We start from the raw sequence: 69,266 nt of genomic DNA on the forward strand, positions 1-69,266 counted from the left end.
AGATAAGTCAAACTTATCCGCTGAATTCAAAGGCAATGTATGATGTAGTTACCTGTCAATATCTACAGGGGAGATTAAAATATTAATGAGAGTAAAGGGAGAGTTTGGCAAAACAGCTGAGTTACATGTAATAAATTGAGATATTTCCATAGATCTCAAAGTGTTGCTGAGCCTGTACCTGTTCAACTTGCCTGTTTTATGGACCATTGGTTTATATACAATGTGCATGTGCCAGAAACAAGCTGCTGCCCTTAGAACCTACAGTTCCAGTCACTGTTAATGGGGTACGACACGCTGTCAGGGGCAGAGATGACACTTTGTTATGAGACTGAAGTAAGTGCAGCTTTCAGTGGCAATAGCTGACAGTGGCCACAAGGCAGCAATAATAAAAATGTTTGATGCACATATTAATTCACAGGTGAGGAGCTTTATGACAGAGCAGTGTGAGATTAAAAGAGTAAGATCGCTTTAATTTGAAACATTTTAATTTATGACAAGGCAAGAAGTGTTTGCCTTGCTTGTCCTGATGTAACTGCCACTGGTATATATGAATAGCTGATTGGGAATTAGAAAAAGAAGGGAGCCAAGACGTGAAAACAGTCAGGACAATCAGGGGGAGAGGACATGAAAGAAAAAAAAAAACCTTTAATGTAAAACAGGGAGTAATCAAAATAGACTAATAGACTAATATGAATGCTAACACTTAGGATTTAAAGATAAGGAAATGCAAATGGACCGAGGTGTAAACACAAAACAAGAGTGAAGGATCCGCGAACAGACACACAGGGATGTTGACTGCAACTCTAATGCCAATCAAAAACTCTTCACTAAAATAGTCAAAAACAGAATCCAGATTCAGCAATGCTACAATGCAATCAAATCAGTCAAACCATAGAACAATGAAAAAAATTAAAACAGGAATCCAAAATTTCAAACATTAGAACAGAAAAACTAAACAGAAAACTAAAACTTGAATATATTAATTAAGATATTAAAACAGGATAGAAGGAGCACTTTGAACCTTCACAGGTGATATTAAGATATACTGATAAACTGAATTTTACTGAAATATCAGAGAACAAAGGCTACCTAAGAAGATAGAGCACAGAGAATTATAGAAGATTAACAGAGGGTTATCTAATGGAATTTTTGAACTCAGCTGTTGAGAAAAACACCACCTTTGTGCAATCTGCATATTTTATAATAAGTGGTTTCATTGGCATACCTAATATTAGATATTATTTCGTCTTTCTATGTTTTATTTACATTTTTTCAGTGGTGGGGAACACTTTAGTGATGATTGTAATAATTTTGGATTGTATGTTGAGAAGTCCTAAATATATCACAGTTTTTAATCTTGCATTTACAGACCTGTTAAGTAGCTCTGCTTTGGTGCCAAAGGTTCTTGACATTTCTCTGTTTAACCATTATTATATCTCTTACAACATCTGCTTGACTTTCATGTTTTTCTGCTTTACTTTAATTTCAATGCAAGGTTTTAATCTGGTTGTATTGTCCTTTGACAGAGTCATGGCTATCATGTACCCGCTGCACTATCAAATGAGAGTGACCCAAAAGCTCATTTTGTCTTTGATTGCTTTTGGCCATCACTCTTACACTCGTTGCAGTTGGCCTTCTCACCAGACTTTCCTTCTGTCAGTCTGTGATTATTCAGAGCCACTATTGTGATCATGGTCCTATGTATCGTCTTGGCTGCAATGATGCTACCCCTAATTATATAATTGCGTTTTTGGCAATAGTTCTTGTTCTTGGGTTTCCACTGGCATTTATCGTGGGAAGTTACTGCTGTATCGGTTATTCTCTGTCAAAAATTTCTACATTTAGGGAAAGAGTGAAAGCTTTTAAAGCCTGCACAGGTCACCTTTCATTAGTGGCAATTTATTTCCTTCCTATTATATTTGTGTATGTTTTTTGGCCTGTAATACATCCAAATGCAAGGATCATAAACCTTTCTATGACCAGTGTCATGCCTCCCATGTTAAACCCAATAATCTATGTTCTTCTAACACAGGAGATCAAAGAATCATCGAGAAGATTGTTGAAAGCTAGAGTGCAGGCTAAATTGGAAGTGTTTAGACTTAAACCTTTGTAGTTTCTGATTTCTATTCTTTCATTCTATTTTTTTCTTTTTAAGTTGAATATGTAGGCGAAGTATTTCATACACAGTATTGCAGTCTTTTATGCATCAAGATTTCATTTGGAACAATAAACAATATAACTACTTTATTCACCGAAAAGCAAAATGATCTAAAACGTTAGTGTGAGAATAAAAATTGACAAAAGACAACAACAGCCAAAAACTGTAATAATGGACATTTATTCTTGCAAGGGAGCAAAAGCACCAAATACAAGGTTTCATATTAGATTTTGTCAATTCCACCCTCCTTTGCCTTAAAACTCTCACAAAATAAAAATTTTCTTTCTACGGGCTTCTCACAGGTACAGTTATGAGTGTGTGTACTGTAGAGTAGATAATTGAGTAGTATAATGAGATCACGAGTAGACATTTTTTTGCAACTTGGGTGTACTTCCAGGCACCGAATGTACTGAGTTTATCCTTGACTATAATGCAGCTCACGCTAGTTAGAACATTGTATAACATTTGTTTTTACCCATCAGTTAAGCACAAAAATCTAAAATGTAACAAAATAAATAAATAAATAAATAAAATAAAAAATTTAACAATATAGAGTAGCAGCAGTCTCGTCATTCCTCATTTCTATTACTTTTATGGTACAGGTATAGGCTCTTAATTACTCTTTCTTCTTCATGCATACTGTTATTGTATGTATGGTTGTGCATTCAAAAAGAAGCACCTAAATCCACTAATAGTAGATAAGTTTGTGTTTTAAGTGCTGACCAGGTTTATAGAAGCCTACATGGGACTGTATAAAACTGATGATATAAAATGGGAAACTTCCCCTGAGTGTAAATACAAATGAAAATCCAAAAAGTTTAATGTTCTTTGGCTATATTTCTGTGGGTGTTCTATATCATATAAATGCTTCAAATTCAGTTTTCAAAGTCATAGCATTCAATTCCCTATATTTATTTATTTATTTTTTAAATAAAACATTCAAACACTCACACACACCCTCATACATCTTACTTCTGACATTCAAGAAGTATGAAGTTTAATGTTGGTATCGGCACGACACAATTCTTGCTGGCTGCCTCTCAAAATGTTTGTGAAATGATTTGTTTTCTTTCTGACTTTATGGATATTGGGTATTTGTTATGGAAACAAACATGATTAAGCAAGTAAGTCTGTATGAGAGGATTTAAGAATTATTTTCATCATACTAAAATAATTATAAAAACCTACTTGAGGATATGCCATCTTATTTACTCCTTAAAATTGTACACACTCAGAAAAATTAGGGTTCTTAAATGGTTCTTCTGATGTCTCTATGGTTCTTTAAAGAACCATCATACGTCAAAGAACCTTTTTATTTTGAAGATGGTTCTTTAGCTATTACAAATGGTTCTTTAAAGAACAAAAGGTTCTTCATCCTTAGCTATCTGAGTTTGTTGGTGTAAAATGGCATAAATAATATTCACTTTAATGAGGGTGTGAATTATACTGTGTGTTTTGTTTGTGTGCGGGGGGGGGGGGGGGGGGGGGCAGATGGTGGGATACTGAATATTCAAATTAAAGTTAGAAACACTTGCTTAAAAATATTCTGGTGGCAGGGGTGGGGGCCAAAGCCTAAAGACCTCCAGCACCCACCCTGCAAACCCACTGATCACAAATAATGTGGTAACAGAATATAGAATTTATTATTAAGACGTTTATGAATATGGTGAATTTATAAATTAACAATCCATTCGGGGGATATTAGACAGATTCAGATACTGATCTATATCAGATCTCTCTCTCTCTCTCTCTCTCATATATATATATATATATATATATATATATATATATATATATATATATATATATATATATAGCATAATGATAATACTAGTTACTGTGAACTTTACAAACCACCCAGCAGTATGTAAAGTCAAATTATAAAATAATATAAGTAAATAATAATTGCACATGTGATCTGAGTACTTGTTTATCACTGCGCAATTTATTATTATTTGTGTCAAGCCAAATAAATGACAGGGAGAGAGAGAGAGACATGGAGAGTGAGATAGAGGTTAGAACACGTCGTACAAGTAGCCAGTTTGATAATGCATTATCAAACTGGCTTACGTGTGCATACGTGTGCATATATATACTTGCAATTTTAAGAAAAAGGATGCTATGGCAGAGCAGATGCTATGGCTTAATCGCATATTGTAAACATCAAATTAACACTGAATAATATATACCGGTTTTGGAGCAAAATATGTAGCCATAAAGAAAGAATCTTTTTCAAGAGAGGCCTTGCCAAATTGAGCATTTAGCAAGATGATGCCAAATCACATTCTACCAGTATTGTAACAGCATCGCTACAGAGAACAAGTCCAGTTATTAAACACTCCTTAACTAATTAAAACATTTGGTACAGTATAAAATGTAAGATATGACAAAAGAAGCCCTGAACTCAAATCCATTTTTGAAATTTTTTAAAAAAAAAATTGAATTTGGAAAAAAAGGCATATGTGTGTGTGTGTGTGGGTGTGTGTGTGTGTGTGTGTATGTGTGTGTATATATTATTATTAGCAGTTATTGGTTTGAATAATCAGGTCACTGAACTGAATTTAATGTACATTTTACACACCATGCAAATATTGTGGGAAAAACAGGTTGCAGAATACACTCATGGGATCATGCCTGAAGATAAACATTGAGGGGATCTGCAAACAGTTAAAGCATGCAAGAGCTTCATCATCTGGTGTACTGCATGTGCATAACAAAACCCAGTCAGCCAGTGCTGCCACCTGTCTCATCAGCACTTGGGCAATATAAGCTTGGCAGAAATCTTACAATGGACTTTTTTAACTCTGCACTTGGGAAAAATATCACTTTTTTGCGTCCTGCATTTTTCATTATAAGTGGATTTATTGGCATTCCTAATATAAAATATTATTATGCCTTTCTGGTTTTTGTTTATATTATTTCTGTTCTGGCAAACACAGCTGTCATGGCTGCAATATATTTGGATCACAATCTAAGAACACCGAAATATATTGCAGTTTTCAATCTTGCATTGGTTGATCTGTTAGGTAACTCTGCCATGGTGCCAAAGATTCTCGATATCTTTTTGTTTAATCACCCCCACATTTCCTATAATGACTGCTTGACATTCCTGTTTTTCTGCTATGTATTCCTTTCATTGCAAGCTCTAAATCTGGTTGCACTGTCATATGACAGAGTTATGGCGATCGTTTACCCACTGCATTATCAACTGAAGGTAACTCACAAGCTCATGTTCTCTTTAATTGCCTCTTTCTGGGCATCGGCCATTACTTTTATACTAATTGCAATTGGCCTTCTTACAAGGCTTTCCTTCTGTGAATCAGTTGTTATTAAAAGCTATTTCTGTGACCATGGTCAGATGTACCGACTTGCATGCAATGATTATACACCCAGCTATGTAATTGCTAAGATTTTGCCAGCTCTTATTCTTTGGCTTCCTCTTACAATTGTTTTGTTGAGTTATTTGTGTATCTGCTATGCTTTAGCTAAAGTAGCCACAGTTCGAGAAAGAATGAAGGGCTTTAAAACCTGCACAGCTCATCTTTCATTAGTGGCAATCTATTTCCTCCCAATATTAATCACATTTACTCTAGGTGCAAACATAGAGCCAAATGCCAGAATCATAAACCTGTCTCTGACATCAGTCTTTCCTCCAATGCTGAACCCTATCATATATGTTCTTCAGACACGAGAAATCAAAGAATCTCTGAGAAAGTTGTTAAGAATCATAAAACACTACAAAATTAGAAAGGTCAAATGAAAAAAGTGTAAACTTCCTTTTTTTCATGTTAGTCTTTTGAGTTAGTGTTTTTATTATTTAAGGAATGACTATGAAATTAAAAAGGGCTCATATGTTGCAGTACTTTGAAACAGAACAGAAGTGGTACATTCAATATTCACAGTGCAAATTGTGGTTGATTTTAAAACACATCACCTAGCAAAGAGGTAGATTTTTATTTTTTTTGAGGATTTGGAAGGTATGTTTCTGTGCATCACATATCTCTGTCTTCAAAAATGTTGTATTTGTGTTTTGCCCTATAGTAGAAGAAAATGACAATACATATGTTGCAAATAATCAGGGATACATCATATTTCCATTTTAAAAGGAGTGTTTTCAAATTCAGTTCATGTGCATCAAGTTATGTTAATGTCTCCTGTCAGGGACAACTTGAACTCTTCTGAATTTAATGATGAGCAATTTTTTGTGTACTTGACATTATCTTTTTGAGCCTATATAGTTTTAGAATTTCGGACTTTGCTTAATATTGTGTGAACGCAATATTAGCGTGGGCCTTGAGCCAGCTGTGTACCTCTAATACTTTATTAGGGCCAGCATAGAGAAACAGGCAGCTACACATCACTCATTCACAACTATGGCCAGTTTATACAGACAGTTTATACACATACACACAGTTTATGCAGTACTAGTTACTTTTAAATGTACGAAAAAAAACCTGGAAAGAACCCATGCACATAGAAACCCCACATTGAAAGGCCCCAGCTGAGGCTCAAACCATCACCTGGTGACAGTGTCAGTGACGACTTTGGTCAAATGTAGGAGTTGCTTTTTAAAAATGTAACTGCAGTATATATTTATTGTTTGAAATATATTTATTGTTGTTCAAACAGGTATGCATAAAAGCACTTTTTTCTGTGTTACACTTTGTTGTTGTACTTTGTTCTATCAGCTGTCCTTAAAATTGTAACTGTAAAAATACACTGCCTGTTTTATTGTCTGCTCTGAGAATGTCAGTACATTTTTGTTTCTTTGTCTTCCAGCTTGTAAATAATTATGTATGTTAATCAAAAAGTTTATAGTGATTAGAAGATTTTTGATCAATTTTATAGCCAGGATTGATCAGGTGACCCTATCACCCTATCATCTCATGATGCACTGAATGTTATTCTTCACTCACCTGTCCTACTCTGTACACCACCCATATCATTTATTATGATTAATTTCTGGCTCCTCTACACAGTATGTATTTTGTAGTGTCTTTCTCCCCTCAACACTAACTGGTCGCGACAAATGGCTGGCCCTCCCTGAGCCTGGAGGTTTCTTCCCGTTAAAAAGGAGTTTTTTCCTTACCACTGGTGCTGAGTGCTTGCTCACAGGGGCTCGTCTGATTCTTGGGGCTTCTCTGTCTTAATGTATAGTATACGGTATAAATAATAATAATAATAATAATAATAATAATAATAATAATAATAATAATAATAATAATAACAATAACAATGGATTGCATTTATATAGCACTTTTCGAGTCTCTCAAAGCACTTTACAATTCCACTATCAGAATCAGAATCAGAAAGGGTTTATTGCCAAATGTTGAGCAGGTTTACAACATTAGGAAATTGCTGCGGTACTTAGTGCAAAACATACTGTCAGATAACGCTTAAATAAACATAAAAATAAAAATTAAAAGTGCTAAGTAGATAGATATATACATGAGTGCAGGTGGTGATCAGTGCCAAACATGGAATGATGCAGTGAACACGGTGCAGGGTCATGTGTTAGTGGTGGGAACAGTCATATGGTTATTGTTCATGAGTCCAACAGCAGAGGGGAAGAAACTGTTCTTATGGTGAGAGGTTCTGGTGCGAATGGACCGGAGCCTCCTGCCTGAAGGGAGCAGGTCAAACAGACTGTGTCCAGGGTGAGAAGGGTCAGCTGTGATCCAAGCTGCACGCCCCAGTGTACTGGAGGTGTACAGGTCCTGCAGAGATGGGAGTCTGCAGCCAATCATCTTCTCAGAAGAGCACACAACACGCTGCAGTCTCTGTTTGTCCCTGATAGTGGCTCCAGCGTACCACACGGTGATGGAGGAGGTGAGGATGGACTCGATGATTGCAGTGTAGAATTGCATCATCGTCCGTGTTGGCAGGTTGAATTTCTTCAGCTGCCTCAGGAAGCACATCCTCTCCTGGCCTTTCTTTATGACAGAGGTGATGGTGGGCTCCCACTTCAGGTCCTGGGTGATGGTGATACCCAGGAAGCGGAATGAGTCCACAGAGGTGATGAGGGTGTCAGTTAGGATGATGGGGGAAGTGGGGCTGTGTGCTTCCTGAAGTCCACAATAATCTCCACTGTCTTCTGGGCATTCAGCACCAGGTTGTTGTGGCTGCACCAGGACACCAGACGTTCAACCTCCCTCCTGTAGGCATACTCATCCCCGTCCGAGATGAGTCCAATAACGGTGGTGTTATCTGCAAACTTGATTAGCTTGACAGACTGGTGGGTGGAGGTGCAGCAGTTAGTGTACAGGGAGAAGAGCAGAGGAGAAAGAACACAGCCCTGAGGGGAGCCGGTGCTGATGGTCTGGGAGTCCGAGACCTTCTTTCCCAGCCTCACATGCTGCTTCCTGTCCATCAGGAAGTCAGTGATCCACCGGCAGATGGGATCAGGCACATTCATCTGGGAAAGCTTGCCTTGGAGATGGTCTGGAAGGATGGTGTTGAAGGCAGAGCTGAAGTCCACAAACAGGATCCTGGCGTAGGTTCCTGGGGAGTCCAGATGCTGCAGGATGAAGTGTAGAGCCATGTTGATAGCATCATCTACAGACCTGTTGGCTCTGTATGCAAACTGCAGGGGGTCCAGGAGGGGGGCCGTGAGGGTCTTGAGGTAGGAGAGAACCAGGCGCTCAAATGACTTCATGACCACAGATGTCAGAGCCACAGGTCTGTAGTCATTTAGTCCAGTGATCCTTGGTTTCTTGGTGACAGGGATTATGGTAGAGGACTTGAAGCAGGCAGGCACATGACATGCCTGCAGTGAGGAGTTGAAAATGCCAGAAAACACTGGGGCCAGCTCGTTTGCACAGTGTCTGAGAGTGGCAGGAGACACACCGTCTAGGCTAGGAGCTTTTCGAGCATTCAGACTCTTAAACTGCTTCCTCACATCTGCTTCATGAATATGAAGGGTTGTAGTGGGAGAAGGTGGTGTGAAATCCTCCTTGGTGTGGGGTGTGGAGGGGGCTGTTGTAGGTGAAGTGTTTGATGGTGGTGATGGCTCTATGGAGGGGGGAGAGGTGGGGGAATGAGTGTCCAAAGTGTCTCTATTGTTGGGGCTGTTGGAGGTGTGAAGGCTGCTTGATGGCTCGTCAAAACGGCAGTAACAGTCGTTAAGGGTGTTGGCTAAGAGCAAGTCATCAGTGGAGTGGGGGGTTTTAGGCTTGTAGTTGGTGATATTCCTAAAACTTTTCCACACAGAGGCCGAGTCATTCTCTGAGATCTGCTGCTGCATCTTCTCAGAGTGCTGATGTTTAGCAATGTCCACTTCTTTAGTGAACCTGTACTTGGCCTCTCCGTAGCAGTCCCTGTCTCCACTTCTGAACACCTTTCTCTTTTCCAGCCACAGCTTTTTGAGTTTAGCAGTAAACCAGGGTTTGTCATTGTTATAACTCACCCTGGTGCGTGATGGCACAATGCTGTCCTCACAGAAGTGGATATAGGAGGTGACAGTGTCCGTAAACTCATCCAAGCTGTTAGAAGCAGCCTTCATTGTGTCCCAGTCTGTAGACTCCAAACACGTGCGAAGCTCCTCCACAGACTCGTTGCTCCACAGTTTTTTAGTCCTCACGACAGGTTTGGAGAGATTCAGCCTCTGTCTGTACGCGGGCATCAGGTGAATCATGACGTGGTCAGAAAGTCCGAGTGAAGCACGGGGCACCGCGCTAGGCCACGCTGATCGTGCTGTAACAGTGGTCCAATATCCTCTCCTCTCTGGTCGGGCATTTAATATACTGCTTGTATTTGGGAAGCTCTTGGCTCAGATTGGCTTTATTAAAGTCCCCAAGAGCAATAATGAGAGAGTCTGGGAATGTCCACTCTATGTGCAGTATCTGCTCCGCGAGGGCCCACTGAGCTGCCTGCACATCCGCATCTGGCGGGATGTAAACAGCGGCCAAGATGAATGAAGCAAACTCCCGCGGAGAATAAAACGGTTTGCAGTGTATAAAAAGGTATTCCAGAGAGGAAGAGCAGTGCTGAGCAATCACTGTTACATCTGTGCCACTATTAATGTAGAAGCAGACGCCTCCACCTGCGGTCTTACCAGAGAGAGAGGCCTGCCGGTCCGTGCGCAGCAGATGAAAACCCTCCAACTTGAGCGCGCAGTCTGGGATGTCCTCACAGAGCCACGATTCCGTAAAACATAAGACACAGGAGGAGGCAAAGTTTCTGTTCATACTTCTCATCAGGGCCAGCTCGTCCATCTTATTCCGGAGTGAGCGTACGTTGGAAAGGAAGATCCCAGGAAGAGCAGTTCGCAGTCCGCGTCTCCTCAGATGCACGAGTGCGCCGGCTCGCTTTCCTCTCCTTCGGCGTGTCACTTTCCTGATCAAGGTCTGTAGTAAATCTGCCGCAGATGCGACAAATATTGGAATTAAATCCACAGGTGTTGTAGTCCTGTAGTTAAGAAGCTCTTCTCTGGTGTAAGAATATCCAGAAGAGTGCCCAGACACACAAGTTATGCACAAAAACAAAACAGAAGTAACGCACTGAAGTACCAGGGCATCCATACGCGGCGCCATCTTGGTTTCAAAGGCCTATTCATTCACTCTCACATTCACACACTGATGGAGGCAAGCTACAGTTATAGCCACAGCTGCCGTCCCAGAAGCGAGGCTTCCATATCGCACCATCGGCCCCTCTGGCTATTACCAGTAGGCGGTAGGTGAAGTGTCTTGCCAAAGGACACAACGACCAAGACGGACAGAGCTGAGCAAACTCTGTCCGGCAACCTTCCGGTTACAAGATGAGCTTCCCAACCCCCTGAACCACGATTGCCCCAGTGGTTCAGAGAAATATAATACACTCCTTCCCGTACCACTGTGCTGGAGCATGATGTCGATGTAGGGGACCACCCCCCAATCAAACAGCACGACTATGGGGTGAATCCCACTAAACATGCTCTTTTCCAGACAGAAGTTTCTTATCTGCTGGAAAATGGTCTTGCTGTTCCTAGCTCTAGTGCATGGAGTTCCCCATGACTCCTAGTGCCTAAAGCAGATAAAACCCCGCAGTTTTGTATGGATTTTCTGAAGGTGAACAGCGGGACCAAACCTGACTCCTATTCTCTTCCCAGTATGGAAGATTGTGTCGATAGGGTCGGTTCGGCAAAGTTTGTTACTAAACTGAACTTGTTGAAGGGCTATTGGCAAATTAGAGGTAGATGCCAGTGCCAACGGAGCAGGTGCTTGGGTGCTAACAATGAAAGTCAAGGTCAAATGGTTAGCCAACCTAGGTATTCATATCCCCCAATGCCTGGTATATTGTTATGAAGTTTGAAGCAAATCCATAAAAATTCCTGGATAATATAGTATTCACTGATTTTCACATTTGGTATGACGTTGACTGTGACCCAGTTTTCATCACAATGAAATCAGCTCAAGCTTTTATTGGTATCTGCCATTACACAAAATCTTGGAAATTATGCTCTACTAACAAACAGACAGAAAAACAAATAAACGGAACCAATTAAATACTCCCTCCTTCCAGGGGAGAACTAACAACTGTGTCAATGTGCATATCACGTAAACAGAAATTTACAAGGTCCAGTAGGGGGCACCAAACTTAAGACAGAACACCTGGTGACCAACTGCAAGAAACATCTTACAGCTGTGTTTGCCCGCAGCAAACACAGATGTTCATCCATTTTTATCATGGTTCCCTTTGGCTTGTGGGATACCCAGGGACTTGTAGCTTCCCTGTATATTTGCCTTCTGGCAACTCCACCCTTTTAGTGTGCATCACCTTCCCTCTCTTTGCAACCATTTAGCCACTCTTTTCTTGTCCAAATGACATCCCAAAATTTTCTCTGTAGATCCTGGTGAGATGGATGATATCTTGCTCACTCCTGGCATACAACTCAATCTCATCCATGTCCAGGAAGTGGTTGATAGTCACTGAATCTATATCCATAAACACCCTTAGCAATGAGCGGGCTTTGGGGTCGATGCCTAATCAGAATAGCATAGGGACATATTGCGCATGTTGGCATATTCCACACTTGATGGTGACTTGTGCAGTAGCCTTGGAGTTAGCCTCTAGTTTTGTCTTCCACAGTCCCGATTAGTTGTTGATGAATATTATCAATGCACATACTTAATCATATTTCTCCCATACTGGTTTCTCTTCATTGGCTCACATTACATCAAGAACTAACATTCAAAATCTTTCTGATCACATATAAGATCTTTAATAATCTTGTCACGGCCCAGCGGCACGAGGTAACAGAGATGGACACAAGTGCAGAAACCAAACCGGAAGCGAGACGGTAAGTGAACAGAAGGTTTATTTCCCCCACATTAAAACACCAGCAAAACAACACAACGCCACCACACTAGAGGCGTGCAGAAAAACTAAGTTAACTAAGGGTGACCTAGACAACTCTAGGGTGCAGCTGAACAGCTGAGGCAGTGGAGAGGTGGAAACTGGGCTATGAAGTGGCCGGGGCACTGTAATGAGAGGAGAGCACAGTCAACGGGATCCAGCAGACAATCGGCGATCCTCCACAGTTAAACTGAGTTGCCTTACTTGGTTTCAGGTGGAGGGGACAGGTGGGGCGGAAGGCCCGGATGCGGTCGAGGCGTGGGGAGGCAGGCAAGTGAGTGGCGGGCCAGTTGGCAACGTTGTACCAGCAGCAGGTGGCCCAGGTCCAGGAAGGCGGGGATGAGGGAGGCGAGACCTCCACTCCAGGAGCTACCTCTGAGGACAAGAAAAACAGGTAAGTCGTCACACGGGTTCTGGACAAAGCAATCACACTCCACTTGACTAACATGGGGATAGCAGATACTCGGGCGATGAACGGTTGAGTGCGCAGGTCTTATATGCTGCCGGAATAATTGCCCACAGGTGGTCAGCCAGGGAGGAGCAACCAATCTCTGCCTAAAGGAGGAGGAGCCGCTGTTGGAGACCTGCAGGTACCCACCCAGACCATGACAAATCTGAACCCATCTTATCTTAAAGGCCTCATGGTACCATATCATAGAATGGGAGTGGGTGACCTTGACATCCACCCTTAAAAGGCCTGGGCTGCTGGGGGGTTCCTGTGATGCACTATTTCTTTTTCCTCATCTTTTTTGACTGACTATTTATACACAACTTTGCATTTAATCATTGGTTATTATTAGTCTCTGGCTTGCTTCTACAGTCTGGTTTTGTCTATTGTTCCTCTGCTCACCTCCAGCCAGTTGCAGCAGATGGCTGACCTTCCCTTCTGTCTAAGGATTCTTTCCTGTTAAAAGGGAGTTTTTCCTTCCCACTTCCCACTAATGGTGTATCACTTCAGCCTAGTGAAAGAACTACTGCTTCGAAGATGCCTACCTGTTCATCAGAGGTTTCACGCTTGAGCTTGTTGGAGGCATTTGCTGTCCCAGAATATCCAGGGTGTGGCTCACCCTGGATATTCTGTCTCTGCACATCTCACCGCCTGCAGAGACTGCTCCCCAACTGCAGCAATCGATACTGTCTCTCCACATTCCTCCACAAATGTGAGTGAAATTGACTTGGACCCAACTTCAACTTTAACCCAGCTTTACTTTGTTTTTTGAAAGGTTCCAGCAATAAAGATGACTTTTGAGTTTAGTTCTGCATCCAAGTCCTGCATTAGGGCCCATACACTGCCTGCCACACAGAGTCATTGTGACATGTAGTGCAACAGCATTGCTACATAGAGCAAGAGTCCAGGTTTTAAACTGTTCTGGCAGTTCAGACCTCTCAGTTTGTAACATATTGGCACAGTATAAATTTTGAATTATTGAAAAATGCTGAACATTTAAAATCCTATATCAAACAAACAAAGGAAAAAAACAACATGTGAAACGACCTCCCACCACCCACCCACCCCACCCCTACTGATACCACACACACACACACACACACACACACACACACACACACACACACACACACACACACACACACACACACCAGCTATCAAACCATAGTAGCTATTGGTTTGATAAATATAAACACTGAGGGGATCAGCTAGAACTTCATCATCTGGGGTACTCCAGTTTGCATAACAGAATCATGATGTGCAGTACTGCTGTCTGCATTATCAGAGCTTAGGCAATATAAGACACTAAGATTTTTTGCCAATGGATCTTTTCAACTCTGCACTTGGAAAAAATATCACTTTTTTGCGTCCTGCATTTTTCATTATAAGTGGATTTATTGGCATTCCTAATATAAAATATTATTATGCCTTTCTGTTTTTTGTTTATATTATTTCTGTCCTGGCAAACACAGCTGTCATGGCCACAATATATTCGGATCACAATCTAAGAACACCGAAATATATTGCAGTTTTCAATCTTGCATTGGTTGATCTGTTAGGTAACTCTGCCATGGTGCCAAAGATTCTCGATATCTTTTTGTTTAATCACCCCCATATTTCCTATAATGACTGCTTGACATTCCTGTTTTTCTGCTATGTATTCCTTTCGATGCAAGCTCTAAATCTGGTTGCACTGTCATATGACAGAGCTATGGCAATCGTTTACCCACTGCATTATCAACTGAAGGTGACTCACAAGTTCATGTTCTGTTTAATTGCCTCTTTCTGGGTGTTTGTCATTATTGTTATACTTATTGCAACTGGCCTTCTTACAAGGCTTTCCCTCTGTGGGTCAGTCGTTATTAAAAGCTTTTTTTGTGACCATGGTCAGATATACCGGCTTGCATGCAATGATTATACACCCAGCGATATAACTGCTTGGATTTTGCCTGCTCTTATTCTTTGGCTTCCTCTTACAATTGTTTTGTTGAGTTATCTGAGTATAGGCTATGCTTTAGCTAAGGTAGCCACAGTTCGAGAAAGAATGAAGGGCTTTAAAACCTGCACAGCTCATCTTTCATTAGTGGCAATCTATTTCCTCCCAATATTAATCACTCTACGTTTAAACATAGAGCCAAATGCCAGAATCATAAACCTGTCTCTGACATCAGTCTTTCCTCCAATGCTGAACCCTATCATATATGTTCTTCAGACACGAGAAATCAAAGAATCTCTAAAAAAGTTAAAGGGAAGAATCACAACACACTACAAAAATAGAAAAGTCAAATTTAAAAAGTAAGAATAAATTTGGCATAAATATTTTACCCCTTTGTTTATTTAAGGAATGCATATAAAATAAAATAAAAATGTTCAAGTATGTTTAAGTACTTCCAAATAGAACCCAAATTACAAATGTCATACTTCATGGGGCAGTGTGTGGTTGATTTGAAAACACATCATGTAGCAAAGATTTGTGATTTGTAATTTTTTAAGCAACTGTAATTGTTACTGTTAGGACCAACACAGAGAGACATACAGATACTTATTCACAACTATGGTCAGTTTATGAACGTGAAAGCTTAGGAGTTTATCATGAATAAAATAAAATAAAATAAAATAAAATAAAATAAAATAAAATAAAATAAAATAAAATAAAATAAAATAAAATAAAGCCTGTTGAGAAGTCATGCACAAACAGGGAAAGCATGGAAAGGTGAAAGATTAGATTCAAAGCAGGGACCTTTATGCTGTGAGGTGATAGTGATAACTAATCACATTTATCTTTAGCCAAATGTAAGGGTTGCCTTTCTGAGAAATATGCATTGCAGCATGACATATGCTTGTTGTTGTTTTTTTTCAAAGTGAGATTCAGTAAAGCTACTATATAACTACAGAAATACATTTTAATGACTGTTTAAATAGATCATTTTCTGCTATGAGAATATGTCAGGAAGCCTTCCAACTTCTCTTTCTTCCAGCTTCTATGTGGATATGGGCCGCCTTTGATTAGTGTTTCAAAGAATGTCCAACCAAAATGTAAATATAATGTAAAGGACTGACTAAACTGATAGAAACCCAGAAATGTTATTTTTTGTGGCAAATAAACTGAATCATTGTGTAGTGACCCGATTGAGTAAATTCTACTTATAACAATATGATAAAACCTGCACAGCTCATCTTTCATTAGTGGCAATCTATTTCCTTCCAATATTAATCACATTTACTCTAGGTGCAAACATAGAGCCAAATGCCAGAATCATAAACCTGTCTCTGACATCAGTCTTTCCTCCAATGCTGAACCCTATCATATATGTTCTTCAGACACGAGAAATCAAAGAATCTCTGAGAAAGTTGTTAAGAATCATAAAACACTACAAAATTAGAAAGGTCAAATGAAAAAAGTGTAAACTTCCTTTTTTTCATGTTAGTCTTTTGAGTTAGTGTTTTTATTATTTAAGGAATGACTATGAAATTAAAAAAGGCTCATATGTTGCAGTACTTTGAAACAGAACAGAAGTGGTACATTCAATATTCACAGTGCAAATTGTGGTTGATTTTAAAACACATCACCTAGCAAAGAGGTAGATTTTTATTTTTTTTGAGGATTTGGAAGGTATGTTTCTGTGCATCACATATCTCTGTCTTCAAAAATGTTGTATTCGTGTTTTGCCCTATAGTAGAAGAAAATGACAATACATATGTTGCAAATAATCAGGGATACATCATATTTCCATTTTAAAAGGAGTGTTTTCAAATTCAGTTCATGTGCATCAAGTTATGTTAATGTCTCCTGTCAGGGACAACTTGAACTCTTCTGAATTTAATGATGAGCAATTTTTTGTGTACTTGACATTATCTTTTTGAGCCTATATAGTTTTAGAATTTCGGACTTTGCTTAATATTGTGTGAACGCAATATTAGTGTGGGCCTTGAGCCAGCTGTGTACCTCTAATACTTTATTAGGGCCAGCATAGAGAAACAGGCAGCTACACATCACTCATTCACAACTATGGCCAGTTTATACAGACAGTTTATACACATACACACAGTTTATGCAGTACTAGTTACTTTTAAATGTACGAAAAAAAACCTGGAAAGAACCCATGCACATAGAAACCCCACATTGAAAAGCCCCAGCTGAGGCTCAAACCATCACCTGGTGACAGTGTCAGTGACGACTTTGGTCAAATGTAGGAGTTGCTTTTTAAAAATGTAACTGCAGTATATATTTATTGTTTGAAATATATTTATTGTTGTTCAAACAGGTATGCATAAAAGCACTTTTTTCTGTGTTACACTTTGTTGTTGTACTTTGTTCTATCAGCTGTCCTTAAAATTGTAACTGTAAAAATACACTGCCTGTTTTATTGTCTGCTCTGAGAATGTCAGTACATTTTTGTTTCTTTGTCTTCCAGCTTGTAAATAATTATGTATGTTAATCAAAAAGTTTATAGTGATTAGAAGATTTTTGATCAATTTTATAGCCAGGATTGATCAGGTGACCCTAGGCCGTCCCTTCGTTGTGCTGCAAAAGGCCTTAGCAGCTGGGGGCCTTCTCATGATGCACTGAATGTTATTCTTCACTCACCTGTCCTACTCTGTACACCACCCATATCATTTATTATGATTAATTTCTGGCTCCTCTACACAGTATGTATTTTGTAGTGTCTCTCTCCCCTCAACACTAACTGGTCGCGACAAATGGCTGGCCCTCCCTGAGCCTGGAGGTTTCTTCCCGTTAAAAAGGAGTTTTTCCTTACCACTGGTGCTGAGTGCTTGCTCACAGGGGCTCGTCTGATTCTTGGGGCTTCTCTGTCTTAATGTATAGTATACAGTATTAATAATAATAATAATAATAATAATAACAATGGATTGCATTTATATAGCACTTTTCGAGACTCTCAAAGCACTTTACAATTCCACTATCAGAATCAGAATCAGAATCAGAAAGGGTTTATTGCCAAATGTTGAGCAGGTTTACAACATTAGGAAATTGCTGCGGTACTTTTTTATTGCTGCAAAACATACTGTCAGATAACGCTTAAATAAACATAAAAATTAAAAGTGCTAAGTAGATAGATATATACATGAGTGCAAGTGGTGATCAGTGCCAAACATGGAATGATGCAGTGAACACAGCGTAGGGTCATGTGTTAGTGGTGGGAACAGTCATATGGTTATTGTTCATGAGTCCAAAAGCAGAGGGGAAGAAACTGTTCTTATGGCGAGAGGTTCTGGTGCGAATGGACCGGAGCCTCCTGCCTGAAGGGAGCAGGTCAAACAGACTGTGTCCAGGGTGAGAAGGGTCAGCTGTGATCCGAGCTGCACGCCCCAGTGTACTGGAGGTGTACAGGTCCTGCAGAGATGGGAGTCTGCAGCCAATCACCTTCTCAGAAGAGCGCACAACAGGCTGCAGTCTCTGTTTGTCCCTGATAGTGGCTCCAGCGTACCACACGGTGATGGAGGAGGTGAGGATGGACTCGATGATTGCAGTGTAGAATTGCATCATCGTCCGTGTTGGCAGGTTGAATTTCTTCAGCTACCTCAGGAAGTACATCCTCTGCTGGCCTTTCTTTATGACAGAGGTGATGGTGGGCTCCCACTTCAGGTTTATACACTGCAGTGTATAAAAAGGTATTCCAGAGAGGAACAGCAGTGCTGAGCAATCGCTGTTACATCTGTGCCACTATTAATGTAGAAGCAGACGCCTCAACCTGTGGTCTTACCAGAGAGAGAGGCCTGCCGGTCCGTGCGCAGCAGATGAAAACCCTCCAACTTGAGCGCGCAGTCCGGGATGTCCTCACAGAGCCACGACTCCATAAAACATAAGACACAGGAGGAGGCAAAGTTTCTGTTCATGCTTCTCATCAGGGCCAGCTTGTCCATCTTATTCCGGAGTGAGTGTACGTTGGAAAGGAAGATCCCAGGAAGAGCAGTTCGCAGTCCGCGTCTCCTCAGATGCACGAGTGCGCCGGCTCGCTTTCCTCTCCTTCGGCGTCTCACTTTCCTGATCAAGGTCTGTAGTAAATCTGCCGCAGATGCGACAAATATTGGAATTAAATCCACAGGTGTTGTAGTCCTGTAGTTAAGAAGCTCTTCTCTGGTGTAAGAATATCCAGAAGAGTGCCCAGACACACAAGTTATGCACAAAAACAAAACAGAAGTAACGCACTGAAGTACCAGGGCATCCATACGCGGCGCCATCTTGGTTTCAAAGGCCTATTCATTCACTCTCACATTCACACACTGATGGAGGCAAGCTACAGTTATAGCCACAGCTGCCGTCCCAGAAGCGAGGCTTCCATATCGCACCATCGGCCCCTCTGGCTATTACCAGTAGGCGGTAGGTGAAGTGTCTTGCCAAAGGACACAACGACCAAGACGGACAGAGCTGAGCAAACTCTGTCCGGCAACCTTCCGGTTACAAGATGAGCTTCCCAACCCCCTGAACCACGATTGCCCCAGTGGTTCAGAGAAATATAATACACTCCTTCCCGTACCACTGTGCTGGAGCATGATGTCGATGTAGGGGACCACCCCCCAATCAAACAGCACGACTATGGGGTGAATCCCACTAAACATGCTCTTTTCCAGACAGAAGTTTCTTATCTGCTGGAAAATGGTCTTGCTGTTCCTAGCTCTAGTGCATGGAGTTCCCCATGACTCCTAGTGCCTAAAGCGGAGAAAACCCCGCAGTTTTGTATGGATTTTCTGAAGGTGAACAGCGGGACCAAACCTGACTCCTATTCTCTTCCCAGTATGGAAGATTGTGTCGATAGGGTCGGTTCGGCAAAGTTTGTTACTAAACTGAACTTGTTGAAGGGCTATTGGCAAATTAGAGGTAGATGCCAGTGCCAACGGAGCAGGTGCTTGGGTGCTAACAATGACAGTCAAGGTCAAATGGTTAGCCAACCTAGGTATTCATGTCCCCCAATGCCTGGTATATTGTTATGAAGTTTGAAGCAAATCCATAAAAATTCCTGGATAATATAGTATTCACTGATTTTCACATTTGGTATGACGTTGACTGTGACCCAGTTTTCATCACAATGAAATCAGCTCAAGCTTTTATTGGTATGTACCATTACACAAAATGAAATCTTGGAAATTATGTTCCATGTTAGACTACTAACAAACAGACAGAAAAACAAATAAATGGAACCAATTAAATACTCCCTCCTTCCAGGGGTGAACTAACAACTGTGTCAATGTGCATATCACGTAAACAGAAATTTACAAGGTCCAGTAGGGGGCACCAAACTTAAGACAGAACACCTGGTGACCAACTGCAAGAAACATCTTACAGCTGTGTTTGCCCGCAGCAAACACAGATGTTCATCCATTTTTATCATGGTTCCCTTTGGCTTGTGGGATACCCAGGGACTTGTAGCTTCCCTGTATATTTGCCTTCTGGCAACTCCACCCTTTTAGTGTGCATCACCTTCCCTCTCTTTGCAACCATTTAGCCACTCTTTTCTTGTCCAAATGACATCCCAACATTTTCTCTGTAGATCCTGGTGAGATGGATGATATCTTGCTCACTCCTGGCATACAACTCAATCTCATCCATGTCCAGGAAGTGGTTGATAGTCACTGAATCTATATCCATAAACACCCTTAGCAATGAGCGGGCTTTGGGGTCGATGCCTAATCAGAATAGCATAGGGACATATTGCGCATGTTGGCATATTCCACACTTGATGGTGACTTGTGCAGTAGCCTTGGAGTTAGCCTCTAGTTTTGTCTTCCACAGTCCCGATTAGTTGTTGATGAATATTATCAATGCACATACTTAATCATATTTCTCCCATACTGGTTTCTCTTCATTGGCTCACATTACATCAAGAACTAACATTCAAAATCTTTCTGATCACATATAAGATCTTTAATAATCTTGTCACGGCCCAGCGGCACGAGGTAACAGAGATGGACACAAGTGCAGAAACCAAACCGGAAGCGAGACGGTAAGTGGTAAGAAGGTTACCACTTACGTTAAGAAGGTTTATTTCCCCCCACATTTAAACACCAGCAAAACAACACGACGCCACCACACTAGAGGTGCGCAGAAAAACTAAGTTAACTAAGGGTGACCTAGACAACTCTAGGGTGCAGCTGAACAGCTGAGGCAGTGGAGAGGTGGAAACTGGGCTATGAAGTGGCCGGGGCACTGTAATGAGAGGAGAGCACAGTCAACGGGATCCAGCAGACAATCGGCGATCCTCCACAGTTAAACTGAGTTGCCTTACTTGGTTTCAGGTGGAGGGGACAGGTGGGGCGGAAGGCCCGGATGCGGTCGAGGCGTGGGGAGGCAGGCAAGTGAGTGGCGGGCCAGTTGGCAACGTTGTACCAGCAGCAGGTGGCCCAGGTCCAGGAAGGCGGGGATGAGGGAGGCGAGACCTCCACTCCAGGAGCTACCTCTGAGGACAAGAAAAACAGGTAAGTCGTCACACGGGTTCTGGACAAAGCAATCACACTCCACTTGACTAACATGGGGATAGCAGATACTCGGGCGATGAACGGTTGAGTGCGCAGGTCTTATATGCTGCCGGAATAATTGCCCACAGGTGGTCAGCCAGGGAGGAGCAACCAATCTCTGCCTAAAGGAGGAGGAGCCGCTGTTGGAGACCTGCAGGTACCCACCCAGACCATGACAAATCTGAACCCATCTTATCTTAAAGGCCTCATGGTACCATATCATAGAATGGGAGTGGGTGACCTTGACATCCACCCTTAAAAGGCCTGGGCTGCTGGGGGGTTCCTGTGATGCACTATTTCTTTTTCCTCATCTTTTTTGACTGACTATTTATACACAACTTTGCATTTAATCATTGGTTATTATTAGTCTCTGGCTTGCTTCTACAGTCTGGTTTTGTCTATTGTTCCTCTGCTCACCTCCAGCCAGTCGCAGCAGATGGCTGACCTTCCCTTCTGTCTGAGGATTCTTTCCTGTTAAAAGGGAGTTTTTCCTTCCCACTTCCCACTAATGGTGTATCACTTCAGCCTAGTGAAAGAACTACTGCTTCGAAGATGCCTACCTGTTCATCAGAGGTTTCACGCTTGAGCTTGTTGGAGGCATTTGCTGTCCCAGAATATCCAGGGTGTGGCTCACCCTGGATATTCTGTCTCTGCACATCTCACCGCCTGCAGAGACTGCTCCCCAAATGCAGCAATCGATACTGTCTCTCCACATTCCTCCACAAATGTGAGTGAAATTGACTTGGACCCAACTTCAACTTTAACCCAGCTTTACTTTGTTTTTTGAAAGGTTCCAGCAATAAAGATGACTTTTGAGTTTAGTTCTGCATCCAAGTCCTGCATTAGGGCCCATACACTGCCTGCCACACAGAGTCATTGTGACAAGTAGTGCAACAGCATTGCTACATAGAGCAAGAGTCCAGGTTTTAAACTGTTCTGGCAGTTCAGACCTCTCAGTTTGTAACATATTGGCACAGTATAAATTTTGAATTATTGAAAAATGCTGAACATTTAAAATCCTATATCAAACAAACAACGGAAAAAAACAACATGTGAAACTACCTCCCACCACCCACCCACCCCACCCCCACTGATACCACACACACACACACACACACACACACAACACACACCAGCTATCAAACCATAGTAGCTATTGGTTTGATAAATATAAACACTGAGGGGATCAGCTAGAACTTCATCATCTGGGGTACTCCAGTTTGCATAACAGAATCATGATGTGCAGTACTGCTGTCTGCATTATCAGAGCTTAGGCAATATAAGACTCTAAGATTTTTTGCCAATGGATCTTTTCAACTCTGCACTTGGAAAAAATATCACTTTTTTGCGTCCTGCATTTTTCATTATAAGTGGATTTATTGGCATTCCTAATATAAAATATTATTATGCCTTTCTGTTTTTTGTTTATATTATTTCTGTCCTGGCAAACACAGCTGTCATGGCCACAATATATTTGGATCACAATCTAAGAACACCGAAATATATTGCAGTTTTCAATCTTGCATTGGTTGATCTGTTAGGTAACTCTGCCATGGTGCCAAAGATTCTCGATATCTTTTTGTTTAATCACCCCCACATTTCCTATAATGACTGCTTGACATTCCTGTTTTTCTGCTATGTATTCATTTCGATGCAAGCTCTAAATCTGGTTGCACTGTCATATGACAGAGTTATGGCGATCGTTTACCCACTGCATTATCAACTGAAGGTGACTCACAAGTTCATGTTCTGTTTAATTGCCTCTTTCTGGGTGTTTGTCATTATTGTTGTACTTATTGCAACTGGCCTTCTTACAAGGCTTTCCCTCTGTGAGTCAGTCGTTATTAAAAGCTTTTTTTGTGACCATGGTCAGATATACCGGCTTGCATGCAATGATTTTACACCCAGCGATATAACTGCTTGGATTTTGCCAGCTCTTATTCTTTGGCTTCCTCTTTTGTTTGTTTTGTTGAGTTATCTGAGTATAGGCTATGCTTTAGCTAAGGTAGCCACAGTTCAAGAAAGAATGAAGGGCTTTAAAACCTGCACAGCTCATCTTTCATTAGTGGCAATCTATTTCCTCCCAATATTAATCACTCTACGTTTAAACATAGAGCCAAATGCCAGAATCATAAACCTGTCTCTGACATCAGTCTTTCCTCCAATGCTGAACCCTATCATATATGTTCTTCAGACACGAGAAATCAAAGAATCTCTAAAAAAGTTGAAGGGAAGAATCACAACATACTACAAAAATAGAAAGGTCAAATGTAAAAAGTGTAAACTTCCTTTTTTTCATGTTAGTCTTTTGAGTTAGTGTTTTTATTATTTAAGGAATGACTATGAAATTAAAAAAAGGCTCATATGTTGCAGTACTTTGAAACAGAACAGAAGTGGTACATTCAATATTCACAGTGCAAATTGTGGTTGATTTTAAAACACATCACCTAGCAAAGAGGTAGATTTTTATTTTTTTTGAGGATTTGGAAGGTATGTTTCTGTGCATCACATATCTCTGTCTTCAAAAATGTTGTATTTGTGTTTTGCCCTATAGTAGAAGAAAATGACAATACATATGTTGCAAATAATCAGGGATACATCATATTTCCATTTTAAAAGGAGTGTTTTCAAATTCAGTTCATGTGCATCAAGTTATGTTAATGTCTCCTGTCAGGGACAACTTGAACTCTTCTGAATTTAATGATGAGCAATTTTTTGTGTACTTGACATTATCTTTTTGACCCTATATAGTTTTAGAATTTCGGACTTTGCTTAATATTGTGTGAACGCAATATTAGCGTGGGCCTTGAGCCAGCTATGTACCTCTAATACTTTATTAGGGCCAGCATAGAGAAACAGGCAGCTACACATCACTCATTCACAACTATGGCCAGTTTATACAGACAGTTTATACACATACACACAGTTTATGCAGTACTAGTTACTTTTAAATGTACGAAAAAAAACCTGGAAAGAACCCATGCACATAGAAACCCCACATTGAAAGGCCCCAGCTGAGGCTCAAACCATCACCTGGTGACAGTGTCAGTGACGACTTTGGTCAAATGTAGGAGTTGCTTTTTAAAAATGTAACTGCAGTATATATTTATTGTTTGAAATATATTTATTGTTGTTCAAACAGGTATGCATAAAAGCACTTTTTTCTGTGTTACACTTTGTTGTTGTACTTTGTTCTATCAGCTGTCCTTAAAATTGTAACTGTAAAAATACACTGCCTGTTTTATTGTCTGCTCTGAGAATGTCAGTACATTTTTGTTTCTTTGTCTTCCAGCTTGTAAATAATTATGTATGTTAATCAAAAAGTTTATAGTGATTAGAAGATTTTTGATCAATTTTATAGCCAGGATTGATCAGGTGACCCTAGGCCGTCCCTTCGTTGTGCTGCAAAAGGCCTTAGCAGCTGGGGGCCTTCTCATGATGCACTGAATGTTATTCTTCACTCACCTGTCCTACTCTGTACACCACCCATATCATTTATTATGATTAATTTCTGGCTCCTCTACACAGTATGTATTTTGTAGTGTCTCTCTCCCCTCAACACTAACTGGTCGCGACAAATGGCTGGCCCTCCCTGAGCCTGGAGGTTTCTTCCCGTTAAAAAGGAGTTTTTTCCTTACCACTGGTGCTGAGTGCTTGCTCACAGGGGCTCGTCTGATTCTTGGGGCTTCTCTGTCTTAATGTATAGTATACAGTATTAATAATAATAATAATAATAATAATAATAACAATGGATTGCATTTATATAGCACTTTTCGAGACTCTCAAAGCACTTTACAATTCCACTATCAGAATCAGAATCAGAAAGGGTTTATTGCCAAATGTTGAGCAGGTTTACAACATTAGGAAATTGCTGCGGTACTTTTTTATTGCTGCAAAACATACTGTCAGATAACGCTTAAATAAACATAAAAATTAAAAGTGCTAAGTAGATAGATATATACATGAGTGCAAGTGGTGATCAGTGCCAAACATGGAATGATGCAGTGAACACAGCGTAGGGTCATGTGTTAGTGGTGGGAACAATCATACGGTTATTGTTCATGTAGAGGGGAAGAAACTGTTCTTATGGCGAGAGGTTCTGGTGCGAATGGACCGGAGCCTCCTGCCTGAAGGGAGCAGGTCAAACAGACTGTGTCCAGGGTGAGAAGGGTCAGCTGTGATCCGAGCTGCACGCCCCAGTGTACTGGAGGTGTACAGGTCCTGCAGAGATGGGAGTCTGCAGCCAATCACCTTCTCAGAAGAGCGCACAACAGGCTGCAGTCTCTGTTTGTCCCTGATAGTGGCTCCAGCATACCACACGGTGATGGAGGAGGTGAGGATGGACTCGATGATTGCAGTGTAGAATTGCATCATCGTCCGTGTTGGCAGGTTGAATTTCTTCAGCTGCCTCAGGAAGTACATCCTCTGCTGGCCTTTCTTTATGACAGAGGTGATGGTGGGCTCCCACTTCAGGTTTATACACTGCAGTGTATAAAAAGGTATTCCAGAGAGGAAGAGCAGTGCTGAGCAATCGCTGTTACATCTGTGCCACTATTAATGTAGAAGCAGACGCCTCAACCTGTGGTCTTACCAGAGAGAGAGGCCTGCCGGTCCGTGCGCAGCAGATGAAAACCCTCCAACTTGAGCGCGCAGTCTGGGATGTCCTCACAGAGCCACGACTCCATAAAACATAAGTCACAGGAGGAGGCAAAGTTTCTGTTCATGCTTCTCATCAGGGCCAGCTCGTCCATCTTATTCCGGAGTGAGCGTACGTTGGAAAGGAAGATCCCAGGAAGAGCAGTTCGCAGTCCGCGTCTCCTCAGATGCACGACTGTGCCGGCTCGCTTTCCTCTCCTTCGGCGTCTCACTTTCCTGATCAAGGTCTGTAGTAAATCTGCCGCAGATGCGACAAATATTGGAATTAAATCCACAGGTGTTGTAGTCCTGTAGTTAAGAAGCTCTTCTCTGGTGTAAGAATATCCAGAAGAGTGCCCAGACACACAAGTTATGCACAAAAACAAAACAGAAGTAACGCACTGAAGTACCAGGGCATCCATACGCGGCGCCATCTTGGTTTCAAAGGCCTATTCATTCACTCTCACATTCACACACTGGTGGAGGCAAGCTACAGTTATAGCCACAGCTGCCGTCCCAGAAGCGAGGCTTCCATATCGCACCATCGGCCCCTCTGGCTATTACCAGTAGGCGGTAGGTGAAGTGTCTTGCCAAAGGACACAACGACCAAGACGGACAGAGCTGAGCAAACTCTGTCCGGCAACCTTCCGGTTACAAGATGAGCTTCCCAACCCCCTGAACCACGATTGCCCCAGTGGTTCAGAGAAATATAATACACTCCTTCCCGTACCACTGTGCTGGAGCATGATGTCGATGTAGGGGACCACCCTCCAATCAAACAGCACGACTATGGGGTGAATCCCACTAAACATGCTCTTTTCCAGACAGAAGTTTCTTATCTGCTGGAAAATGGTCTTGCTGTTCCTAGCTCTAGTGCATGGAGTTCCCCATGACTCCTAGTGCCTAAAGCGGATAAAACCCCGCAGTTTTGTATGGATTTTCTGAAGGTGAACAGCGGGACCAAACCTGACTCCTATTCTCTTCCCAGTATGGAAGATTGTGTCGATAGGGTCGGTTCGGCAAAGTTTGTTACTAAACTGAACTTGTTGAAGGGCTATTGGCAAATTAGAGGTAGATGCCAGTGCCAACGGAGAAGGTGCTTGGGTGCTAACAATGAAAGTCAAGGTCAAATGGTTAGCCAACCTAGGTATTCATGTCCCCCAATGCCTGGTATATTGTTATGAAGTTTGAAGCAAATCCATAAAAATTCCTGGATAATATAGTATTCACTGATTTTCACATTTGGTATGACGTTGACTGTGACCCAGTTTTCATCACAATGAAATCAGCTCAAGCTTTTATTGGTATGTACCATTACACAAAATGAAATCTTGGAAATTATGCTCCATGTTAGACTACTAACAAACAGACAGAAAAACAAATAAACGGAACCAATTAAATACTCCCTCCTTCCAGGGGAGAACTAACAACTGTGTCAATGTGCATATCACGTAAACAGAAATTTACAAGGTCCAGTAGGGGGCAGTAAACTTAAGACAGAACACCTGGTAACCAACCGCAAGAAACATCTTACAGCTGTGTTTGCCCGCAGCAAACACAGATGTTCATCCATTTTTATCATGGTTCCCTTTGGCTTGTGGGATACCCAGGGACTTGTAGCTTCCCTGTATATTTGCCTTCTGGCAACTCCACCCTTTTAGTGTGCATCACCTTCCCTCTCTTTGCAACCATTTAGCCACTCTTTTCTTGTCCAAATGACATCCCAACATTTTCTCTGTAGATCCTGGTGAGATGGATGATATCTTGCTCACTCCTGGCATACAACTCAATCTCATCCATGTCCAGGAAGTGGTTGATAGTCACTGAATCTATATCCATAAACAGTGTTGCCACAGTTACTTTGAAAAAGTAATATATTACGGACTACTGATTACTCCTTCCAAAAGTAACTTATTTACTTTACTGATTACTTTATTTTTAAAGTAACTAAGTTAGATTACTAGTTACTTTATTAGTTACTTTCAGAAGCTGCCAATAACACTCCCCACTGCCTCAACATAAAAACATCAACCGGTTTTGCCAATACTCACTTTATTGGAAGTGTATTTTAACAGTAATGCCAACAATATATCTCCTGACATTTGAAGTTGAACTTAAAACTTTTTTCCTGACAGAAATACTTGTTTGTATGAAAATAAAGACAGTCTTGTTACTTCACTTAACATAAATACTTTTTATAAAAAAAGGAGTCTTTCTTGACTTTATTTAACATAAATACTTTTTATAAAAAAACAAAACAAAAAACAAACAAACAAAGAGTCTTTCTTGACTTCCCTTAAGATACTTTTTATACCATCCACATGTAAGCACTATTGTCCGCTTTTGTAACTTTGGACTAATCTTATGAAAAAAAAAGAGACTGCAGGTCCAACTTAAATTGCCTTACTTCCTTGCAAGTAATTGATTTAAGTTAATCAACTTGAAAACTTTAATAAGTTTATTAAGTGACTTTGATAAACTTAATTCAATTACTTGTAAATAGTTATTTAAATTGGATTCCCCATTCTCTTTTTTTCAGTATATGTTGTCATCGCATGTCATGGGGGAAACAGTAGAGTGGAGCGAGTAAACCAGTGGTTGTACCTCATTAACAGAAGCTTCTCAAACCTTTTGTCAGAAAGTCGATTTCTTTTAGGCATGAGCACCAAACCTCCCAGACTAAAAAGTTGCTCCACAGGAGCACTTGATGGGGTTGGAGTGTTATACTTTAAAAAAATTGTCTTTATGCTTGAAAACTTATGCAGAATCTGAAGGTCGTAGCCTGACATCAGGTAGTCCATGACTTCTTTTTCTGCAGAATAGGTCTCCTCCTCTGGCTCTGCCTCAAAAGTGAAAAAGTCCATCTCACCTTGGCTGCTAGATGTAGTAGCACTGGGCACACTGGCAGGGTTTTTTGCCAGAGGAGCAGTGGTGCAACACTCTGCTGTCAGAAGCTGTTTTACTCGCTCCCTCCTTCCTGCATCTCTCAGCCATCGGAGTTTGAATTTTGGACAACTGGCAGCTGCGAGAAGGGCATCTTTGTCGTCCAGCACACCGGCGAAACGAGTCTGAATAGCCTAAAAAACATAATTGATATTTTTATGCCTACAATTTATTATGTTATTGAATTATTTGCAAACCATGCCTAATATGAGATCAGTATTATGGATTTATTTTGTTTTAGGTAACTTGTAAACATTTTAATTGTTTTAATCTTATTTTTCAATGATAATTAATATTCTGTTCCATGTTTGTGAATTGTATGAAGCAAAAAATTTGACTAATTTCAAGATGGAGCGTACCTGTACAATGGCATCTGGAAGGCCTGCAGTCATCCTGGAGAGGTCATCTTTCACAGCCTGGGTCTTCTGCATCAGAACTTCAAGTGTTGGTAGTAAAGTTCCATATGGACAGTCGCCTTGTAAAATGTCCAGTGCTGCAGTCAGAGGTTTCATGGCCATGCAGTACTCATGCAGGAACTGGTATTCTTGATCTTTGAAGCACTTCAGTCCTAGCTTTGTGCACAGAGCATTCAGCTCACCCATGGGGATTTCTGCAATTCTCTTTACAGCATCAAAAAAGGAATTCCACCTTGTGGATGTTGGTATTAGAAGCTTTCTTTTGCTGATTTCTTTCACTGTTTCTGATGCAAGTGTAGATCTACTCGATTTGGTCCAAAGAGCTGTGCATTTTGCTGTGCTGCTCCTATACACAGCCCTGCTCTCTGCATTGGTTGTTAAATGTTTCTCCACATCACGTGTGCAAATTATGTTGATGTGTGCGAAGCACACCTGCGGTGCGGGGGAAGAGACAGCTGACCATCACTTTCATTCTCAGCTGAGAGGATTTCTGACAGATCAGAAAAAGTGACATCATCGTCTTTGGGGCTGGACTCTTCCTCCTCCGTCCCATCATCGGACTCCGTGACAGGATGATAAACTTGAAACACCTTAACAAAGTTGGATCCATTATCAGTAACTGTTGCAACTACTTTGTTGAGTAATCCATAAGAGGAGTGGATGTTTTCAATTTCTGTACCAATGACATCATACGTGTGTCTACCACGAATTCGCCTACATGCTAATGCAACCTTGTGGCGCTCTAATGTGGTTCTACTGATCCAGTGGAGCGTTACTCCCATATAGCTTCTGTTGTTAGCAGTCCAAATATCCGCGGTAGTTGAAACAAAGTCAATCTCATTCAGTGCGGCCTTCAAATTTCTCTCCATTTCTGTAAACTCCTTCTCCAAGTAAGAAGTAAAAGTCATTCGGTGAGGCAGCTCGGCATTAACAGAAGTAGGGAACTTTTTTATTATGGCACGAAACGAGGGCGAGTCAACAGTGTTTATAGGTAGCATTTCTTCTACAATATACTGCGTGACCAACTTCTTCAATTCTTCATCACTTACTGGTTTTGCACCAAAGTCCAACTTTTGTTGTTTGGGGGGTGTAGGACCTTCTGCGGAAGTCACGGCTCTCTGCTTTGGACCACTTGGTGGGACTCTCTCTGTGAGTTTGACTGTGCTGTGCTGCGACTCCAAATGTTTCTTTAAGTTTGACGTAGTGTTTTTGAAGGTAGATAACACTTTTTCGCCAACACAGAGTGTACAACGAACCTTAATATTTAAATCTTTAGTTGACAGAAACTCAAAATAGTGACCATATTTCCAGCTAAAGAACGAACATCTCTGTCCCTCCATTGTTGTTTACACTTTTTTACGTCGCTGGCTGCTTGTGAGCGGGAAACGTGACCTGTCGCTTATGTGACGTTTCACGACACGTATGCGTTTGTCATCCGCTGAGACGAAAAGAAGAAACCAAATCTTTTTGCTTAAAAAAAATAGGAACGCACAGTGGTTTGGACAAGTAACTTTAATCTGACTACTGTTATGGAAATAGTAACGCGTTAGATTAGTCGTTACTGAAAAAGTGGTCATATTCAGAGTAACGCGTTACTAAGCAACGCGTTACCAGCATCACTGTCCATAAACACTCTTAGCAATGAGCGGGCTTTGGGGTCGATGCCTAATCAGAATAGCATAGGGACATATTGCGCATGTTGGCATATTCCACACTTGATGGTGACTTGTGCAGTAGCCTTGGAGTTAGCCTCTAGTTTTGTCTTCCACAGTCCCGATTAGTTGTTGATGAATATTATCAATGCACATACTTAATCATATTTCTCCCATACTGGTTTCTCTTCATTGGCTCACATTACATCAAGAACTAAAATTCAAAATCTTTCTGATCACATATAAGATCTTTAATAATCTTGTCACGGCCCAGCGGCACGAGGTAACAGAGATGGACACAAGTGCAGAAACCAAACCGGAAGCGAGACGGTAAGTGGTAAGAAGGTTACCACTTACGTTAAGAAGGTTTATTTCCCCCCACATTTAAACACCAGCAAAACAACACGACGCCACCACACTAGAGGTGCGCAGAAAAACTAAGTTAACTAAGGGTGACCTAGACAACTCTAGGGTGCAGCTGAACAGCTGAGGCAGTGGAGAGGTGGAAACTGGGCTATGAAGTGGCCGGGGCACTGTAATGAGAGGAGAGCACAGTCAACGGGATCCAGCAGACAATCGGCGATCCTCCACAGTTAAACTGAGTTGCCTTACTTGGTTTCAGGTGGAGGGGACAGGTGGGGCGGAAGGCCCGGATGCGGTCGAGGCGTGGGGAGGCAGGCAAGTGAGTGGCGGGCCAGTTGGCAACGTTGTACCAGCAGCAGGTGGCCCAGGTCCAGGAAGGCGGGGATGAGGGAGGCGAGACCTCCACTCCAGGAGCTACCTCTGAGGACAAGAAAAACAGGTAAGTCGTCACACGGGTTCTGGACAAAGCAATCACACTCCACTTGACTAACATGGGGATAGCAGATACTCGGGCAATGAACGGTTGAGTGCGCAGGTCTTATATGCTGCCGGAATAATTGCCCACAGGTGGTCAGCCAGGGAGGAGCAACCAATCTCTGCCTAAAGGAGGAGGAGCCGCTGTTGGAGACCTGCAGGTACCCACCCAGACCATGACAAATCTGAACCCATCTTATCTTAAAGGCTATCATAGAATGGGAGTGGGTGACCTTGACATCCACCCTTAAAAGGCCTGGGCTGCTGGGGGGTTCCTGTGATGCACTATTTCTTTTTCCTCATCTTTTTTGACTGACTGTTTATACACAACTTTGCATTTAATCATTGGTTATTATTAGTCTCTGGCTTGCTTCTACAGTCTGGTTTTGTCTATTGTTCCTCTGCTCACCTCCAGCCAGTCGCAGCAGATGGCTGACCTTCCCTTCTGTCTGAGGATTCTTTCCTGTTAAAAGGGAGTTTTTCCTTCCCACTTCCCACTAATGGTGTATCACTTCAGCCTAGTGAAAGAACTACTGCTTCGAAGATGCCTACCTGTTCATCAGAGGTTTCACGCTTGAGCTTGTTGGAGGCATTTGCTGTCCCAGAATATCCAGGGTGTGGCTCACCCTGGATATTCTGTCTCTGCACATCTCACCGCCTGCAGAGACTGCTCCCCAACTGCAGCAATCGATACTGTCTCTCCACATTCCTCCACAAATGTGAGTGAAATTGACTTGGACCCAACTTCAACTTTAACCCAGCTTTACTTTGTTTTTTGAAAGGTTCCAGCAATAAAGATGACTTTTGAGTTTAGTTCTGCATCCAAGTCCTGCATTAGGGCCCATACACTGCCTGCCACACAGAGTCATTGTGACAAGTAGTGCAACAGCATTGCTACATAGAGCAAGAGTCCAGGTTTTAAACTGTTCTGGCAGTTCAGACCTCTCAGTTTGTAACATATTGGCACAGTATAAATTTTGAATTATTGAAAAATGCTGAACATTTAAAATCCTATATCAAACAAACAACGGAAAAAAACAACATGTGAAACTACCTCCCACCACCCACCCACCCCACCCCCACTGATACCACACACACACACACACACACACACACACACACACACACACACACACACACACACACACACACACCAGCTATCAAACCATAGTAGCTATTGGTTTGATAAATATAAACACTGAGGGGATCAGCTAGAACTTCATCATCTGGGGTATTCCAGTTTGCATAACAGAATCATGATGTGCAGTACTGCTGTCTGCATTATCAGAGCTTAGGCAATATAAGACTCTAAGATTTTTTGCCAATGGATCTTTTCAACTCTGCACTTGGAAAAAATATCACTTTTTTGCGTCCTGCATTTTTCATTATAAGTGGATTTATTGGCATTCCTAATATAAAATATTATTATGCCTTTCTGTTTTTTGTTTATATTATTTCTGTCCTGGCAAACACAGCTGTCATGGCCACAATATATTTGGATCACAATCTAAGAACACCGAAATATATTGCAGTTTTCAATCTTGCATTGGTTGATCTGTTAGGTAACTCTGCCATGGTGCCAAAGGTTCTCGATATCTTTTTGTTTAATCACCCCCACATTTCCTATAATGACTGCTTGACATTCCTGTTTTTCTGCTATGTATTCCTTTCGATGCAAGCTCTAAATCTGGTTGCACTGTCATATGACAGAGTTATGGCGATCGTTTACCCACTGCATTATCAACTGAAGGTGACTCACAAGTTCATGTTCTGTTTAATTGCCTCTTTCTGGGTGTTTGTCATTATTGTTGTACTTATTGCAACTGGCCTTCTTACAAGGCTTTCCCTCTGTGAGTCAGTCGTTATTAAAAGCTTTTTTTGTGACCATGGTCAGATATACCGGCTTGCATGCAATGATTATACACCCAGCGATATAACTGCTTGGATTTTGCCAGCTCTTATTCTTTGGCTTCCTCTTACAATTGTTTTGTTGAGTTATCTGAGTATAGGCTATGCTTTAGCTAAGGTAGCCACAGTTCGAGAAAGAATGAAGGGCTTTAAAACCTGCACAGCTCATCTTTCATTAGTGGCAATCTATTTCCTCCCAATATTAATCACATTTACTCTAGGTGCAAACATAGAGCCAAATGCCAGAATCATAAACCTGTCTCTGACATCAGTCTTTCCTCCAATGCTGAACCCTATCATATATGTTCTTCAGACACGAGAAATCAAAGAATCTCTAAAAAAGTTAAAGGGAAGAATCACAAAACACTACAAAAATAGAAAAGTCAAATTTAAAAAGTAAGAATAAATTTGGCATAAATATTTTTACCCCTTTGTTTATTTAAGGAATGCATATAAAATAAAATAAAATTGTTCAAGTAGCCAAATGTAAGGGTTGCCTTTCTGAGAAATATGCATTGCAGCATGACATATGCTTGTTGTTTTTTTTTTTTCAAAGTGAGATTCAGTAAAGCTACTATATAACTACAGAAATACATTTTAATGACTGTTTAAATAGATCATTTTCTGCTATGAGAATATGTCAGGAAGCCTTCCAACTCCTCTTTCTTCCAGCTTCTATGTGGATATGGGCCACCTTTGATTAGTGTTTCAAAGAATGTCCAACCAAAATGTAAATATAATGTAAAGGACTGACTAAACTGGTAGAAACCCAGAAATGTTATTTTTTGTGGCAAATAAACTGAATCATTGTGTAGTGACCCGATTGAGTAAATTCTACTTATAACAATATAATCACATGGTTTGATTACAGAGGGAACACAGGGCTAATAAAAGTGAAAGACCATGTGGTTACATTTTAACATTGGTTCTCTGAGTAAAGATATGAACGGGCCAGCTTTTGAGCTGCTCCTCGTGGTCACGTGCTGGTGTTTTATAAGCAGGAAATTTTTGAGTCCTTAAGTTGAGACTATGAGTCGTATTCTTTATATTGATGAGAAAATTCATATTCTCTCACTAATAAATTAAAAAACATTGGTGAAAAAAAGTTTAAAAAGCACAGGAGGAATCAGCAGTACTGAACAGGCCAATTGCTATCCGGTAATCAGACTACACTTTAGGGTTTCTGAGTGATTTGCAGTTAGTAGTAGCTATGATGTTAGTTTTCCTGCTAAAGCATAAATCCCCAGTAACAAACCACCCAAAGTGTAAACTCAAAGTGTAGACTCTACACACTGGGTACTCTTCAAGGGGTGGAAAAGAAAATCTCGCCACTCTGTACAAGAGCAATGTCTAACCAAGTGTGTTAGCTCACATACTGTAATATGTAATTTGCTGGTAATAGAATCACAGTCAGTCTTCCAGTAACAAAGGACAAAGAAACATAAGCAAAGGAAACAATAATCCTGGGAGACTACTTACAGAAAAATGCCTAAACATATCAGGTCAATGTACAGAAGGTTGTAACTCATACAAAACACTTGCACTAAGAACACTTGAGTACAACACATGCTGTATTCACTAATTGTACTCACTATACCTGCTGAATCAAATCTTGTTATATGTACTAGTGTCCTTAAAGCTGGATGTGAGTGATAGTGAGCAGGCTTAGGGTCGCTATTGCGGGGACCCAGTATTCTTGGAGTTCTTGGTAAGCTGGTGAAAGTCACTCCACGTCGGGGCTCCATTATTATACTGGGGGACTTTTCTTGGTCAACAACAGTGGGGTGATTGGGAGGAATGTCCTACACCCAGTCTGAACCTGAACATACTGTCCATGACAAACAACATGCTTAAATATAAATGTGTTTATACCTGTAAGTGCACATATGCAAGGGTGCCCTAACTAAAAAATAAATAAAAATAAATAAGTAAATGGAAGCGTACAATTATTCATTTTCTGTGCAGCTGTCACTCTCACCTGGATGGTACTGGTGGCATAGCAGGAAACATGTTTTTAAAAAATATATATAATATATTTATATATATAACACAAAGGTGCTCTGCTTCCATTTGGAGCCAGTCTTAACTAAACAAGGTTTGCTGAAACAGAAAATAAAGGACATTAACTTTAACCTTTAACATTAACAAAAAAAATATTCAAATGGAATTTTTAAATTCAGCTGTTGGGAAAAACATCACATTTGTGAAACCTGCATATTTCATAATAAGTGCATTTAATGGCATATCTAATATTAGGTATTACTTTGTCTTTCTGTGCTTTATTTACATTTTTTCAGTGGTGGGAAACACACTAGTGATGATTGTCATAATTTTAGATCATACATTGAGAGGTCCAAAACATATTGGAGTTGTGAACTTTGCATTTACAGACCTGTTAAGTAGCTCTGCTTTGATGCCAAAGCTTGTTGACATTTTTCTGTTTAACCATCACCATATCTCCTACAATGACTGCTTGGCATTCATGTTTTTCTGTTTGACCTTTTTTGCAGCTCAGGCTTTTAATCTGGTTGTGTTGTCCTTTGACAGAGTCATGGCTATCACGTACCCGCTGCACTACCAAATGAGAATCAGCCACAAGCTCATTTTATCTTTGATCGCTTTTTTCTGGCTTCTTGCAATTACTATCATACTCACTGCAGTTGGTCTTCTCACAAGACTTTCTTTCTGTGACTCTGTGGTTATTCAGAGCTTTTTCTGTGATCATGGACCTGTGTATCGGCTTGGCTGCAATGATCTTACTCCAAATCGTGTAATTGCTCATTTGGCATCAGTTCTTGTTCTTTGGGTTCCACTGGCATTTATCGTGGGAAGTTACTGCTGTATTGGCTATTCTTTGTCAAAAACTGCTACATGTAGGGAAAGACTAAAGGCTTTAAAAACCTGCACAGGTCACCTTTCATTAGTGGCAATTTATTTCCTCCCTGCACTATTTATCTTTACCTTTGGGAGTACAATACTTCCAAATGCAAGGACTGTAAGTCTATCTTTGGCGACTGTCATGCCTTTGACTTTAAATCCAATAATCTATGGTCTTCAGACACAGGAAATCAAAGAATCGTTGAAGAAGTTATTAAAAGTTAAAATGCAATTTTAAATTTCTGCAAATAAATAAACAGCATTCAGATTTGAACCTTGGCAGTACCCAATCATCCTTTGTGGGGGGTTTTAAAAAGCTGAAAACAGAAAATGTCATATAAAATAATCCAAAATATGGCAAACAAAACAATAATGTTTCACGTCTCATAATAATAATATAACATTTTATAATTGGTGTTAAAAAGTGAGACTATTTAAAATGTAATGTATAAAAATCCTAAAAACAATGTGTGAACATGTTATTGTGAACACAATTGTGCTGGAGTAAAACATTTACAAGTAGAAAATATTTTTAATCTAATTTCCAGTGTTTAGGTCATTTCATTCAGTGGTACAATGCCACAATTTATGCTATAATTTTTTGCTCTTAAAACATCACGTATACGGTTATTGTGTGTGTTTTTCTGAAAGACTGTAATGTAATAGTGTATTTGATGCTGGTCAATGAACATTACAAAGCATAATTATTAATTTTAATAATTTCTTTACATTCTCATTTGACATTCTATGTGAAAACAGATTCAAGAGATCAAATTAGTTTCCAATATGTCTAGGGATGGGAATTGCTACAAATTTACTGATTTCAATCCCATTTTCAAAGTCAATTATCATTTTGATTTCTTACGGTGTGTTCACACTGAACGATAGACGCGACCAGAGCGTCAGGTTTACATGTAAAGTCAATGGAGAAGCGCGATGCCGCGCGACTGGGGGTCCCGCGAAAATTCAGAAGCAGATTTGCGTCACGAAAACGCATCAGTTGCACGTCCAAGTAGCGCGAGTGACGCGCGAATAAAAATATGCGTGTCAGTTTGTGTGGTGCATTTTGTGCATTCGCGCGTATCGCGTCAACCGCTCGAGTTGGAAAAATCTGAACTCCAGCGTCAAGTCGCGCCGCGACAACCGATCAGGAGCCTGGTGACGTGATGCTCTGACCTAGTTCAGAGGGGCAGGTCCAGCCAAAGCACTTCATTCTTCATTCAATATGGAGGAAAGGCTAATCAACGCCGTAGCAAACCACCCGGAGCTGTACTACACCAGCTGCTTTCTGTACCGAGACAGGAATAAAAAGGACCGAGCTTGGAGGAAGATATGTGAAGAGATCGGGCAACCTGGTAAGTTCATTCATTTCTCTTTTGAAATTTTTGACTGACCCAGGGAAGCCGCACAAAAGCTAGCAAGCCCACCTACTGTCCCGCTATTTTCCCACTGATGTACAAATACCTTTCCGCTAACAAGATAATGTGTTTATTTAGAGGAAACCTGCAGGAGAAAGAAGAGGAGTGGGTCTGCAGCAGGATCAGGGAGGAGATGGAAGTTTTTCGTGGTCATGGGGTTTCTGGACTCCTTCCTCACCCCGCGGGAGACTAGCAGCAATATGGCGGGGACCGTGGAGAACTTCCCCCCCGAGGATCAGGGACAGCCCGAAGAGGCAGCAGGGGAGTCCCAGTCAGAAGGTATGTTTACAATGAATTAATGTAGGCAGTTAATTTATGCATGTTGTCATATAGAAATATATGTTATTGTTTATTAATAAACAGTATACAGTGGTCCCACTGTTAATCCTTCACTGCCTCGCTTTTTCGCAGATTTTGTTATTGCACTGTACAACTTTCAACAATGTGCATTGCATTCTGCAGCCTGATTGACAAATCTCCTCCGTGTCGTTTCTCCTGCGCTTGCCAAATTTATCATGTTTGGTTTTGATAACCATCACGTCCAATAGAAAAAACAGCACAAAAACACTCATAACTCATAACCCTCATTCGGAAATATTCGGACACCTGCACTGGGAGGGAAAAAGGTGCACAAAAGTGGCACGCAGACGAAGATAAAATGCGGCGATCGTGGCTCAAGAGTTGGGAGTTCGCCTCGTAATTGGAAGGTTGCCGGTTCGAGCCCTGGCTCCGACAGTCTCAATCGTTGTGTCCTTGGGCAAGACACTTGACCCGTTGCCTACTGGTGGTGGCGCCAGTGTCCGGCAGCCTCGCCTCTGTCAGTGCGCCCCAGGGTGGCTGTGGCTACAATGTAGCTTGCCATCACCAATGGGTGGATGACTGGATGTGTAAAGCGCTTTGGGGTCCTTAGGGACTAGTAAAGCGCTATACAAATACAGGCCATTTACCATTTTACTTTTACATTTTGAAATCTACAAAGGTTTGTACTTTGAGAATCAACTTGTGAGAACTGTGAGTAATGTTCATGTGTGTGTGAAAAAAAGTGTATAAAGTGAGTGGCGAGGGGCTAGTTATTCTGAGAACCCCTGCTGCAATAAATGAGGGACCACTGTATATATTTTCTCTATTTCTCTATCTATTATTTTCAACTTGTTAACATTTAATATTGTCTTGACAGAGCCAACGGATTCTGCAACAGAGCCATCCCCTGTTGCTTCTCCTGGCTCCCCAGTCCCTGGTCCCTCTCCTCTTGCTGCTGCACTCACAGGTATGTAATTGTAGCAACAGATGTACAGCACTGATAGCTTTTTACTCAGTTGGATTCCCTTTTGATTACCTTTACTAAATATCTACAACCAATCTGATTATATCCTGTTTTTTTTTTTCAATGTTGAAAATGAAAATCTAGTAGCAGCCTTCTCATTTCTTTGTGTTGTTTTGTGCTTTGTTTTACAGGCCCACAGAGGAGGACAGCTCCGAGGTGGACAAGGGACGGATCCCTGGACGGTCCATCGGCGGTGGAGCTGGCCATCCTGGAGTCCCTGAAGAGGCCACGCCAGTCTCCAACAGAGTATTTCCTCCTCAGCCTTGTTCCTGCTCTGGAGAGCAATGCCGCCTCAGACGAGAGTATTAGTGAAATTTCAAATTTATGAATTCGTTTTTGAAAACAGCACAGCTGTGTTAAATTTGGAAACATTGGACCCTAATGATCAGTAGTTTTCTGATGAGGCAACAGGCTCTCCAGGGCAGAAACAATGTTCTTATTTTTCTCATCCTTCTCCCTGAGGCTCTTCCACTTTAATCTAGGTCCTTTTTATTCCTGTCTCTCTGTAAATAGTTATATTTTATATATTTATGTTGAATGTTTTTCTGTTTGAGAATTTTAATATTATTTCAAATAAATTTTTCTAATGACTAATGTCTCGGTTCTACTACACAGCAAATATTGGCACATAACTTGACACATGTAGAATTTATTTCATATTATACTAATGAAAAAATATACTACTATATAGGAACATAGTGAAGACCAATTATTTAAGAGAATAAAAAGAGGTTAGTTTATTTTGGGGGCAAGCTCCATTTATTAAGAAAACTTTTAAAAAGGCAGTGGCTCAGAGCTGTTGTGTGTGTGTCTTTATAAGATAGACCTTCTGAATATCACTACAAAGATTACCAACAGTGGTCCTCATACCACAGTTTGATATCAGCAAACACTGAGAAAATACACTGATATGACACCAGAGCCATTCTATCATTGCAAACACTGATAACATAGCATAAATCGAATTAAATCAGGACTTGGTGAGACCTTTTGAGTATCACTACAAATATTATAAACAGTCGTCTCCATACCACAGTATGCTATCAATAAACAGTCTCGGTCGTTGTGTCCTTGGGCAAGACACTTCACCTACCGCCTACTGGTGATGGCCAGAGGGGCCGATGGCGCGATATGGCAGCCTCGCTTCTGTCAGTCTGCCCCAGGGCAGCTGTGGCTACAACTGTAGCTTGCCTCCACCAGTGTATGAATGTGAGAGTGAATGAATAGTGGAATTGTAAAGCACTTTGAGGGCCCCGAAAAGCGCTATATAAATGCAATCCATCATTATTATTATTATTATTTACTGATAGCATAACACAGCCATGTTTTCAGTGTATAAACGGATAGTTTAGCATATATTAGCACAGGTATCAATAAAGGACTACCGTATTAAACACTTTTACTAACCGCAGGCAGATGGACAGGCGCTCTGCAGGTGGGATTGAGCGCCTGTAGTTGGTGTCTAGGCGGGCGATGCTTGGGCCAACGCGGGACAGCAGCTCCTCAAATTGGGCGAGGGAAAGACGGTGGTACCGCTGAAAGTCATCCACACGCAGCTCCTGGAGCAAGTGGTGAAACTAACCAAACTGCTCACGCTTCTGGAAGACCTGATGGACCCAGGTACGGCGAGGACGTCCTTTACGCCGCTGCTCGGCTCTCCACAGTAAATAGAGAAGGGAGACTCTCTCTTCAAACGCTAGATCGACAGCTGCCATCTTGCAAATATACCGTCTGGCACTACTTCCTCCCTCATTTCCGCTTCACGCGAATAATTCGCGTTGGACGCGTGTCGAGGTGCGAATGTGCACACGTCAAGCTAAGGGCGTCTGGCGCGTTTTGGTCGCGTCTATCGCATTCGGTGTGAACACACCGTTATAGATAACTGGATGTTGTGTGGTCAAATGTTTGTCTGTGTTGGAGGTATTTCCCCGCTTTGTAGTGATCAGTGTGGAGGTTGTTAAGGAAGTAATGTATTACACATAATACACTGAACATTTATCTTAAGTTATGCAGTATATTACTTAACTACTCCCAGAAGAAAGTATTTTATTAGACTGCTTGTTACTACTGATTGTGCTGGTTAGGGATGGGAATTAATAAGAGTTTAGCAATTCCGATTCCATTATTGATATGACTTATCGATTTGATTCCTTATCGATTCGAATTGGCTCCAGTTTTAGAGTCACAACCATCTCTAAGCAGCATATCAAAGACATTACATTCAAGTACATGCAAGTTAATTATGTGCTGCGTAGCCAAATGTTTGGGCATGTTGGAGGTCTTTCCCCTCTTTGTTGTGATCAGTGTTACTAAGGGTCATTACTCAAAAAAGTAATTATTGCAAATATTACACAGAACACTTTTCTTAAAAGCAATGAAGTACGCTACTTAATTACACCCAGAAGAAAGATTCATTACATTTCTTGTTACATTGCTCTCATGTTACTCTGTTAAATGATCTGAAACACACTGTCTCGTAATTACTATTTAACAATATAAACCTACAGGCTACAGCCCCACACACCAGCAAAAAATATCTATCCTGATTAGGACAGACGTGATCTTTCTCTTAGTATTCTAACATTAGGGGCGATCGTGGCTCAAGAGTTGGCAGTTTGTCTTGTAATCGGAAGGTTGCCGGTTCGAGCACCGGCTCCGACAGTCTCGGTCGTTGTGTCCTTGACCCGTTGCCTACTGGTGGTGGTCAGAGGGCCCGGTGGCGCCAGTGTCCGGCAGCCTCGCCTCTGTCAGTGCGCCCCAGGGTGGCTGTGGCTACAATGTAGCTTGCCATCACTAGTGTGTGAATGTGTGTGTGGATGGGTGGATGACTGAACGTGTAAAGCGCTTTGGGGTCCTTAGGGACTAGTAAAGCGCTATCTAAATACAGGCCATTTACCATTTACCATTCACATATGCTCTCAAGCACCAGAGGTTTTGATCTCAACACAATTTATTGTATAGGTAAAGGAAAACAAGCCATTAACCCCGAGGAGCGGGGTGCACACACTCACTCACTTTTTCTGCAGCACAACCAAACATGTCTCTTAAAGGAACAACAACAGTCCACAGAGATAGTTAACCTGTCACAGTAAAATAACCTTTAACAATCGTTACAGTGTTTAGTTATGAACACAAAGTCGACAGCACCAAAATCAAAGTTGTAAACCAGCACAAACAGACTTTAAAGCAATCACCACAATGATTCTACAGTAGAAACATGAACGGGTAGAAATGGACTGCAGCCTGACTTCTCATCATTTTCTTACGGCCCACTTTAGCACTGTGTTGGGTTGGGGTCAGCATTTACTTCGCTTTAACGTCACTCCGGGTTCTTGGCTAGCTTAGCGTTAGCATGCTAGCTGTGCAGGTGCTTGTGAAGAGTTGAAGTTGTGTTAACAGTATGATCAGTTCTTGTGAGAGTGCAAGAACCATGTGGCCAGCTGCAGAGATGAAACAGTTCAGGGGGCTGAACGGGAGGCCAGTGACAAAGATGGAGCACATCAGGAGGCTCACCGGGAGGCCGACTGAGAGGCCAGTGATGAAGACGGAGCAGATCTGGAGGCTGACAATGATGGCGAAGATCCTCAGCTGACGGGACTGGAGGCTGACAATGGAGAAGACAGAGATGGAAACTATAAGGTGGCTTGGAAGATGGCCTGCACTGTTGTGGCCTGGCAGATGGCCATTGACAGAGACCCTCAGGTGGCTTTGCTGGAGGCTGACATCGATGAGGATGGAGACCCTTGATTGAGCAGTACTGGGTTTTGGCGAAGCAGGACTTGGCAGTGCATTGGCTACCAACTCGGGTGGAGCCCAGACCTCTGGGTCAGGACTAGGGATGGGTACCAGTATCCGGTGCCATTATGACATCGATTCTTTGGATTGTTTGGATTCTAGCCAATCATTTTACCTTTCCAAGGATAGTAGGCAGGCCCAGGTATGTACGTTCTTTTAGAGCAGCAAAACAGATTAAAAATGCCCAAGGCGAAGTGGTCAAAAGTCTGGCTGTACTTCACAGCAAAAGATGCAAACTCAGCAGCCTGCAACAAGTGCTTTAAGGTGATTCTGTGCAAATGAGGTAACACCTCGAATCTGATGAAACACCTGGCGACGCATAACGTTTTTTAAAAGCCGAGAAATGCACTGCATTTGATAGCTTGCTGCAAGACCGAGCACATCTACTGCGGGTGTGGTGCCTGTTATCGGACCCGGAGTTAGCAACATCGCCCAAGAACCCGAAGAAGAGAGTCCTGGCCCAAGCCCTGCCAGTGTAGCAGAAATGATGACGGATGATGATGGCAGCAGCAGACGTTCTTCTCTGGGTGAGTAGCTTAATGTTGTTCGTGTGTAATTTATGTTGAGTAGGCTAACCACGTTATTACATTAATGCATGTAAGGTGAACTAGCAAACACCGTCATAGTTACATGCGGCTGTCTTCTTGTTTGATAGAGTGATACCATATGTGCCCTATAGCTGCAGAAAAGGCTAACTTTGTTATCTTTTTACAAAGAAAACCCCCAGCTAAACACAAGAGGTTTTAGGACAAAGTTTGTGTTTTCCATTCTTTAAGCACTGGTTTGAGCACCGTTTAAGCACGGCACCATTTCAAAAGTACCGGTTTGGCACCGGTATCGGATAAAACCTAAACGATACCCATCCCTACTCAGGACCTGGTAATGCAGTGAGCACCGGGAGTGCAGACCTCTGGCTCTGGTGGAGCAGGACAGTATGGTGTAGAGACCTTTGGTGGAAACAGTACCAATTGTTGTGGAGACTGAGCTGGCTGGGGCAGTGCAGGGGCACAGGGGGCTGCGCGTGGCACACAGCCTGCTCCAGATGCTTCCCAGATTCGGGCAAACAGGGACCCTACAGCTCAAATTTGTGAACAGATGATGGGTGTTCCTCAGGCTCAGGCAGATGGAAACCTGCAGGCTCAGGCGGCAGTGTGGAGTCTGCAATAGGCTGGGTCAGCTCAGCTGAGCTCCCAGCTGACACAGAAGTCTGAGACGGCTCGGCTGAGCTCCCAGTAGATGCAGGAAAGGAGACCTTCGGTGGTCCAGAGTAATTTAACCTGCTGCAGATGAGGGTTCTTCCAGAAGATGCCAACTGACAGTCCATGAATGCCCCGAGGTGTGGGCAATGTGCCTCACCAGACTCTAGAAGTGGACCAGATCTCTGTCCCTCCCGGGGTGATTTGAGTCCGCTGAGTTCATGTTGTGGTCGTGTTGTTCTGTCATGGATAGCTGTGTGGCAGGCAGGAGTAGGAGCCGAATGCAAGACTCAAAAATCGAAGGGATAAAATACAAGAGGCAGCTTTATTGCTGTACAAAAAACTTGAACGCTACAAACAAGAAAACAAAACCTAAACTAGAAACATGGAATTAAGAAATGAGAACAGAGAACTAGGAGCAGCCAGGAACATGAGGAGCACAGGGAAACACACAGCAACACGGACAACAAGCAGAGCAAGACAAAGGGCTAAAATAAGCACAGGGTAATGAGAGGATGGGAAACAGGAGGGAACACAGCTGGAACTAATCAGACATAACAAGACGGGGTCGAAGCAAAACTGAACATACTAAACAGTGGATGAGAGACTGTCAAAATAAAACAGGACGTACGATAACCATGGAGACAAAGATTAAGACATGCAGGCTTGACACTGGGACTGGGGGAGAAACAGACACGGGAACACAACTGACTGGGCCACAGAAAGGGAACACTGAATGAGAAGACGAGACTTAAAAACACAAGGCTGGCAAACATGGAACGTGGAACACAGGGGAATCATAGAAACAACCTAAAGACCAGAAAGTGCAAATATATCATAAAACAGAAAACAACAAAGAATATTACTTAAACCAGATTCAAACTGTCTGAATACATAAACACTGGGTCACGGACCCAGGACTGTGATACCATGAAAGATCTGTAAGGGAACTATATTTGCTTTATTTGCTTTGGACGGCAAACAGGAAGTTCTTTTGTTCTTCTCAGTCAGACCAAGCAGGGGGCCACACAAGGCATTTGGAATAAGCCAGTGATTTTAGGTAGAATACTATGATGTACGCTTCTATGTGCCTCCAAATGAAGATGTATTTGTATATGTTTCATGTGAATGGGTTGTCAAGCTTTATAGTTAACAATGAGTTAAAAATCATTAGGTTATTTCTTGTTCAGTTCTCACTTTGACTAAACATGATGCAGTTTCTGGTATCTTTTTTTGTTTGATATAGGACTGTTTGGACCATCTGAACTGTGCATTTGCGAGTGGGACCTAAACAATGCACTAGAAGTTACAGTTTTTCTCAAATGCTAAAACACATTTCACAAACGTTTCCACCATGTTCCCCAATGTCTAAACACAACACCCTTTTCTAAAGCTACATAAACACAACCACACCTTCCCACTGCAAAACTCAAACTTTCACACCAAAAGAGCAGCTCGAAGCTTTCAAAAATGTAAACACTATACACATCATTACACACTACAGCAAAATAATTGAAAACACAATGCTCAATTTGTGAGCAAGTTCTTTGTTTCATAACTGCCAATGCATATTTTTAGAAACCATACAGTAACGGATCGTCGTAGATCTCTGCAGAGGATTAGGCATTTAGATTTGTGAGTTTCATATGAAGAGTATAAATCTATAGAAAATCCTGCATGTACGTACACTACTGTAACACAACCCAATGCAAAAACAGAATCTATTGCACACAACAGTACTCCTGAAAACATGATCAGGGTGTGAAGTTTTTTTTTATTTACGTTATTCACACCACACACACCACAATCACTGTCGCTGAGCTGCATCAGGCCACATCACCTCATCCACATCGCAGGCTATATTGTCTCTTGCCAGGCACCGCGGGAAAAACGCCCTGGATTGGCGAATCCATCCTTGGAAGGCCTCCGCTGGGATGTCAACACAGGCCAGCTCCATTGCCCTTAGGAGGTTCTCTCTTGTGTATGGTTGTCTGTCATAAACCTTCCATCTCCACGATGAGAAGAACTCCTCTATAGGGTTCAGGAAAGGGGAGTAGGGTGGCAGACAGACGTTTAAAAAGTGGTCACTGTTGGTGGTGAACCACTCTCTGATTTGGTTTGTTCTGTGGAAGCGGACATTGTCCCAAATGATCACATAAATGTGATGTGCGGGCCCAGGATGGTGTTGTTGGCGGTCCAGGAGGATGACTTTTAGCTTCTCTAGGAAGGTGAGGAGACGTTCGGTGTTGTAAGACCCAAGGACAGCATACCGGTGAACAAGCCCCTCCGAACCCATGGCCGCACAAAGGGTAATATTACCCCCCCGTTGGCCAGGGACCTCAGTGATGGCTCTTTGGCCAATGATGTTACGGCCTCTTTGCCTTCGTTTCTGCAGGTTGAAGCCAGCCTCATCCAGGAAGAGGTACTCATGAGGTCTGGCCATCACGTCCAACTGTAATATCCTCTGTGAAAATGTGAAAGTGCACAGGTGTTCAGAACAACAGTCAATCAGGTAGCACAGTATTGTCCAGAAGTAATGTAGGCCACTGAGCAACACAGTATGTCCACTAACTGTACTGTGAACATGGATGTATACTTACTTGCGCATACTCGTAACATAGATCTTTGTGTCATGCAGTGGTGCGCTCAAAGGGAACCCTATAGACCTGTTTCATCCGCGTCTTTTTGCACCGGAGAACTTGGCCTATTGTGGCCAAGCTGACATCGTCAATGCTCTCAAAGTTGACATTATCGGCAATGACTTTGTCTCTGATCTCAGGGAGTCTGATGAGGTTGTTCCCACAAACCATATCCACAATGAGGGTTTCTTGTGCTGCTGTAAATATGGCAACCCTCCCACCTCTATGTGGCATTCTTTCAACTCTACAGAAAGAAACATGTGTTGTCAATTGACATGTGTTACAATACAGTCACAACTGATTTGAAACCAATAGACTACTTTCACAGGTTTGTAAAACTGTATTGTGACAAAGAAAGCAATCGAGTTCAATACCTGTTGTGTTGTCTGAATGCCCTGATAATGGTGGCCACGGTGAACCTACTCAGGTTTGGACGGACTCTTAGTCCTGTTTCAGCCATTGTCATGCCATGGACAATGACATGGTCAATGACTGTTGCTCGCATCTCGTCCGTAATGATGGTGCGAGGTTGTCTTGCTCTCCCTCCTGGACCTTCTCCTCTCCCATGTTGGCCTCCTCTTCCTCATTGGCCTGCTCCTCTTCCTCCTCTCATTTGAACTCCTCTTCCTTGTTGGCCTGCTCCTCTTCTTCCAGGGCCAGCTCTTCTCCCTCCTCTGCATCGAATTCCTCTTCCCCCGACTCTGCCTTCATCCATTGTGTTTGTTTGGAATCTTCAGCATACTGTGCACTCTGAACTTGCTTTTATACATGTGGTCACAGCATTAGCAACAGGTGTCTTCAATTTTGAGTCGTTGTGTGTAATGAATGACGCCAGGTGTGTTCATTGTGTTCAAATATTGCTGACTGTGGCAAGCATGTTGCATCACATGAGCTTTCATTTGAGAATATGAGCAGAGTTCTTTTGCAACTTGTGTTTTAGCAAGAAAAGTAGTGATGGTGAGATGAAGCCTCATGATGAATTGAAGCTTTCCACCCAATTGGTCGACTCATGGTTCGAAGCATTGTGATGATTCATTTGCTCTACTGCGCCATCAAGTGGACAATTCAAGTGAAGCGGGCTCTGTGATTATAATGATGTGTAAACCTCTAAACTGAATAAATAAATTGTTTTCATGGTTATTTATCCCGAATATTGTCTCAGTATGTGTGATACAAAAGAGAAAGTGGAAACTATCAGGACAGAGTTTTGGTATGATTGTGTAACTGTTAGCCTCAGACAGTCAGTCAATAGTATAATTCAGATCATAGATCAGTACATTTGCATATTTTTATAACTATAAAAAGAAAGCTGACACTTTCGAGACTTTATCTAAGGTGTAAGCATCACAGCAGATGCCTTTGTGTCAACATAGCTGAGGCTAAAACAGAAAAACGATTTTATAAAAATATTCAGCAGTAGATCAAAACCGAAAGAAAACCATTAATCAACAAATGAACATTACCTGATGCTGCTGAATTGAAGCAGAGCAAATTACAGAGGTTTTATTAGAGACACACCTTAGCGTTTTGCAATTTTGCATAATGTTAAAAAGTTTAAATTACTTTAGTAGCCTATTGAACGGCAGAAATTAGGTTTTCTTTTCGGAAGTAAAAAGACGGGAAACTGTTCTTGAAGTATACTGTGTGTGTGTGTGTGTGTGTGTGAGTGTGAGAGAGAGAGAGAGAGAGAGAGAGAGAGAGAGAGAGAGAGAGTGTGTGAGAGAGAGAAAGCTGTGCATGAAATGTGATTTTATCCTGGTGAAAGCAAAACAGCAAAAGTAAGAGGAAATTCATGACGATGTTTATGTGAAGCGTAGTTTGGATCTCCTTTTGCTGCTGGTTCGGTCAATATTGTTTGAAGAGAAATAAAACCTGCAGCTTCAGAATCAGCGCAAAAAAGGCGTAAACGGATCAGAATCAGTGAGCTGTCAGTTAGCCTTTCAGCCCCGACCGTGTCCGTGCTGTCTGGTGAGAAAGGCGACATCTCACTGATTCTGATGCGTCAGCGGGTCCGCGCTTTGTGTTTACGTCTTTGTGCAGAATCGGTGTACCTGCTCTCATTTACTGTTTTAGCTGTTTGGTGGTTGTTGAAATGTAGTAATATTTATATTAAAAATCGATTCAGGATTTTAATGAATTGATATCACGTTATCCAAGCTAGAATCGATTTTAATCGATAATCAAAACCCGCTCCTAGTAACTGTGTAATCATACTTATGTACATCTGGATAATGACACAAACTAGTGTTTGGTGCTTCACTTTTTAATAAACTAAAAGACAGAAATCAGATTATAGGATCTGTAGTGTTGTTTATTTATATTATGGTGCTTAGCATTTGTGACATTTATTACTGTGTGCATACTTTATTAGGAGAGATAAAATTAAATAAAAATCTCTTCCTTGCTGGTTCCATCGAAGAAGAAATGCTCAAGTAACTATGTAACACGTACGTAATCTAATTCCACAACACAGTGTGATGGGGAAATCAGCTGTGTTTTTCTGCCCATTTTATTTCGAATCTGGCGCGAATCGGTGAACCAGTCCCTAAATCAGTCACGTGGTACGGACTGCCCGCGAGGCCTCGAACGTCACTGCATACGTAATCAAAGCAAGCCTCGATACGCGCTTCACAAAAACGCCCCCGAGATTACCCGACACACAGGTCGTGTCCAAATTCATGGGCTGCATCCTCCTGAGGACCCAGCCTTCGCGGTCTACGTGGGCCAGGGCCTCAGAAGGTCGGGTAGGCCGGAAGTAAACGGCTGTGAAATTGGACGGTCTAGCCTTCTGATTAGCGTCACCGCTGTCTCGGTGGAGTTTAATAAACTCAGCTGTCTGCTCCTTGCTATCTAAAATATAACAGGACACTGGCGTAAATTCTCGACCGTCTCATACTTCTGTTTAATCAGTTTTCTGTTTGATGTTTATTCAGCTGTGTAAAAACCAAGGAGGAACCCACCCGGGGGATTAATAAACTTTTATTTTATCTAATCTAATCTAATAACTTTAATCTCAGCCAAACCGATTTACTCACGAACAAATAAAACACTGAAAAAAGCCCAACAATAACATTTTTAGGTTGTCTAAGTGACTTATATATTATGTTTAACCCGAGTAGCGAAAGTCCGCGGTGATCTGAAAATGATGTACCGGGAGTTGTGCCGTTCTCGGTGGCTTCAGTGACCCTCGAGCTCCCGACTAGCTATCAGTGGGTAGCAGACGTCTCCGAAAACGTCGAAGCACTTTTGCAAATATGCGATATCTTGATAAACCGAGCAGATATTTGATGTTTACACAGGTACTGTCTCGCCTGAAAATATGTTAAAAGTTTATTTTGTGACCCAGAAAGATTAGTAAGAGTAATTTTAAAACTTAGTAGCGGCCGCCATTGTGGGAAACTGGAGTTTGGCTGGGCCGCGCTATGAATTCTGGGATATGGTAGGCCACGAAGGACACACCCGACCCATCCTTCAAATTCGGGGAAAAGGAGGACGCATTTGTCGGCTGCATTCGGAGGAGTCTACGAATTTGGACAGCCTTCGGCGCATCGCTGTGACGTAATCGGTCTACAAATGCGACCTCAGGAGGATGCAGCCCATGAATTTGGACACGACCAATATTCGACGTTTCGACACACAGGACACATCACTAAAGGAAAGATGTGTTTAGATTTATGACAGCGGAGGATTGTGTTCTGTGAATTGTGTCTTCATGTGACATGTGTTTATGATATTGGTAAATGATGGCTAGATTTAGTAAATGTGTTTAGACAACTGGTCATTTGGTTTAGAGGATTGGCTTTTGTGTTTTAGCATTTGAGAAAAACTGTAATATTGTGTTTTTAATCATAACTGTTGTGGGCTTTTTAGTAGTTATATATGAGTTTTTTTTCTGTAAGGAAATTGAGAAACTTTCTGCTATAGTCAGACAAGCTTGACCCTTATTAAGTTACCCCTATTGCCTAGCCTTTCTGTATTCAGCCTTAATCACCCTGTTACTTCCACAAGGGAACAGATAGCTGCTATAAGGAACAAAACACAAAGCTGTTCTCCTTCTATTCAGAGGCAGGCTTCACTAAAGAAAGCTTGGCTGAATTGAAAAAAAAAAAGAAGACGACAAAAACGTCTTCAAATGGATTTTTTAAACTCAGCTGCTGAGAAAAACACCACTTTTGTGCAACCTGCAAATTTTATAATAAGTGGATTTGTTGGCATACCTAATATTAGGTATTACTTTGTCTTTCTGTGTTTCATTTACATTTTTTCAGTGGTGGGAAACACAGCTGTGATGCTTATAATCATTTTTGACCATACATTAAGAAGTCCTAAATATATTGCAGTTTTTAATCTTGCATTTACAGACCTGTTAAGTAACTCTGCTTTGGTGCCAAAGGTTCTTGACATTTCTCTGTTTAACCATCACTATATTTCTTACAACAACTGCTTGACATTCATGTTTTTCTGCTTCACTTTAATTTCAATGCAAGCTTTTAATCTGGTCGTTCTGTCCTTTGACAGAATCATGGCTATCATGTACCTGTTGCACTATCAAATGAGAGTGAGCCACAAAATCATTCTGTCTTTGATTGCTTTTTTCTGGCTTCTTGCTATTGCTCTAACAGGAACTGCAGTTGGCCTTCTCACAAGACTATATTTTTGTGAATCTGTGGTTATTAATAGCTATTATTGTGACCATGGCCCTATATATCGGCTTAGCTGCAATGATGTTACCCCTAACAAAACAATTTCTGCTTGGTCAAGAGCTTTTGTTCTATGGCTTCCTCTGATATTTATCCTGGGAAGTTACTGCTGTATAGGTTATTCTTTGTCAAGAATTTCTACATGTAAGGAAAGAGTGAAGGCTTTGAAAACCTGTACAGGTCACCTTTCATTAGTGGCAATATATTTCATTCCTATTTTAGTTGTTTATAGTTTTGGGAGTACAATGCATCCAAATGCAAGGATTGTAAACCTATCTTTAGCCAGTGTCACGCCTCCCATGTTAAACCCAATAATCTATGTCTTTCAAACTGCAGAAATAAAAAAATCTTTGAAACGGTTGTTAAAAGCTAAAATACAAATATCACACAGAGTGCTGTAGTTTAATGAAACACATGTAGCAAAACAATTATAATCCAGTGTGTAATTTAAAAAAATGTAACATATAACCATGACACTAAAAAGGACAACCATTTGAAAATTAAAGTGGGAAATCCTAAAATAAGTAAATTAATATTTTATTTGAATGTTTCTTAATTGAATTCTGCAGGGGTAATTCCTTCCCTTAACATGTAGAAATTATTGCAACTGTATCCAATGAAAAAAGTAGCAGCAGGACTAACCTTTCTTCACTATACCTTTCCACAAGCAATAGCTAGCTGCTGTGCATATGAAGTTTGTTTGGTGGTTTTTTTTCATGTTTTTCATTATAGAAATTAAAAGGGAAAAATGAATTTTGTTTTTCTAGAAAGAATACTAAAGGCTTGATATTTTGGGCATCTTTCTAATTTCAATGCATTATACGTACATCAGGAAAAATTATTTGAGTTTTATGTTGTGATTTATGAACTTTTTGTAATAATCTTGGGTTAAATGTAAGTGTTGCCATTTTAGAACATAATGAACCATTATTTAAAGCAGACCTTCCCAAAGTGTGGGGCCCGCCCCCTAGGGGGGGGGGGGGGGCAGAGCCATTGCGGGGGGGCGGTATGAAAAGGGGGGGAGGGGAGAACAAAACGCTTGGACACTGCTAGCACGGGGCGCCCACACAAACGCAAAGCAGGAGATGAAGCATAGCTGAATATGTTTCCAAACCAACTTCATTCTAAGCCAAAGACTAGAAAATATGGTGAAGCATATCTTCTCTTTGGTTTCACCTGCACAAGTGCCGAGGTAGGTCTCCCCTGCAGAATTGGTTTTCCCTGTGTCGGGAGCACGCGCTGGGCTCTCCAAACAAACAGTATCCTACAGTTGTTTATGTTTTTAAACCCATTTTGCACAGAGAGGCGTTTTTTGAAAAATGCATTGATAGCAATGTTGAATATTATTACACATGAAAAAAACCAACTACAGTAAAATAATCACACCGTGACGCCTCTGCCTTTCTAAATGGAGGGACAGTAACTGCTTGTGTATATGTAAGCGTGTAAAACCTGAAGATAGTAAGATTAACAGTAACAGTATTTTGTCTTTATCTCCCATTCTGCAATTTATCTCATGTAAACGCGGCGCACAGCGTGACGTGAAAAAAGGCACATACCTTTGACGTTGCGTGACGAACTCTGTATTCCTCGTCCACACATAAACGGAAAAAAATGAGTTTTAAAAATCTCAGTTTTCGGTGATTCGAAACGCCCTTTATGTGTGGACGAAACAGCTGTGTTTTCACAAATACCCGTGTAGGTGTGGACGTAGCCTAAAAGAGTTAGTAGTTGATTTTATTACTACCTGTAATTTATTGAAGATTACTTATATTTGCTTAATTGTTCACTAAATGTTTGAGGTGTGAAAGAAACCGCAATGGAGCAAAATATGGGTGTGTGTGGTGTGTGTTCGTGCATGTGCGTGTGCACGCGCGAGGGGGGGGGGGGGGGGGGGGCGCGAACATTTTTCTTGTAAAACAAAGGGGGGCCTAGCAAAAAAAGTTTGGGAACCACTGGTTTAAAGTATACTTTTTTAAAACAGGTATGTAGAGAAACATATTTTCTCTTCTATACTTTGTTTTATCGGAGTTCACACTGAAACTAAAAGTAACTTGCTAAAGATGTTTATTTATTGTTTGATCTAAGAATATTTCAGCATGTACTCCTGCCTTTGTCTGTCATGAAAATGTATATATATTACTGCAAATACCATTTTAACAAAAGTCTGACCAAATTTTTTAATAAAATGTGAAGATCTGACCAAACTGAAAGAAAGCTAGAAATGTCAAGCAAGCTCAACCATTACTTAGTGACCACTATTCACTAAATTCTCTGCATAAAGCTTAGATTACCTGATTTGAAGATGCCGGGGAACAGACAGCTGCTGTAAGTGACAGAACAGTGTTGCATCTATGTGGATCCAGTCTTCACTAAACAAGGCTTGCCTGAACAAAGAATACAGGGCTTTGATTTTATAGAAGATTAACACAAAAAAAGTTTTTATGTTTTCTTTTTTTTTTAAACTCAGCTGTTCAGAAAAACATATCCTTTGTGCATCTTACATGTTTTAAGTACTGGCCATTCTTTCTTAATAATTTATACATATAGAGAAGAATGAAGGCTTTAAAACCTGCACAGGTCATCTTTAATTAAAATAAATCGATTTCCTCCTTAGTATATGTATATTTATTTATATATAGTACCTTCAGATGCTAGGATTATAAATACCTCTTTAACCTCTGTTATGTTGTATGAGCGTCATTGGGACTGGAGAAGCATGGTTGGATGGTAACAAACCATAACCATGGGGTCATTGGGACAACGGTCGCTAAATTGCACAACCAGAAGGCAACATTGGAGACATCGAGAATAGTTATGAGTGTCTTGGAATCCCACAGGCAAATGGGAACCGAAACAAGATCACCAGGAAAGCTGCAACTGGCAAATACCTGCATAGTGACAGGCAAGTCCTGAAGAGTCAGCTGAATGCGAAGAACAAGAATGGGACAATCAACATCTATGCCCTGCCAGTTAATAGATACCCTGCTGGGATAATAAGCTGGCCAAAAGAGGAAATAGAATCCACTGACATCAAGACAAGAAATCTCCTTGCGACAAATGGAGGATTTCACGCCAGGTCCAGCACCATGAGATTGCACGCTAAGTGGAAGGAAGGAGGCCGAGGACTAATGAATGTCAGAACTACTATCCAGCTATCTTTGTTATTTGAAACAACAAAGATTCAACTGACTGTGCTTAGTGAATATCTCAGGCAGCAGAAACCTGAGAAAGAAAAGGAGATCCTAGAAACGACATCTGAGATCTCTGTCCAGAAGAATACAGTCCTAGGGACAGCAAAGACCCTCAACCTCCAAGGCCTCTGGTAGAGAACCTGAGATTGAAGGCTAAAAGTCTGCCCACATGGGCGAGTGGGGAAATTAAAAAAAAGATATTAGTGTTCATCACAATATTTCTATCAAAACTTCAAAGTCGTAGTTGTGCAACGTTATAGACTGATGTGATCAGTGGCGTGCACAGACATTTTGGGGGGCAAGTGCTCCAGAGGGAAAAAAGGGCACTTTTTGCATATGTGGAAAACCTTTTCTTTTTATAATAAAAAAATCGCACAGGTTAAATGCAATTTGACTTTTATTTCAAAACATTCTCTAAAAATCAAAAATCACACCACAAAAAGATAAAATCTGTATCCAACTCTAAACTATATACATACATATTCTCAAGTGTCCATTAAATGGAGTGTACTGCTCTAAAGAAGCATCCTTCTTGGTGCCATGTCTTTGTAGATGTTGATGACCTCGTTGTAATTGATCTCCACATCTTTCTCAATGGCCAACAAGAGGAGATCAGACAACCTTTCTTCTCCACACAAACTTCTTAGTTTATTTTTGATTATTTTTAGCTTTGAAAGGGATCTTTCAACTGTCGCAGTTGTCACTGGTAGTGTTGCGTAGATCTGAATCATTTTGACAAAGGCAGGAAAGATCAGCTGGCCATTGTTTTCCCTCAGTATCAGAAATATTTCTCTGAGGTCTTTTGAACTAAAGCTGGAGTGGAAGACCTTTAATTCTGTTTTGAGCTGGTCCTGATCTTCTCCATAGAATTCACAGAGGATGTGGACAGCTTCAATGGCTTCTGGGTTTGGTGGGCCTACCCAGTTAGCATGCACAGTTAAGGGCTGGAAGGACTGAATGATTCTGGCCGTTGGGCTTCCAGTATTGTCCCCTTTGAACCTCCTGTTCAGTTCCCCAGTCATGATGTCCAGAAAGGTGAAATATACACCACTCCTGAAATATGCCTCCACTGACTCAAACTGAGCACCTACTTGAGACACTGTGGTGCTGTGTTGGAAACGCACTGGAACTTTCCGCTTTCTCTCCTGACCAGGCACCACGGTAGGTACTGGAATGTTGAAACTCTCTGCCTTCTCTGATGCACATCTAAATATCTCTCCAAATTTCTCCCCAGACCTCATGGTTTGCAATGTGTGAAGCACACCATCAATTACCTTGTAGGCAGTGGAATGGTCCAACCCTTCTTCCTGCAGAGAATCTGATGCCAAAGCAGTGACTTCGAATACTGGTGTGGTGATTTCCATGCAGAGAATGAACATAAAATTAATGGCATTTCTGTACATCTGAGCATCACCTTGGGCCAGGTTAGGTGGGTCACTGTCACTGATGTCATCAAGGAGCATCAAAATGGCTTTCAAATTTCTCTGAAGTGCCTTCAGTGCTTTTTCCCTGCAAGCCCATCGAGTATCTGACAGCTGCTGGAGCTCCATAACACGTTGTCCAGGAAAGAGAGACTCCTGAAATTTGACCAAGGCAGCATGACGCTTTGGGGAGCCTGAGCAAAAGGCATACAATTTCTCCACCAAGTTGAAAAATGTCACAAAATGCTTGCTGGACTTTGATGCCTCCACTAGTACCAAATTGAGGCAATGGGCTTTGCAGTGCACATAGAGGGCCTTCTCATTGTGTGCACGGATTCTAGCTTGGAGACCTTTATACATGCCACTCATGTTGGCTGCTCCATCATAGCCTTGACCATACATGTTCTTCATCTCTAGGCCATTCTTTTGCAGAAGCAAGAACACTGTATTCTCCAGCTCCTGGCCTGTAGTTGTATCAACATTGCACACTTCGATGAATCTCTCCTTTATTTGCATATGATGAAAATATCGCACAACAAATGACACTTGCTCTTTGTGTGAAACATCAGAGGTTTCATCAAGTAGAATGGAATACATTTCAGCCTCTTTTATTTCACGTTGTATCTCCTTCCTGATGTAAGTTCCTAGTGCTGCAATGATGTCATTTTGACTTCTGTTGGAAAGCAGTGACACCTGGGGCCTTGTCTTGGTGGCTTTAACTGTGGCAATTTTTTCCAAATGCATTTTCAGCACACTATCGTAGCGGGAAAATACATTGACTAATTCACGAAAATTGCCACGGTTATCACTGGACTCACTCTCATCATGACCTCGGAATGCTTGTCCCTGACGTGCAAGATACACTGTTAGGTCAATTAATCTTGTCAGGATTTCTTTGTTTGTCTGCCTCTCTCGCTCTCTAACTTCCACCCCTTTTACGTCTGAAACATCAAATGCAGACTGAAGGGCCTTTTTCTGGAAATTGATCCATCTAACCATGCTTGTCATGTGCATCTCTGCGCTGGAATGTTGTTTGATTTTTTCAAGAGCAGTACTCCACTTTCTGATGCCATCAGTTGTCCAGGCTGTTCTGCTTTTATATTTTTCATCCGAGAGGAAAAGCCGACAACTAAAACAATGCATTGAATTAGCAGTGGGTGAGTATTCCAGCCACACATTAGCAGAAAACCACTGTTTCTGGAATGATCTCCCCTCAGTTTTTGGGTAAGGTATATCAGGCTGACATGGGCCCACATTGCAGCACATTGAAACGTATCTGTCATTGCGCTTTATTTTAAATGTATGGATGTGTGTTGGATCTGTTGGGTATTGTAAAGCTGCTAACTTTGACATTATGTGATTGATCTGATCTTCCTCATTGTGGTCTTCAGAGAGCACTACATCAGTGTCTGTAGGCCTAACTGAACCTGTTGCTGCATTGGTCGCGGCTTCATCTGTTTCTATATCTCCCTCTTCTGCTATGCTGGTAGATGGCATAGAGCTGCTTCCCTGCTGTGACTGACTACAATGGAACAATAATAATAATAATAGTATTATTATTTATCATAATAATAAGCTTAAACAGATAGTTTTAATAATAACCCATACTGCAAGTCTTGTAACATAGAAATAACTTTTGTAGGTACAAAATAATAGTTAGCTCAATGCCTGCTGATTAAGTTCATTAAAAACTAAGTGTGAACAGCTTTTAAGATTTTTCAATAGAATTAACTGCAAGGAGCAGGTTACATTAAAACATTAAAATAGAACCTGACTCTGCCCTTGACTCTGACCTTTCATCTTCATTTTCCTTTGCTTTCATCCAGGAGAGCAGAGAACTGCTTCCCTGGGCTGCCTGTTGTAGATCCCTTTCTTTCTCCTTTCTCAGCCTCTCTTTCCTAGGCATTATGCTTGCTGAAATTAGTAAATAAATAGACCAAAATGTATGAGAACGAATAAGACTGACTGTGGTCATTACAAGAACAGGGCAGAATGGTCGTTTTCACAGGCAATTGGGAACTGCCTATTTTTCCTTTAGCAAATTAATGTGTTAATGTTGCCAATATGTTACACCAAAAAAAATTAACATGTCTAACCAGTGCTTCTCAAAAGTTTTAACATGCACCACCCCCAACACCGTACCCTTCAAACTACCAATAACAACGTCACTGTTCTGTCACAATCAGGTCACAACACAGTGCGTAAATGTCTGCGAGCATCGCTGAGTCAGTAACAACCAGTTAGGCTAAAGACTGCATCTTTAGACAGTTGGACGGTGTTCTAACTTTCTCACAGGAGACACCTACTAAAGACAGTCAAAGACATTAATTTCAATCTTACCAAAGTAGGACAGTAGTTGACGTTAGTTATGGAAAGGCTAATCCACAAAAACGGAGAAACGTCCATAATTCTATTATTCATAATCATGTCAAGGTTTTAGGTTTTTCTGCAGTTCCATCTCTAAAAAGTGTGATGTCTTCCCATCACTGACTTCAGTTTGAAAACTTTGTATTTATTCACAGATTTCCGTGAGATCATCCTAAAATTTGTAACGAAAAATGGGCTCAAAAGAGCCCTCTGCCTAACGGCATGTAGCCTATAGCATAACGTGATATTTTCAATAGTGTATGCAAAAAGGTCGGAATTGATGGAGAGTGGGGTTGCCTAAATGGTTTAGGTTACATTTTAAATGTGTCCTTTTTTTGTTTATCCATATGGATGGATGGAGGGGGCAAGCTGGCAAAGTTTGTCATGTGCAGTTTCTGACAGGCTACTTCACAACAAAACAATTGCAGGTTGGTCTTAGAGGGCAAACAGAATAATTTCACTCGATTCATGGGTTACCTGACTGGTTGGGAAGGGAAAGAGCTGCCGTGTTGTCCGCCGTGGCTCCCAGTCGCTATAGTTAGCCTACTATGCCTACTCCAAGTAGTCCTATGTCATGCCGCTGCTACACGCCTCACAACAAATGAACTGCAAGCGTGTTCACGTGACACGGTGACAGTGAAAAAGCGACAGGGTTCGGGTGTCTTTGAAGAAGGGGCACAAATCAAGCCATTATTTTCACACCTTTTTAAATCGCGCAGTTTGAAAAAAAAAAAAAAAAAAATCACGTCTTTCAAAAGGGCACTTTTTTGGACTGAGGGCAAAAGGGCAAGTGCTTCAGCACCACCTCGTCTCTATCTGTGCACGCCAGTGGATGTGATAATAAAGTGTATCTTTTCACACTTTCCTGACTGCTGTTTATTTCTTACACTAATTGCTCATATAAAAACAGTAAACTAGTTGAAACATCATCCATCCAATTGCAACATGAAATATAAAAAATGCATTGACGGTTCTGTGTACATTTTTAACATGATTGCATTCAGATGTACTGAAATAAACTTCACATTTAATGATTTAAACGCATTTAAACACATTATTTACCAGATATCCAGAAGAAGACAGCTTCTCTTTAGCATCCTCTTTGAAAACAGGTAAACATAAACAGAGCTCTTCCCCCTGAGAGTAAGGTGCTTTCCTCCATCTACATAAGAGTATAGAGTCGTGATACTAGCGCAAAGGAGAGGCATCAGTGTGGACATCACTGTGCTGTAGGCATCTTTGCAATGGAGTTATTCAACTCAGCTCTTGGAAAAAATATAACTTTTGTACATCCTGCATTTTTCATTATAGGTGGTTTAACTGGAATCCCAAACATAACATTTTATTATGTCTTTCTATTTTTTGTTTATATTGTTTCTGTGGTGGGAAACACAGTTGTGATGGCTGTAATATACTTGGATCATAATCTGAGAACTCCAAAGTATATTGCAGTTTTTAACCTTGCATTTGTGGACCTGTTTGGTAACACTGCCCTGGTGCCAAAGGTTCTTGACATTTTTCTGTTTGGGCACTACTATATCCCCTACAATGATTGTTTAACATTCCTGTTTTTTTGCTACACTTGTCTATCACTGCAGTCATTTAATCTGGTGGCACTCTCGTATGACAGAATGGTGGCCATCATCTTTCCACTCCACTATCAAGTAAAGGTGACCCACAGGTTCATGTTTTCTTTGATTGCCTCACTTTGGGTTTTTACTATTATTGCTGTATTAATTTCAGTTGGACTACTTACAAGACTTTCTTTCTGTAAATCTGTGGTTATTAATAGTTATTTTTGTGACCATGGTCAGATATACCGACTTGCTTGCAATGACCATTTCCCCAGCTATGTCATTGCTTGCTTGTACCCAGTGATTATATTTTGGCTTCCTCTAGCTTTTATCCTGTTAAGTTACCTTTATATTGGCTATACGCTGGTTAAAGTGGCCACACTTAAAGAAGGACTCAAGGCTTTTAAAACATGCATTGGCCATCTTTCATTAGTGGCAATCTATTTTATTCCACTGTTAACTACGTTTACTTTGATGGAAAAAATACAACCAAATGCTAGGATCATAAACCTGTCTTTGACTTCGGTCTTCCCTCCCATGTTGAACCCAATAATTTATGTTCTGCAAACACAAGAAATAAAAGAATCTTTAAAAAGGTTATTAAAAAGGCGAGGAAAATCCAAAATAACAATTTAATACTAGCAGTGATGTGAGCATTTGTTTGCACTATATATTGTGTATGTTTGTGTTTCTTTGAAATCTGTCCTTTGAAATAGAATTTAAAGTAGAATTGTCTAATGTCATTATGAGTTAAGACTGTTTGCAATAAAAGAACAAGTAATTTCATAGGAATGGAGATGATTTTTTAAACAAAATGTAATCAACGATAACACAAAAAGTCTGTTAGGATTAGGGATGGGTACCGGTATCCGGTGCCATGATGGCACTGGTTCTGACATAAACGGTAGTAACCAGACCGAAAAGCAGCGCACATTTCGGTGCTTTTTTTCCTGAGCTGTGATACACTTTAGATTCTAGCCAATCGTTTTACGTTTCCGAGGATAGTAGGCGGGTCCAGGTACATACGTTCTTTTAGAGCAGAGCAACAGATTAAAAATGCCCAAGGCGAAGCGGTCAAAAGTCTGGCTGTATTTCACAGCAAAAGATGCAAACTCAGCAGCCTGCAACAAGTGCTTTAAAGTGATACTGTGCAAAGGAGGTAACACCTCGAATCTGATGAAACACCTGGCGACGCATAGCGTTTTTTTTAAAAGCCAAGAAATGCGCCGTATTTGATGGCAGCAGCAGCCGTTCTTCTCTGCGTGAGTAGCTTAATGTTGTCCGTGTGTAATTTACGTTGAGTAGGCTAACCACGTTATTACATTAATGTAAGGTGAACTAGCAAACATCATCATAGCTACATGCGGCTGTCTTCTTGTTTGATGGCAGATGCTCCCTTCACCCTGGCCAAAAAGGCTAAAATGACCAAAGAAAAAGTGGAAAACAGTTAAACATGAGAGGTTTTTGGACAAAGTTTGTGTTTTTTCCATTGTTTAAGCACTGCTTCCAGCCAAGAGCAATACCATATATGCCCCATAGCTGCAGAAAAGGCTAACATTGTTATCTTTTTACAAAAAAACAGCTGAACATGAGAGGTTTTTGGACCAATTTTGTGTTCTCCATTCTTTAAGCACCGTTTAAGCACCGGCACCGTTTCAAAAGTACCGGTTTGGCACCGGTATCGGATAAAACCTAAACGATACCCATCCCTAGTTAGGATGCACGTATTATTTGTGATCAAGGTGATTATGGGGTGTTTAAAAAGCAATAGTATCTAAAAAAATCATTGAATGTCTCACCTATTTTTTGTCTCTGTGTTGATAATCATTTCAAAACAGAATGCAATTATTTTATCTCGGTCTAATTTTCTTCTAGGAGGGTTTTTTATGAAGAAAGCAAAACATATATGCATTTTTTTTTTTTTTTTACTTTTTCATATCCATGATTTCTAATAAATTCGCAGTGCCAGCTTGTCTCTCTGTGAGGCAGCACAAAGGCAAACACTGCTTTGACTGAAAGCCAAATATCAGCATGTAAAATGCTTGCAATGGTAGTGCTGGTGTTTATAAGATGGAAAGTTAAGTGATGTGATTACTTCTGTAGAATCAAAACATTGTAGAAGTTGAAATTTTTACTTGATAGTGACATTAGAAGTCAGGGGATTATTTAAAACTATCGTCTTACAGTCAGCTAGAGCCAACATCATGTAAATATTTAAAAAGTGATACAAGCTTAAAGAACTCCACTCTGACACTATCACAGATGATGCTGTAGGACACTGCATCAGTGTACTGATTGTGAGGTTGGGCCAAACTTTATATCCATAAATACATGATTGTGTTCACCTTACAGGTTTGTATAGGAGCACAGCTCTCATTCATTTATATATAAATGAATGAGAGCAAGCCTCAAAGAAGTTGAAACTTCTTTGAGGCTTGCTTAAATGGCCTGTTTTTTCTTTTGTTCTTTGCAAGTATGCAGTTATGGATACATGTCACAATGGCACGTGACAGATTTTTTAAAAATTATTTTCCATTACGTGACAATTGGATTATTACCAGAAGAATCAGTCATTTCAATTCTGCTGTTTGTATGGATGCTTATTATAGTTACGACAGCATCTACTGCTAGGCTTGTTAAATTTTTTTTGCTTTTTTGTTATTATGGACCAGTATATTGTTTGGCCTGAAATCTTTAAATAACATCATGGAAGTTTTGACATACAGTGCTAAAAAAGATGGCAGGTGGTGCTCAAACCTACCCTAGCCTACCCTTTGATCCTAGCCAAATGCAAAACTAGGATAAAAAGCACATGTAAAACCAACCATTTCTGTTTTGGGAGTTGTCTCAGGGAGTTGCCCAATAGTGCACCTACTGACGGTTAATTAACCCCAAAGCAACTGAAAATGATTAACAACCTCTCTGCTAGTTAGTTGGCTAGACCAATATATTCCCATCAAAAAGTAGAGTGACCTTGTATTTAAAATGATCATCTAAAAGTCTTAAAAACTTTTAGTTTAATTTCATTTTTAATGACACATTATTTTCTGACTGTCCCCTAGGATGAAAGCACAACATATTTAAAAGACTAAATATGTTTTGAAATGTTCTGTTTTATTGCTATTTTGTCATATTTTTACAGTGAAATATTTTTGCCCATGATGATGATGATTTTTTGTTATGGAAATAAAATTAATGAGGTCTATCAACTCACTAACATAATGTATACAGAAAGATTTGAAATGTATATCAGTTCATGACCACAACTGCCAGATAGAGGTAAATGTATGTTTTTGTTACAAATCACAGCTTAACTTGGTGCCATGCACACATGAAACTGTCTGGGTTGACTTTGATTACAGGAAATGTTATTGAGCAACTGTGTAATCTTTTGTTATTAATTTAGTTTTACACTTTGCACATGAAGGAAAAATAAAAGGTTGATTGGAAGTGAAAGTAATTCTTGCATTTGTAACACATTTGTTCAACCTGCAAAATTCTATTTTGGTGGGGTTTCTTCTTCTTCTTTATTGCTCACAATAAATATTATTATTTACAATCTTCCTGTGTTTCATCTACATTTTCAGTGTTGTGACAAATGTTTTTCCTTATCTCATTTTTTTGTTTGGTGATAACTCTACATTCTTTTAAATACACAATTCACTGATCTCATCCCAAAAGTTTTAAAATTTTTAGTTTGACAGCAGATTAACGATGGGAATTGAGAACCAATTCCAATTAGTTTGAAATGTTCAAAATGATTTCCAGTACAATAGTGGAATATGCCACCTGCAGAAATCTTCTGATGACACTGCAGTGGTTGGGTGCATTAAGGGGGGGGGGGGGGGGGGGCAGGAATCTGAGTGCAGGGATCTGGTGAGGACAACTGTAGAATGGTCCGAAAGAAACACCTCTTTCTGAATGTCAGCAAGACAAAAGAGATGGTGAGTTGCCCCATCACAACATCATGGGTGAAGACCAATTACACCTGCTTTAACACAACATTACCTACGAGCTTATTGACACAGGTAACAGTGCCCAACAGCAAGCTTGGCTGGACAGCAAAGCCGGTATTTGGTAAGCTTAGATTAATATCAGGTGTAGAACAAGGGTACACATTTTTCACTAAGTACCCTTTCCAGCTTTTTAATTCATCCAAAACAACATGATTTTGAGTTGTATTGTTAGTCTGAGGTTGACCAGCATTCATAAAAAAATTCAGGATAGTAGGATGGCAGTCAGAAAATATTAACCATTATGTAATATTCCTATTAGTTAAATTGTCTGCACAAAGCTGTAACCATATGGTTTGATGTCATAGGGGAATGCAAAGTGACTATAAGGGACAGAACACAAAGGTGCTCTGCTTCCATTTGGAGCCAGTCTTAACTAAACAAGGTTTGCTGAAACAGAAAATAAAGGACATTAACTTTAACCTTCAACATTAACAAAAAAATTACTTTAATGGAATTTTTAAATTCAGCTGTTGGGAAAAACATCACATTTGTGAAACCTGCATATTTCATAATAAGTGCATTTAATGGCATAGCTAATATTAGGTATTACTTTGTCTTTCTGTGCTTTATTTACATTTTTTCAGTGGTGGGAAACACACTAGTGATGATTGTCATAATTTTGGATCATACATTGAGAGGTCCAAAACATATTGGAGTTGTGAACTTTGCATTTACAGACCTGTTAAGTAGCTCTGCTTTGATGCCAAAGCTTGTTGACATTTTTCTGTTTAACCATCACCATATCTCCTACAATGACTGCTTGGCATTCATGTTTTTCTGCTTGACCTTTTTTGCAGCACAGGCTTTTAATCTGGTTGTGTTGTCCTTTGACAGAGTCATGGCTATCACGTTCCCGCTGCACTACCAAATGAGAATCAGCCACAAGCTCATTTTATCTTTGATCGCTTTTTTCTGGCTTCTTGCAATTACTATCATACTCACTGCAGTTGGTCTTCTCACAAGACTTTCTTTCTGTGACTCTGTGGTTATTCAGAGCTATTTCTGTGATCATGGACCTGTGTATCAGCTTGGCTGCAATGATCTTACTCCAAATCGTGTAATTGCTCATTTGGCACCAGTTCTTGTTCTTTGGATTCCACTGGCATTTATTGTGGGAAGTTACTGCTGTATTGGTTATTCTTTGTCAAAAACTGTTACATGTAGGGAAAGACTAAAGGCTTTAAAAACCTGCACAGGTCACCTTTCATTAGTGGCAATTTATTTCCTCCCTGCACTATTTATCTTTACCTTTGGGAGTACAATACTTCCAAATGCAAGGACTGTAAGTCTATCTTTGGCCACTGTCATGCCTTTGACTTTAAATCCAATAATCTATGGTTTTCAGACACAGGAAATCAAAGAATCGTTAAAGAAGTTATTAAAAGTTAAAATGCAATTTAAAATTTCTGCAAACAAATAAAAAGCATTCAGATTTGAACCTTAGCAGTACCCAATCATCCTTTGCGGAGGGGTTTCAAAAGCTGAAAACATAGAAAATTTCATATAAAATAATCCAAAATATGGCAAACAAAACAATGTTTCATGTCTCATAATAACAATATAACATTTTATAATTGTTATTGAAAATTGAGACTATTTCAAATGTAAAAGAGTCTGTGAAAGAGTCTAATGTAATAGTGTATTTGATGGTGGTCAATGAACATTACAAAGTGTAAATATGCATTTTATTTATTTCTTTACATTCTGAAGTATTCTCATTTGACTTTAAACCTCAAGGCAGTTAATAAAAGCCCTACTGTGACTTTCAAGATATCTAGGCGTGTTAGTGGAAGTGTCTGTTTTGTGTATGGTCTTGGTCTCTAAGTTTTGTGTAGTTATTTAATTGTCACTTTTTATGGTGGAAACTTATGTCCAGAGTATGATTTAGCTGTGACACCTTAGTATTAAATGTACTTTAAACCAGTTTAAGGTAAATCATTTTAAAAGTAAAATAAAAACTGTAAATCTAATTACGGCCTTTCTCATTGGAAAACACAACTGTATGATATATTACAGTTATTTTATTGCAAAAATCTACTTTCTTGGCACTTTAGTGTAGTACTACCGGTACCTGTGCTCACCAGAACATTCCAGTTCAACACATAAGAAATTATACTTGACTGGCATTTACAATCATCCACTGCTTATGGTTAATTAAAATGGTAATAGCAGATGAAGTCTACTCCAAACAGAGACACACTCTTAACTTTAGAAAGCTTGTGACATTTACACATTCTATGTGAAAACAGATTTAAGAGGTCAAATTAGTTTTTCAGTGTGTCTAGGGATAGGCATTGCTACGAATGTACTGATTTCAATCCCATGTTCAAAGTCAATTATCAATTTAATTTCTTATAGATTCTCTTCATGGGGTTTCAACACAATCTCCAAGTTGGATATCACCGACATTACAGTCATGCAAATTGCTTGACATTCATGTTTTTCTGCTCTACTTTAATTTCAATCCAGGCGCCATCTTGTAAAGGTCACAGTATGACACACTGGAGCCACTGTTTACCAATAATAGACAAAATAAAACCTTCCCATTGCCCAAACATAGATATCATGCATTCCTCCAATGGGTTGTGTATTCTTCATTGTTCATGTATTGTTTTGGATAATGTTCTGAGGCCTTCCAGGCTCTGGTTACAGAACTGTCTGGAGCAGTGTTCTTGGGGATGAAAGTGCAACACATATCTCTAAACATTGCACATACACCCCGTTAGGACCTTAGGACATTGCAATGTATATAAGTAATGTGATCTATGCGATTAATGTGACTCCCCTAGGGACCCCTATGGCGTCCATATATGTTAGAAACCCCACAAATAAGTCAAACAAGTAAGTGGACCTTTAGAACAGCACCTGGCATTACAGGGCTCACAGCTGCCCTGCCCTGTTTCCTGAGACCCTTACCCCCTTTTCACCCAGCATAATAGTACAAAGCCGCTCTTGCCCACGGGCCAATTTATGTCATGTTTTCCCTGGAGGCATTCCCTTGGGCTGGATACACCACCGTACACCAGTCCACTGGGATCTCTCCTGCATCATACATCTGACTTCCCTAGTTCCTCACTGTAAAATCAAAACAGGTATAGTTAGCTTTTCTTGGGGTAAAATGTCCTAGATTAGTTTTATTGTCAATTGGTGGAAACAGGCTGGAGAGAGTTTAGCAGTTTCCTATATAAACAGCACTTCTGGTTATTTTAAGCATACAACCAAATCCCCACGTGTCATTTGAATAGAAAGGGCCAGGTTCAGTGAAGAGGTGTGGGCAAGTGGCTACGCCCGCCGCACAGTCTGACACCTTTTGTTCCTTTATATTTTGAATTAGCCAATCTAACCCCAGGTTGCTATTTCTATACCCAGTACATGTCAGTTCTCTTAGTTGTCGCGCTTTTTTCCCTCTCTGGACAGTCTGTCCCTCTTTAACGGGTGGAACAGATGTGGGATGACCGCTGTGTTCGGGCAATTAACATAACATAAAAATCACACAGACTATTAGTAAAGCTAATACTCTCAGACCTCCCATTACTTTCCAGCTTATACTTTTTTTCTACTACCCTGAGGTCTTTTCCACAGACCGGGGGATTATTCTGCCCCCTTTTGTTGAGGTCTGGGTGTTTCTCTGACTCAACTGACTCAGTGTGCTGATCCTTCTTGGTCTGGTCCTTCTGGATTTCCGCCAACCCCCTCGTGGTTATTGCTGCACTCCAAATGACACGACCGTTGACCTCAATCACTGATTGGGCCGTCTGCTATGCCTGGAATGATTTGTGATTCTCGCTGGTTCTCTAGGAAAAAATCCGGAGTTGTGGGAACTCATGGTTCATTATAATCTTACGTTTTATCTGTACCTGAATTGGTAATCACACAAATCACCATAAAATCATAGAAAAATGATCATAGAAACCATTGTTTGCAGCATTCTGGACTAACTGCAGCCTTGCCAGGCAGGTCTGGCTAACTCCAGCATATAAGGAGTTACAATAGTCCAGCTGGAATATAATAAAAGCATGAATCACCCGTTCAATGTTTTTAAAAGATAAAAATAATCTCACCTTAGATAAAAGCCTCAGTTTGAAGAAAGACCGCTGTACGACTGAGCTCATCTGTTTTTCAAAGATGAAATTGCTGTCAAATATAACCCCTAAATTTTTGGCATGCAATTTGACAAAAGACTCAAGACTGTGCAGGTTAAAATTAGAGGTGCTGGGATTGCCACTTGGTCCAAAAAATTATCACTTCGGTTTTGTTCTCATTGAAGTTAAGGAAGTTAGAGGCCATCCAAGATTTAACTTCACCGAGACACTGCCTCTAGTTCTGCCTCTAGTGAGGCAGAACTATTTCCCTTCAGTTGAAGATAGATCTGAGTATCATCAGCATATGAATGAAAACAAATGTTATATTTTCTAAAAATTAGACCTAGAGCTATTAAATTAGACCTATAAATGGAGAATCCAGAAGCAGAAGCACAGCTGAGTCACCTGAGTCAGTGGCTAATAAAAGATCATTAAGAACTCTTAAACGTGCAGTTTCTATACTATGAAGAGTTTTAAAACCAGACTGAAACCTCTCAAGAACATTGTGTCCATTTACAAAAGATTGCAGCTGATCATAGATTGGCGATCATAGATCGAAGACGTTTTATCTTATTGATAAAAAACTGCAGGAACCTTTCACAGGTGTCTGAGGAACCTGTTGTCGTAAGCCCGACAACAAGTGTCAGGGTGAAGTATTTTTCAAAATCGTGTCCAGGTAGCCTTCATTCTCACCAATAAGCCACTGCGTTTCCCACGGCGCCCTCTCGGTTGAGGTAGCACCGGAACACAGCGGAGGCAAGCTGGAACTCCTGACAGGAGCGGTGGGGAGAAGGTTCCCTGATATCCACGATTGCAATAAAGAGTTTTTTTAACTGAGAGGATCTTATAGCCAGCACCA

The 69,266-nt window shown here is 40.8% G+C and overlaps 12 protein-coding genes and 2 pseudogenes across 13 annotated transcripts in view; 9 read left to right on the top strand and 5 right to left on the bottom strand.

Annotated features, from left to right (window-relative positions):
* Positions 1-4,946: 4,946 nt before the first annotated feature.
* Positions 4,947-5,918, top strand: LOC146379224 (olfactory receptor 1E16-like). The gene has a single exon (XM_084941554.1). The coding sequence runs from the start codon at positions 4,947-4,949 to the stop codon at positions 5,916-5,918; it is 972 nt and encodes a 323-aa protein (XP_084797680.1).
* A 2,926-nt stretch (positions 5,919-8,844) lies between these two features.
* Positions 8,845-13,581, bottom strand: LOC146379225 (uncharacterized). The gene is made up of 6 exons (XM_084941084.1): positions 13,484-13,581; positions 12,695-12,865; positions 10,162-10,224; positions 9,275-9,759; positions 9,005-9,133; positions 8,845-8,897 (listed from the first exon to the last, which is right to left on the bottom strand). The coding sequence occupies exons 1-6, from the start codon at positions 13,579-13,581 to the stop codon at positions 8,845-8,847; spliced, it is 999 nt and encodes a 332-aa protein (XP_084797210.1).
* Positions 13,582-14,259: 678 nt separating this feature from the next.
* LOC146379226 (olfactory receptor 1500-like) lies at positions 14,260-16,334 on the top strand. The gene is made up of 3 exons (XM_084941565.1): positions 14,260-15,021; position 15,737; positions 16,126-16,334. The coding sequence occupies exons 1-3, from the start codon at positions 14,260-14,262 to the stop codon at positions 16,332-16,334; spliced, it is 972 nt and encodes a 323-aa protein (XP_084797691.1).
* Positions 16,335-22,716: 6,382 nt separating this feature from the next.
* On the top strand, positions 22,717-27,875 carry LOC146379227 (olfactory receptor 1500-like). The gene is made up of 2 exons (XM_084941085.1): positions 22,717-23,683; positions 27,790-27,875. Exons 1-2 carry the CDS (start codon positions 22,717-22,719, stop codon positions 27,873-27,875), a joined length of 1,053 nt encoding a protein of 350 aa, XP_084797211.1.
* A 463-nt stretch (positions 27,876-28,338) lies between these two features.
* LOC146379228 (uncharacterized) lies at positions 28,339-29,621 on the bottom strand. Its single transcript, XM_084941618.1, has 2 exons — positions 29,351-29,621; positions 28,339-29,125 (listed from the first exon to the last, which is right to left on the bottom strand). The coding sequence occupies exons 1-2, from the start codon at positions 29,591-29,593 to the stop codon at positions 28,607-28,609; spliced, it is 762 nt and encodes a 253-aa protein (XP_084797744.1). The 5' UTR covers positions 29,594-29,621; the 3' UTR covers positions 28,339-28,606.
* A 61-nt stretch (positions 29,622-29,682) lies between these two features.
* Positions 29,683-31,047, bottom strand: LOC146379229 (uncharacterized; annotated as a pseudogene).
* A 2,173-nt stretch (positions 31,048-33,220) lies between these two features.
* On the top strand, positions 33,221-34,204 carry LOC146379230 (olfactory receptor 1500-like). The gene has a single exon (XM_084941086.1). It carries the CDS (start codon positions 33,221-33,223, stop codon positions 34,202-34,204), a length of 984 nt encoding a protein of 327 aa, XP_084797212.1.
* A 1,761-nt stretch (positions 34,205-35,965) lies between these two features.
* On the top strand, positions 35,966-36,919 carry LOC146379231 (olfactory receptor 1500-like). The gene has a single exon (XM_084941381.1). The coding sequence runs from the start codon at positions 35,966-35,968 to the stop codon at positions 36,917-36,919; it is 954 nt and encodes a 317-aa protein (XP_084797507.1).
* Positions 36,920-37,906: 987 nt separating this feature from the next.
* Positions 37,907-39,751, top strand: LOC146379232 (uncharacterized). The gene is made up of 4 exons (XM_084941087.1): positions 37,907-38,036; positions 38,178-38,378; positions 39,277-39,366; positions 39,555-39,751. The coding sequence occupies exons 1-4, from the start codon at positions 37,907-37,909 to the stop codon at positions 39,749-39,751; spliced, it is 618 nt and encodes a 205-aa protein (XP_084797213.1).
* A 4,969-nt stretch (positions 39,752-44,720) lies between these two features.
* LOC146379233 (uncharacterized) lies at positions 44,721-51,140 on the bottom strand (annotated as a pseudogene). Its single transcript, XR_014801416.1, has 2 exons — positions 47,015-51,140; positions 44,721-46,878 (listed from the first exon to the last, which is right to left on the bottom strand). The product of XR_014801416.1 is annotated as an uncharacterized LOC146379233 (transcript).
* Positions 51,141-51,185: 45 nt separating this feature from the next.
* LOC146379234 (olfactory receptor 1C1-like) lies at positions 51,186-52,154 on the top strand. The gene has a single exon (XM_084941322.1). The coding sequence runs from the start codon at positions 51,186-51,188 to the stop codon at positions 52,152-52,154; it is 969 nt and encodes a 322-aa protein (XP_084797448.1).
* Positions 52,155-55,326: 3,172 nt separating this feature from the next.
* On the bottom strand, positions 55,327-59,446 carry LOC146379235 (zinc finger MYM-type protein 1-like). Its single transcript, XM_084940442.1, has one exon. The coding sequence runs from the start codon at positions 57,863-57,865 to the stop codon at positions 55,463-55,465; it is 2,403 nt and encodes an 800-aa protein (XP_084796568.1). The 5' UTR covers positions 57,866-59,446; the 3' UTR covers positions 55,327-55,462.
* A 533-nt stretch (positions 59,447-59,979) lies between these two features.
* Positions 59,980-61,006, top strand: LOC146379236 (olfactory receptor 1E16-like). The gene has a single exon (XM_084940443.1). It carries the CDS (start codon positions 59,980-59,982, stop codon positions 60,943-60,945), a length of 966 nt encoding a protein of 321 aa, XP_084796569.1. The 3' UTR covers positions 60,946-61,006.
* Positions 61,007-64,202: 3,196 nt separating this feature from the next.
* LOC146379237 (olfactory receptor 13G1-like) overlaps positions 64,203-69,266 on the top strand; it is a 14,114-nt gene continuing 9,050 nt past the window's right edge. The window contains exons 1-2 of the mRNA XM_084941088.1: positions 64,203-64,386; positions 64,793-65,352. Of these exons, the coding sequence (XP_084797214.1) occupies positions 64,203-64,386; positions 64,793-65,352 (744 nt within the window). The remainder of the gene's footprint in view (positions 64,387-64,792; positions 65,353-69,266) is intronic.

This window comes from Perissodus microlepis, chromosome 10, assembly GCF_051167445.1.
Source record: "Perissodus microlepis isolate ML-2025 ecotype Zambia chromosome 10, ASM5116744v1, whole genome shotgun sequence".
Lineage (NCBI taxonomy): Eukaryota > Metazoa > Chordata > Actinopteri > Cichliformes > Cichlidae > Perissodus > Perissodus microlepis.

What these genes read in the sequence shown, in the direction of transcription:
- LOC146379228 (XM_084941618.1), bottom strand. Translation starts at nt 29,593, where the DNA reads ATGGGTGAGCTGAATGCTCTGTGCACAAAGCTAGGACTGAAGTGCTTC. An exon ending in TTCCAGATGCCATTGTACAG is followed by an intron (nt 29,126 to 29,350) that starts GTACGCTCCATC and finishes TATGTTTTTTAG; the next exon opens with GCTATTCAGACTCGTTTCGC.
- LOC146379235 (XM_084940442.1), bottom strand. Translation starts at nt 57,865, where the DNA reads ATGCCATCTACCAGCATAGCAGAAGAGGGAGATATAGAAACAGATGAA.
- LOC146379234 (XM_084941322.1), top strand. Translation starts at nt 51,186, where the DNA reads ATGGATTTTTTAAACTCAGCTGCTGAGAAAAACACCACTTTTGTGCAA.
- LOC146379226 (XM_084941565.1), top strand. Translation starts at nt 14,260, where the DNA reads ATGGATCTTTTCAACTCTGCACTTGGAAAAAATATCACTTTTTTGCGT.
- LOC146379236 (XM_084940443.1), top strand. Translation starts at nt 59,980, where the DNA reads ATGGAGTTATTCAACTCAGCTCTTGGAAAAAATATAACTTTTGTACAT.
- LOC146379232 (XM_084941087.1), top strand. Translation starts at nt 37,907, where the DNA reads ATGGAGGAAAGGCTAATCAACGCCGTAGCAAACCACCCGGAGCTGTAC. An exon ending in AGGGGAGTCCCAGTCAGAAG is followed by an intron (nt 38,379 to 39,276) that starts GTATGTTTACAA and finishes TTGTCTTGACAG; the next exon opens with AGCCAACGGATTCTGCAACA. An exon ending in TCTTGCTGCTGCACTCACAG is followed by an intron (nt 39,367 to 39,554) that starts GTATGTAATTGT and finishes TTTGTTTTACAG; the next exon opens with GCCCACAGAGGAGGACAGCT.
- LOC146379230 (XM_084941086.1), top strand. Translation starts at nt 33,221, where the DNA reads ATGGATCTTTTCAACTCTGCACTTGGAAAAAATATCACTTTTTTGCGT.
- LOC146379224 (XM_084941554.1), top strand. Translation starts at nt 4,947, where the DNA reads ATGGACTTTTTTAACTCTGCACTTGGGAAAAATATCACTTTTTTGCGT.
- LOC146379231 (XM_084941381.1), top strand. Translation starts at nt 35,966, where the DNA reads ATGGAATTTTTAAATTCAGCTGTTGGGAAAAACATCACATTTGTGAAA.
- LOC146379225 (XM_084941084.1), bottom strand. Translation starts at nt 13,581, where the DNA reads ATGTGCAGAGACAGAATATCCAGGGTGAGCCACACCCTGGATATTCTG. An exon ending in GTGAAACCTCTGATGAACAG is followed by an intron (nt 12,866 to 13,483) that starts GTAGGCATCTTC and finishes TCTTGTCCTCAG; the next exon opens with AGGTAGCTCCTGGAGTGGAG. An exon ending in AAAAGCTCCTAGCCTAGACG is followed by an intron (nt 8,898 to 9,004) that starts GTGTGTCTCCTG and finishes GCCTGCTTCAAG; the next exon opens with TCCTCTACCATAATCCCTGT.
- LOC146379227 (XM_084941085.1), top strand. Translation starts at nt 22,717, where the DNA reads ATGGATCTTTTCAACTCTGCACTTGGAAAAAATATCACTTTTTTGCGT. An exon ending in CAAAAATAGAAAGGTCAAAT is followed by an intron (nt 23,684 to 27,789) that starts GTAAAAAGTGTA and finishes TTTTCTCTGTAG; the next exon opens with ATCCTGGTGAGATGGATGAT.